Source organism: Leucopleurus acutus (genome assembly GCF_964270905.1).
Source record: "Leucopleurus acutus genome assembly, chromosome: X".
Lineage (NCBI taxonomy): Eukaryota > Metazoa > Chordata > Mammalia > Artiodactyla > Delphinidae > Leucopleurus > Leucopleurus acutus.
Window position 1 is genome coordinate 63748800 of NC_139148.1, and position 72089 is coordinate 63820888.

The 72089-nt window shown below is 37.8% G+C and overlaps 1 protein-coding gene across 2 annotated transcripts; it reads right to left on the bottom strand.

Annotated features, from left to right (window-relative positions):
* Positions 1 to 1353: 1353 nt before the first annotated feature.
* Positions 1354 to 37867, bottom strand: RLIM (ring finger protein, LIM domain interacting). 2 transcript variants are annotated; one of them, XM_082864927.1, is made up of 4 exons: positions 37698 to 37867; positions 10657 to 10849; positions 9663 to 9746; positions 1354 to 8370 (listed from the first exon to the last, which is right to left on the bottom strand). In XM_082864927.1, the coding sequence occupies exons 2-4, from the start codon at positions 10823 to 10825 to the stop codon at positions 6752 to 6754; spliced, it is 1872 nt and encodes a 623-aa protein (XP_082721053.1). In that variant the 5' UTR covers positions 10826 to 10849; positions 37698 to 37867; the 3' UTR covers positions 1354 to 6751. The 2 variants fall into 2 exon arrangements, with proteins under 2 accessions (XP_082721053.1, XP_082721054.1); XM_082864928.1 differs by lacking the exon at positions 37698 to 37867 and adding an exon at positions 35807 to 35823.
* Positions 37868 to 72089: the final 34222 nt, after the last annotated feature.

Below are 72089 nucleotides of genomic sequence, written 5' to 3' on the forward strand. Positions count from 1 at the left end.
AACACCTTGCTACACATAGCGCTAATGTGTATTTAGTAATGCCCAAAGTGATTTACAGAATTTACAATATATGATCTTTCATCCTTCTCAGACTTGCCCTTTGAGTTTTCCTTGGCAAACTACCCAAAACCAATGTTTATTCTAAGAAATCATACCTCATAAGTAATTACTCTAGGACTTGAGATAAATATTTTAAAAAACAAATTAGGGCCCATATTATGGCAGCAGGATTAAAAGCACAACGAAAATAAGCTCTGGAATCAGAGATCAGACTTGGAAATACTCTGCCACTCATTATGTGACCTTGGGCAAATTACCAAATGCCAGTATCTCAGTCACATCATTTATAAAACAGGGTGGTAATAATAAACCTCAGAATAACTGAGGATTAACTTATAGTACTTAATAAAACACCTGACAGCAACGAGAAAAAAATTAGCTGTTTTTAATATAGCCATTAGTAATCCATTTGCAAGGTCTTAAATTTAAATATTGCCTGAATTCAAAGAAACTGGACCCTAGCTTTCATTTCCTGTTTTTTAAATGACCATTAAGAGTATAGCTATAATCCACTCTGATTTATCAAATCCTCTGTTCTAGGTAATGGTCCTTTTCACTAAATTTCCCTCAACATGATGCCTGTGTATTGGCTTACTTTGTTGTCTAGAATGTGAACTATTCAGTGGTGTTGGTGTTCTTGAGTTTCAAAGAATAGAATCATGAACGACACTAAAAGTAAAACCCTGGGAAGGTCATGGGGAAAAGAAGAGCTGACCACACCAAAAATCCCGAGGAACTGTGTTCCTATGCCAATGATAGGGCTCTGTAGGCACTAGAGGAAATGAAATGGTAATAAAATTCACCATCAGCTAAATGAATACCAGTAGCAAGGGGAACTCACATCCAGGTATCAGAATGTGATGACCTACTTAGAAACAAAGACTCTTAGTGGCTTAGGCAACATGTTTAAGAGATTGGAAGTAGGGATGGAAGACAAAAGCTGTGTGAGCACACATGCACACCTAGACAAGTTTTTGTATTTACAGAGATCAAGCAAGGGAGTGGTCAGGGCAATGGTGAGAATACAAGAAACAGCAAAGATGCACCTACTTAAAATGTCGTTTACATAAATCTTTCCCGGATTCTTATATAGAAAGAGTTTAATCTTTTATTTTACCACTGAAAGATTAAGCCATTAAATTACATGATACGGAAGTTATATTCCATAAACCAGTACCTGCCCACACTCAGTGAGGGGAATCAAAATCAAGGTTACACTGTAATTCTACTTGACTCTAAAAACCACATCTGACATTGGTGTGAAGCAACAGAACCTTTATCAGATCCCCCTTTTAAAAGAAAAACCCAAGGAGAGATGATCAAGCACAAATGATCACTTCATGCATTTTATTGATAGTCTATATTTTAAATCTGCAGTATGACATCTTACATAGGGAAAAAGCTTCTTCCTAAAAGATAACTATTAATAATCAAACCAGCTTTAGTATGACTGACCTTTCAAGGTCTTGTTTTGCATTAAACAAGTTAACTTTTAGCAGGTGTAAAGCACTGTACAAAAAAAAAAAAAAGAAAAGAAAAAGGAAACTGGGTACATTCTCAAAATTTAACACAGGGCTTCCCAACCAGGAGTCTGCTGGATAGATATTGGAGAAGGGTGTTATGTTCAGGTTTAAATTGAAAGAAAATGAGAAACCAGATAAAGCAAACCAACCAAATTCACTTCACTTTGTGCTCCTTTCTGCTTTTTTGAAAGTCTCTCCCAGAGGTCAGGAAGCCCTGGTATAACAATCACTTTAGTCTTTACAGAACATACATTTATGTGCTTCATGTTCAAAGACATAAAGGCAGCCTTTGTTATTGTTCCCCCTCCAAATCCCCTCAGGTTATTATAGGCTTCAGAAAGCTTTCCAAAATTGCTGCCCAGTTCTTTATCTGAATCTAAGTAAACATCTATACCAAAGCAGCTCTTCCTGGGAGAAGATAAAACAGGCACAGATACATAACCAGGCCAATTGCGTACCTACTCAACTTGATACCTGATCACATGGCCCTACATCTTTAAAAGCAGCACCAGGGACAAACGGAGCCATCAAGAGGTAAAATCCAAACATTGGACAGTTAAAACACAAATCACTCAGTTAAAAGAACGTTAGCAAAGGGGCACTCAAAAGAGTTAAGGCTGGACAGCTGGTTCAGCCATACCTTGGTATTAGGATAAATCTGCAAGATGAGGAACTGATAGAGGAACCCTGAAATAACTAGGCACAGTGGTATGACGGGGTTCACTTTCACTGCATGTCTTTAAGATATCACTCAATCTAAGTAACTATAAAGCAGCTTGGGGGTCTTGAGTAAACAAATCCTAATCAAAAATAAGTATCTCTGAGTGTTGAAGGGTGTGCCTATTTTCTTCAAATTTGAATTAAAATACCTATGTAGACATGAAAATAATCGTAAAACTGATACAAACTTGTTATTCCTTGAGAGTCCAACAGCTCAGTAACAGCTCAATTCTATACTGTATTTTAGATACAAAATGGAGTTACTTAAATCAAGTGAGATTGCTTACTTGTTGGGAATATTAGTATTTTAGAAATGTTCCAGTTAGGAACTCATTTCAGAATGCTAAAAATTGTAAAGGGCAGGTACGTAACTCACAGCTATTTCTTAGTTGCTTATTAAAAATCTGATTTAAAAATAACTGAAATACTAGTTACTTGGATCTTGCACTTTAATTTTCCAAATGAAGCATGTTATAAGTTGACTTACATTTTCAAATGTTTTTTCAAAAGCGCACAATTTACTCGTTAACTCAATGAATTACAACACTGTTACTGAATATTACACATACTGAAGAATTATACTAAGGGGAAAAAAACGCCTGACACTTTAACATGTGCCTTATCAGTCTCTTGCATTACTAAGGTACAGAATACTTTAGAAAGTAGCAATCAGCATAGTCTTATAAGACAACAAAAGTGCCCTGCACACGTGGCTTCTACGTATTTAATATTGGTAATACATTTGACAGGGAAGCCAGTAAGGTAAAACTTAAAAACTCAAATAAGGCAGATTACAAGTATTTTTCGTTCACAAAAGAACAAAGAAATGGGGTGGAGTAAAGGGAGGAATAAAAATATCTTCCATCTGTAAAAGTATCAACAACAACCACAAGGTGCCACTGTATTCTAGCAAGCTGTAAAAATGGCCACTCACCTCCCTATCACATGGGTATTTTGCGAACTGCCAAAAGTTATGGCTGATGCTTGACCCGTTTTATGTCGTGGACATCTGGGAAGCAGGTGATTAAATACAAAGTATATTAAGTGATAACCCTTCATAAATATAATTTGAGACACGGACACTAGGAGATAATACTTGGCACGGAATGAACGTGTTTTCCCAGGGAAAAAAAATTACTTGAGGTAACACTTATAGCTAATAGTTTCCTAATCTTAAAGTTTGGATGAACTCCAACAATCATGTTTTTAGAGATTTTATACATATATATATATATATATACACACACATACATATATATATAAAATCCTGGTGCTAAACGTTGTCATTGTTAACTGTACAACTGATTACCTATACTCCAACACTAATGTGAACACTTTTCTCAATCCCCACCTCCATCAACACCACTGAGGTATAACTAATGTGTTCTTTTTAGAGCAAATATTCCAAATTAAGAATATGGCTCATCTTCTAGTGTTGCTACAGATAAAGTCTGCAAACTTTAAAGCTAACTTGTTCAATTTTGTTTAGTATTACTAAATCTCAATCATGTCAACTGCTTGGAGTTAAACATAACACCTCAAACGTTTCAGACTAGTAAGTGAATTTTAAAAAATAATCTGAAATATTCAAGGAAATTCCGTTTTTAGTACTTTTCCCTATGCCTTGAACAATGTAATTCCAACATTGTTTTTCTTGTTCCTATTACTGCATGAAGTTCAAACTAGGTCCTCAAGACAGAACCTTTCTGTAATAAAGAAAAAGTGCAAAGATACAAAATGAAATGTAAAGTCTTTTGCAAGAAAATGCTTCCTCAAGAGAACAGGTGTTTGGATGCTGGTGGGAAAAAAGATTTTTGTTCTCCAATGTACATCTGACACCTACAAATGACCTTGTCTTCAATGTCCATACTAGTAAGTACATATTGGTCATGGACCTTGCAAAAAAAAAATCAAGTAGCAAATTCCACTAAAATATTTGCATCCATTCTACACAATCCAATGGAAATTAATGAGTGCTACTGAAAAAGGTTTCCACATGCACATGTCCAATATGTGCATCCTACTGAAGGCTAAAAACTTAAAATTCTATTTCCAGTGTTTATGAATAGCTTCAATATCTACATTCATAACCAGCATTCTGCATGAGTTACCTCTTTAATACTTCACAAATGAGTAAAATACATCTTGGGAGGTTAGGAAGGTACCTGTTAATAACTTTCTTTTATGCTTAGAATGTGATGCAGTTGTTTTTAAACTATTTAAAATGAACACCCCTATATAAGAATGGGACATTTTATACCAAGAGGAAACTGGGTTTGTTTTTAGCCAATCAGGACTACCCTGCAGATCTGAAAACCAAAGAATACACCCTTAGGAAAGGAGACATGGCTCACAAATATAAAGGAATCCTGACTTTTACATGGACAATTTTTTTAAAAAGATAAAATGTATTACATAAGCGCCATAAACAGTAAAATCTGCTTATATTAAAAAAAAATAAGTGAAGCTTTGTTTGGACATTATTTCCTTGCAAGAGCAGTACATATCCTTAGTAAACAACTACCATATTTACAAGTTAATTTCCTTGATACTTAGGTAGGATTGAAAGCCAGAGGAAAATACGAAAGAATGAGCTTTGAAATAATCTTTACAGCTGAGGTGATAACAGTTAAGGTGGCCAGATAATTTCTAAAGCAGACTTGTTTATTTTGTAGAGTATCTGACTAGGCCTGGGTAATTAGCTCACTTTGTTAAAGACCAAGGATGTGTTCAATCTCTCTTTGGGCCCATTATCTTTTTCCAGAAAAACAAAGACAGTCCTCCACAGTCAGACTAATCCTAACCCCAATGAGCCTCAAGAGAAAGCTGGCAAGAGTACTGGGGTTCTTCACAAAGCTTACTAAGGAAACAACATAAAGTGCATATCCCATAGATTTGTGAGTCAGCATTCTCATCTTCAGATATGGGCAGCACATTTAAAAATTTCAATTTCAAATAACCCAACACGACTCACTTTCCACAAAGAATAAAAATCCCTTAATTCTTCACCTTGTCTTTAAATGTGAGATGTTAGGTCTGTGTTAGAGAGATAGTAACAAAACATTAAACAAGTGGCCATTGGTACCTTGAATGACAAATCTCGAAAACGATGCAAATTTGAGACTTTCCTATTAGTACACACATCTGCACCAACTTCAATTCCTATGCTAAAAGTGGTTTATAGTCTCTTTCCTCCATCTTTTGCTTTTTGGGTTTTTTTTTTTTGAGGAGCAGACTTGTAAAAAACAGCAGTGTAACTTGTGCTAAGGGGTAGTGGTTTGTTTTCCTTAAACCAAAGCTCTGCCAAATTTGCATCATCTGCTCAATGGAATACTGTGTCCAGGATCTCACCATATGAAACCAGTTCACTCACATCTGTATGACTACTGTCTTCATGAAAAGTTTAAGTTCTTCCAAGCAGTTTTCTTTACTCCTCCTGTCTTTCATTTCCTGCCTAAATCCAAGTTAAAATAAACAATTTCCACTGATCTTCAATGCAGTTCAATTCTGCACTCTGTCCTTTCCTCTTTGCATGTCACAGTAGCTGTTCACATACATTAAATATCATAGATATGTTCTGCTCTTACATCTACACACTTACAAAAGCAGCTTTGTACTTTGTTTGGTGTGTTTTTTACTATGTTGGCTCACAAAAAGCAGTTTTTTCATTTCTAAGCATGGTACTTTACAATTTTTAATGCATTAATACAACAGTGCATTGGAAAAGTACTGAGCCTCTACAAAATAGCTTTACATTTTTAAACAAATGAATGTGATTTTTTTTCACTTACACAAGCATAGGCTTTTTTTTAATATTTCCACAAGATAAATATCTCAATTAAACTATAAGCTCACTCTACAGTGTGCCACAGTGATGGGCTTAGGAGACAGTTATACACTTAGAAGATCCTAACCTTAGTGTTATTTACACTGACATGTCCAATAATATCACCTTGTCTGAAAGGTGAACAAATGATATTCAGAATGTAGGTGAATTTGTGCCAACTAATAACTGGGAACAGTATAGCTTTAAGCAATCACTTAGGAAACATGTACTGTAACTTAGTCTAAACTGGGAATTTCCTTCATCCCTCTTTCCTATGGCATAGGAAACTTTAAAGATCAACATGAAACAGATAAGAGCCATTGCTAAGGCAGATCTTTTAAGATAACAAAGGAGAAACTGACAACTATATATGATAAATCATCAGTAATAACAATTACTGATACTGAAATCAGATTTTTATGTCCTAAAATGTTGCTTTTTAAATATTTCCTTTTATTCTGGAACAGAAATTAGAGGAAGGACAATGATTCATTCAGAAAGCAATGACTCAATTCAGGTTGCTACTTTACATTTAAGCACCACTCAAAAAGTGGACATAAAGCAAGTGATTCCTATTTGCCCATCACTATACCAGCTACATAGCTGAGAGTTCAGACCTTAATCACACAACGCTTTCTCTGTTACCAGAAGCTAAGACTGCTCTGCGACATATAGGACAAGTAGAATTCTCAGATAACCAGCGATCGATGCAGTGGACATGGTACTCATGGGAACAAGGTAGTTTACGAAGTTTGTTGCCTTCTGTGTATTCTGTAATGCAAACACTACAGGTTTTTAATGCATCGTTTTCACCAAAACTTCTCATTGCCAAGTTGTCAATCTGTTCTTTGGTGAGTCCTCTAGGTTGGTCATCATCATCCTCATTTAAGAGGAAAAACTGAGCCAGACTAAGGAAGGGCAAAGAGCCACTTTCATCAAATGTTACTGGGGCCCTGTGTCGACCCTCTCGCCTGGCACCTGATGAGCCTGATGATGAGCTTCCTTCATTACTGCCTTCAAATACCTCTGAGCTAGTCTCTGAACTTTCACCACTGGAACTGGAACTAGGACTGGAACTGGAACTAGAACTGGAACTAGAACTGGAACTTGAACTGGAACTCGAACCAGAACTGCTACTACCACCAGAACCCCCTCTTCCATTCCGTGACTCTGACCTTTCCATATTTCGACTTGAGACTGAGCCACTAGGCTCTGAATCACTATCACTGTACATAAAGTAGCTTAACTCACCAAAACCTGTCATTATCTGCCTTAACATGGTCTGAATTGCAACAGATGTAGTCTCACTTAAACCAGTATTTAAGATTCTACGAATCGGAATTCTGATGGTACTGACATAGGTTCTCACACCTGCTCGTTCAGAACGTGAAAACGTACGCCTAAAACCTCCTCGTTCACTTTCATAAGTGACAGTGTTGTTTGGCGTCTGAGACCTTGACCGAGTTCTGCTAGCTATGCTATCTCTCTGCCGATATTCTCCAGGACGAACTCTTCTTACTTGAAGATCAAGAACTATGGTTGGAGGTCTCTGGCCTGATCCTGTAGATTCACCATTGCCAGTTGTATCTGAAGACCCTGCTCCTTGTGAGGCATTTCTGGTTCCAGAAGCTGCAAAGAGACCTCTACTTAGCAAGTCAGGTCCACTTATTTGCTGTCTCAATGTCACGTGGTGCCGGGTTCTAGAACTTCCCTCAGTCTCATTTACCAAAGGATGCTCAAAAGTCTGAGATGAGATACTATGATGAGATCTTCGTGGAATTTCACTCATTGGATGCAGAGGTGATCTACTTCTTTCAGCTCTTGCTCGGGTCCTCCGATGGTCTGGGCTCCTACTTCTTGCCCTTCTCTGACCTCTGGTAGGTGGGGCTTCTCCTGTTAATGATTCAGTTGAATTTCGTTCTGATCTGGGTGGCCTTGCAGATGTTGATTCAGATCGTGGATTTTCCACTTGCCTTTGGCTGTTGTTGTCCATACTTTCTCCACTAGAACGTCTTGCAGATAGCTCATTTTCATTCTCTGGATTTTGGCTCCCATTATTACGGTTAACATTGATCTCTAAACTGAATCTGAAATCACCACTGTTTGGATTAGTCCGGCTCACTGCTCTCCAAGATTGGTTTCCTCTTTGCCCACTTCTTGTTGTATTTCCAGTTTGTCTGACGGAGTTAAGCCAGTCTATTATAGAGTCACCATTAGACACATCATCTGAAGAGTCTCCACCTGTTTTTAAAAAAGGGAGGGGAGAGAGGGAGAAAAAGGAACTATTAAAATTAGGAAATTATGTCAGAGTACTCAGAAACTTCATATTAGAAAAAAAGAACAAAGATTCTGAACAGATTTCACATTTACAGATTTTTGTAAACCATACTGCATTGATTTGCAGTAAAAGCAGGAAAGTTTCAATTCCATTTTAAAAGAGCAAGCTAATCGTAGAGAAATTTAGGGAATTTTTTTTTTAAAAAAAGGGAATTGGGAAGAAGTCTATTTTTAGCACTTCATCATATACAGAGCCTAACATACCACTGTGGGCTGACAACATTTTTTCAGTCCACTGCCAACACTAATGTAATCAAACAAGGTAAACACCAGTTAAGGTACAGGGCTAATATTTTAGTTCAAATTACATTTTTTTGTCAAATTTTCATTAGCCTACATTTCTTTAGGCTCTTGACTTAAGTGCCTTTAATAATATGGGACATTTAAAAATACAAGACTGCTTTAGTCACTGCAAAAATATAAACGAGATTTACAGGTTTAAAAGTATTTGAATACTTCTTCACATTACCAAGATTTTAAATTAACATGAAATTGGAGATCAGACCAAGTAAACAGTCTGAACCTAGCACAGTACATATAATGGCACATTCGAGAACCTAACTGTTATCATGGTTTCTTATGTTAGTCAAATTCCCTATTTCACATTGAGGGAGAAACACCAGACCCCAGGTAAGAGCAAGATTTCTCAACAGTGGGGCTATTTATATTTTGAGCCAGATAATTCTTTGTTGTGGGGGCTGTGCTGTGCATTTTAGGATGTTTAGCAGCATCCCTGACCTCCACCCACTAGATACCAATAGCAAACCCCCAGTCATGACAACCAAAAATGTCTCCAGGCATTGGCAATGTCCCCTAGGGGGCAAAATTATACCCCATTGAGAACCATCAGATTAGAGAATGTAACATGTCTTTCTGCTGGTGAGGAACTCATGTTTATAAGGAAGGAATAATACAGTAGGTAGGGGGAAATTTCAATGGAGGTGGAAAATCAAGAAAAAAAATCACATTTAAAATAGGCCATTCCTCACTATGCTCCAATTAACACAAAAAACCCAAAGGTGAAGCAGAAAAAAAAAGTTAACATTCTCACCAAATATCAAGAAAATGCCAGTTGTTTTTATGAGCAGTTACTTAGCACCAAATTAATTTGTGTCATTGCTAGATTATCTTTGGCTGACATTTATCGTTAGGAAGCTCCTTATCCATTCCATCCTCCACCCCCAAGCAAAATTTACCTCTATTTTCATCTGAGTTTTGTGGTGGTGGGCCCTCTTTAATTTGTTGTAGTCTTCTCAGCAACTCTTCCTCAGTACTTTCACCTAAAATAGTTTAAAATGTTTGCCAAATTATGAATAAAAAACAATGACTTATCCATCTGAGATGACAACCAGAGAGTGAGTAGGAAACCTGGGTAAAATTCGCCTATTTGAGAGCATGACATTACAACTTATATTTATTCACATTCCTTTCCAGTTTACAAAATGCTTTTGCATACAGTATCTCATTGTTTAAAACTGCAACTCTGGGAGGTAGATATTATCTGCATTTTAAAACAATGAAACAGACTGAGTGAGAGACTGATGTGTTAATTAATATATGGCAGGGCGAGAATGCCAACTTTGGCATTCTGACTCAAGTCTGGTACTGTTGCCTCAAAATGCACTCTCTCTTATAAGAGCCATGCTAACTAACACCTTACCTTTTAAAATTTAAGGAATCACTCAAAGTTAATAGAATTAACAAGAAATGAGGAGGAAGGGAGATAATGAATTTTAACTAGATTCAAATGGGCCCTAATCAGGCAAAGGAGAATAACCAAGCACAAAGTTCTGAATAATTGACTATTTTACCCAAGGCTAGCTTTGATTGATTATGACAGAGTAAGTCTCTCCTAAGAACTGAAGTTCCCATTAGCTCCTCAAGACTACTAATGTCTAGTAAGTTATATAAAGATAAATAACAAAAAGATTTTTCAGGTCCACTCTCTTGAATTTAGCGCATTATAAATTCATAATATAATTCCTAACTAAAAAACCTGACATAGGATTATTCCAAATATGAGTGAACAAAATCATGTAATAAGTACAGCAGTTAATGTCACTCTACATCCTTTGTATTAAAATCATACTTCATAACGGCTAAAGAAACATTTTTTTTAAATACAGGTTTCCTTTTTTTTTTAAGACCAGCAATTTACATATATAAATCCTTAAACTACACATTGCATACCTGGGGTGCCTAGCAAATTGTTATCCCTCATAAGCCTATAATCTTCTTCACTGAGGTTATTTACAAATTGATAGAAAGCTTCTTCCCGATCCAATCGGTCCATCTGACTTCTGCGCTGTGCTGCAGACTGATCACCGCTTCCTTTATCGTTAGAATCTGAGCTTTCCATCTTGATGAACAAGTGGAAAATTATCTAAAAGGAGAAAGGAGATCAATCTTGAAAACAGAAGTCAGTATGTATTCTATAGAACAGTTTTAGTTATGGGAAAATCCAGAATGCAGGTCCAGACGTGGATTTTAAGACCTCATATGAATGAAATTTCTTAACAGAAAAACTCCTGAAAAGCACTGTTATACTACGAAAAGACTAGGTCAGGGGTTGGCAAACTATGGCCCATGGGCCAAATTTAGCCCTGGTGCCTATTTTTTTCTCCTTGAGATCTAAGAATGATTTTTACACCTTTAAATGTTTTTTTAAGAGAATATTCTGTGATGTGTGAAAATTATATGAAATCCAAATTTCAGTGTTTAAGTTTTATTGGAATACAGCCATACACATTCACTTATTTTCTATGGCTGCTTCATGCTATAATGGCAGAGCTGAGTAGTTGTGACCAAGACTGTATGTAGCACTCTCACTGCTTTGCACTGGCGATCTGTGCATTGTAAGTTGCAGTGATGCAATTATAACTTGACAGCATTTCAAGTGCCATGCTTATCACCAAACTGTGATATTTTTTTAATTACCAATGCACACTCATCATATTAAATGAAGAGAAAATGGACTTCAAATGCCTAAAGGTGCAGTGGAGTATGGATTATTTTGTTATTAGATGGCATAGGTTATATTTATAATGCAACAGCGCTAAAACTGTGCTAAAATAATAAAATATACATTAATATTATCAGACTAAATAAGCATTCATCACAATATTCCCAATTCACAGGAAAGCTACGGTCTGAAAAATTAAAAAATTTAAAACAAAGTATCTCATCACAAAATATTTCCCCACAAAAGTAAAAAATGAGGCTTCAACCAGAGTAAGTTTCCAAGTGGCTCATTTGTTGGCTAAGCAAGCAAAGCCATTTGTTGATGATGTGTTAGTTAAACTGTGTTTGACTGCAGAAGCTAAAGAAATTTGTCCACAGAAAATAAATTTAAGATTATTAGCCTTTTGATGAGAACAGTTGCTCAGAAAGTTGAGGATATTGGGATATGTCAATAATCAAGTGAAAAACAAGGGAGCAAATGATTTTGAGTGGTTTTCCTTGGTTCTTGATGAGCTGACAAATATAACTGATACTATTCAGCTGTTTATTCAAGGAGTCAAATATTGATTATTTGAGGAGTTTGAAGTAACTAAAGAAGTGACCTCTATATAGAGTTTGCATGGAACAACTAACTACAGGTGATAATATTTTCAAATAAGCTGAGAAACACTAATTCAGCACAACATGAAGTGGAATCTGCTAAGATGTGTTACAACTAAAACAGTGGTTAAAAAAAAGTGTAGACCTACTTGGACAAATTTACAATGCCTATGAATATGTAAGGTGTTTAAAGTCTATGGTTATTCATTATATAGTAGTTATAGGTAGTCTGTAGAAAATATTTGTATCTATCATTACTGAACCAGTGATGTCAATGGTGAACTTCACTATGGTGGACTTAAACATAGTGAGTTCCATGAATTTTTGTCAGAAATAGAAGCTGAATATCCTGACTTGCTCTACCAGGTGCTCATTTTGATGGCTTAGCACTGGTAAAGTTTTACTGTGATTTGTTGTACCCAGGTCCAAGATTAGATTTGTTTCTGAATGAAAGGAACTACTCTCAATTACTATTACCAAACAAGGAATGGCTTGGGAAATTAGCTTTTTCTGAAGACTTCATAATGTTTCTGAATGAACTCAACCTAAAATTACAGTGCTTATAATATGTAAATCTTATACTACAGTAAAGTCATTTCAACAATAACTAACACTGGAATCACAATGTCAAGCTGCTTTATGCACTTCTTGTGCTATCAAAGAAATGAGAGCTCCATTCCTATAGAAATTGTAGCAGATATATTTTCTAAGCACAAACTACAATTCCAGAAGTGTTTTTTGGACCTCAATGCAAGTACAAAGGAAATGTCCTTATTTCAAAATCCACTTAACTGTGTAACTGAGGAGCTTCCACCTACCCTACAATTGAAAGTGATGACTCTGCCGTCTAATGATATGCCTGCTAAAAAGGTAAATATCAAGAGAAGAATCTAATGAAAAATTCTATAAACACCTTCTAAGGGGTGAATATACTTCATTAAAATTATATGCTTGTGTACTGATTAGAGAGCAAGACCTACCTATATGTGTGAATAGACATTTTCAAAGATGAAATATGTAAAATCTCATTTCAAGTCAGAAAACACTAAATGAACATCTGCAAATGATTTTGATAAGGAGGATGTTTAGCCCCAATTAAGCAAAATGTTACCCCTCCGTCAGCAAAAGAATACCATTCTTCTCGTTAGTAGACCTATATTACAAAATATTGTACTCAATTATTATTACATTGTGAGTTTTATCAAGAAAAACTTTGTGGAAATTTGGTTTCTTTGTGTTTAAATAAATAACTATGTAATATGCTCAATTTTGATTAGAAAAGTGAAAAAAATTTACTATCTGGACTTCTACAGAAAGTTTGCCAACCCCTGCTCTGGGATAGGACATGAAACTAGCCAAAACTTCCTTTTTTTTTTTTTTTAAACAACTTTATTAGAGTATAATTGCTTTACAATGGTGTGTTAGTTTCTGTTGTATAACAAAGTGAATCAGCTATACGTATACATATATCCCCATATCCCCTCCCTCTTGAGTCTCCCTCCCACCCTCCCTATCCCACCCCTCTAGGCGGACACAAAGCACAGAGCTGATCTGCCTGTGCTATGCGGCTGCTTCCTACTAGCTATCTATTTTACATTTGGTAGTGTATATATATCCATGCCACTCTCTCACTTAGTCCCAGCTTACCCTTCCCCCTCCCTGTGTCCTCAAGTCCATTCTCTACATCTGCACCTCTATTCCTGTCCTGCCCCTAGGCTCTTCAGAACAATTTTGGGTTTTTTTAGATTCCATATATATGTGTTAGCATACGGTATTTGTTTTTCTCTTTCTGACTTACTTCACTCTGTTATGACAGACTCTAGGTCCATCCACCTCACTACATATAACTCAATTTCGTTTCTTTTTCTGGCTGAGTAATATTCCACTGTATATATGTGCCACATCTTCCTTATCCATTCATCTCCTGATGGACACTTAGGTTGCTTCCATGTCCTGGCTACTGTAAATAGAGCTGCAGTGAACATTATGGTACATGACTCTTTTTGAATTATGGTTTTCTCAGGGTATATGCCCAGTAGTGGGATTGCTGAGTCGTATGGTAGTTCTATTTTTAGTTTTCTAAGGAACCTCCATACTGTTTTCTGTAGTGGCTGTATCAATTTACATTCCCACCAACAGTGCAAGAAGGTTGCCTTTTCTCCACATCCTCTCCAGCAGTTATTGTTTCTAGATTTTTTGATGATGGCCATTCTGGCTGGTGTGAGGTAGTACCTCATTGTAGTTTTGATTTGCATTTCTCTAATGATTAGTGATACTGAGCATCCTTTCACGTGTCTGTTTAGCCAAAACCTCTTAATTGTCATTCACTACTTGTACAGCATTAGATAATTACTGTATTGGCAGACCTCCACACAGTCATTAACCACTCTAATGAAAAAACAATGGTAGTAAACAATCTAAACTAAGAGAAGAATCCAAACAAAAAATTTCATTCTCTAACTCTTTTCCTTCCAACCTCAGATTGACCTTATTGAACTTCATATTGACAAAATAAAAGTTAATTCCATAAACATATGAAAATCCGATTTGTCGAAAAGAGGTAATCTATATTGGTACTAGGATTTAATCCCACACACAACACATGAAGTACCTGGATGTTTACAAGTCAGTACTAGAGAAAAATAAAAACAAACTGTCTTTCAGATATAAAAATAAAGAAGCCTCTCTACCTGTCTGATGAGTCTAAACAAATTTCAGGCTGTACATGGGCACACCTAGCTCTCCCCATTGTCTCTCTTAGATCATTATTTTTAGAACTACTCTATCATTGTTTAAACAAATAAGATAAAAATGTCAAGGAAGGGGAGGGAGATGCAATATTTTTGGAGTTTCCTAACCTCATAACCAAGATTCCTTACTTTTGGTAAGAGTAAGCTATATAAATTTCTCAAATATACTGTTTTCATAATAACCTGAAACTTTAAGAAGACTACAAGTCAAGAGCTTAAATAAAACACTCATAAAAGTTATATGGGCCAGGCAATCAAAGAATCAAACAAAAGGAAGCCAAAATTTCCCATATGTACCTAAGTAACAACTTAGTATTGGTAATAGCACACAGCTAATTTTTAAAACTACAGAAAAGCACAAAGGAAAAAGTTCATCCATAATTTCTCAAACCAAAGAAAACCACATTTGGCTAACATTAAGCAGTTAATATTCTGAACACTAACAACATGACAAAGTCCACTTGTGAAGGATCAATAAATAATCCTGAAAGTAATTTATAAAAAAATACAACTCAGGAGCAGAAGCAAGGAGAACTACAATCCTGCAGCCTGTGGAACAAAAACCACATTCACAGATAGACAGGATGAAAAGGCAGAGCGCTATGTACCAGATGAAGGAACAAGATAAAACCCCAGAAAAACAATTAAAAGAAGTGGACATAGATAACCTTCCAGAAAAAGAATTCAGAATAATGATAGTGAAGATGATCCAGGACCTCGGAAAAAGAATGGAGGCAAGGAACGAGAAGACGCAAGAAATGCTTAAAAAAGACCTAGAAGAATTAAAGAACAAACACCTAGAAGAATTCAAGAACAAACAAACAGAGATGAACAATACAATAACTGAAATGAAAAATACAAAGAAGGAATCAATAGCAGAATAACTGAGGCAAAAGAATGGATAAGTGACCTGGAAGACAGAATGGTGGAATTCACTGGTGCGGAACAGAATGACGAAAAAAGAATGAAAAGAAATGAAGACAGCCTAACAGACCTCTGGGACAACATTAAACGCAACAACATTCGCATTATAGGGGTCCCAGAAGGAGAAGAGAGAAAGGACCTGAGAAAATACTTAAAGAGATTACAGTTGAAAACTTCCCTAACATGGGACAGGAAATAGCCACCCAAGTCCAGGAAACACAGAGAGTCCCAGGCAGGATAAACAGAAGGAGAAACATGCTGAGACACAAGCTGACAAAAATTAAAGACAAAGAAAAATTATTAAAAGCAACAAAGGAAAAACAACAAAAAACATACAAGGGAACTTCCATAAGGTTAACAGTTGCTTTCTCAGCAGAAACTCCACAAGCCACAAGGGAGTGGCTATGTGATGAAAGGGAAGAACCTACAACCAAGATTACTCTACCCCTCAAGGATCTCATTCAGATTCAACAGAGAAATCAAAACCTTTACAGACAAGCAAAAGCTAAGTGAATTCAGCACCAGCAAACCAGCTCCACAACAAATGCTAAAGGAACTTCTCTAAATGGGAAACACATGAGAAGAAAAGTACCCCAAAAAACAAACCCATAACAATTAAGAAAATAGAGCCAGATCCAAGGAGCACAGTGATTAAGGATGCCTGAGTCAATGAAGCTGTTTTCAGCACATACACACAAAAGACACTAAAGAGGATAGCATCTCTGGGTAGGAAGGGACATTAGAGGTCTAGTCCAACCTTCTAAACAGAGAAAGAAGCTATAAGCTTCACCTGGGAGGTCAAGGAAAGACTCAAGTTAGTGAAAAAAGAGGAGGGAGGGAAGGGAGGGAAGGGAGGGATAACATATCGATAATTACCTTAAATGTGAATGGATTAAATGCTCCAACCAAAAGACACAGGCTTGCTGAATGGACACAAAAACAAGACCCATACACATGCTGTCTACAAGAGACCCACTTCAGACCTGGGACATATACAGAATGAAAGTGAGGGGAGGGAAAAAGATATCCCATGCAACTGGAAATCAAAAGAAAGCTGGAGTAGCAACACTCATATCAGATAAAATGAAGAATGTTACAAGAGACAAGGAAGGACACTACATAATGATCAAGAAATCAATCCAAGAAGAAGATATAACAATTATAAATATATATGTGCCCAACAAAGGAGCATCTCAATACATAAGGCAACTGCTAACAGTTATAAAAGAGGAAATCGACAGTAACACAATAATAGTACAGGATTTTAACACCTCACACCAATAGAGAGATCATTCAAACAGAAAATTAATAAGGAAACACAAGGTCTAAATGACACAACAGACGAGATAGATTAAATTGATATTTATAGGACATTCCATCCAAAAACAGGAGATTACAACACTTTCTTCTCAAGTGCGCATGGAACATTCCCCACAATAGACCACATCTAAGGTCACATCAAGCCTCAGTAAATTTAAGAAAACTGAAATCATATCAAGCATCTTTTCTGACTACAACGCTATACGATTAGAAATCAATTACAGGAAAAAAACGTAAAAAACACAAACACATGGAGGCTAAACAATACGTTACTCAATAACCAAGAGCTCACTGAAGCTACCAAAGAGGAAATCAAAAAATACCTAGAGACAAATGACAATGAAAACACGACGATCCAAAACCTATGGGATGCAGCAAAAGCAATTCTAAGAGGGAAGTTTATAGCAATACAAGCCTACCTCAAGAAACAAGAAAAATCTCAAACAATCCAACCTTACACCTAAAGGAAATAGAGGAAGAAGAACAAACAAAACCCTAAGTTAGCAGAACAAAAGATATAAAGATCAGAGCAGAAATAAATGAAACAGAAACAAAGAAAACAGCAAAGATCAATAAAACTGAAGCTGGTTCTTTGAGAAGATAAACAAAACTGATAAACCATTAGCCAGACTCACCAAGAAAAAGACAGAGAGGACTCAAATCAATAAAATTAGAAACGAAAAAGGAGAAGTTACAACAGACACCGCAGAAATACAAAGCAACCTAAGAGACTGCCACAAGCAACTCTATGCCAATAAAATGGACAACCTAGAAGAAATGAACAAATTCTTAGAAAGATATAACCTTCCAAGACGGAACCAGGAAGAAACAGAAATTATGAACAGACCAATCACAAGTAACGAAATTGAAACTGTGATTAAAAACCTTCCAACAACAACAACAAAAAACCTTCCAACAAACAAAAGTCCAGGACCAGATGGCTTCACAGGTGAATTCTACCAAACATTTAGAGGAGAGATAACACCCATCTGTCTCAAACTCTTCCAAACAATTGCAGAGGAAGGACACTCCCAAACTCATTCTATAAGGCCACCGTCACCCTGAAAGCAAAACCAGACACAGATACTACAAAAAAGGAAAATTACAGACCAATATCACTGATGAATATAGATGCAAAAATCCTCAACAAAATACGAGCAAACAGAACACAACAACACAATAAAAGGATCATACACCATGATCAAGTGGGATTTATCCCAGGGAGGCAAGGATTCTTCAATATACATAAATCAATCAATGTGATACACCATATTAACAAATTGAAGAATAAAAACCACATGATTATCTCAATAGATGCAGAAAAAGCTTTTGACAAAACTTAACACCCATTTATGATAAAAAACGCTCCAAAAGTGGGCAAAGAGGGAACCTACCTCAACATAATAAAGGCCATATATGACAAACCCACAGCAAACATCATTCTCAATGGTGAAAAACTGAAAGCATTTCCTCTAAGATCAGGAACAAGACAAGGATGTCCGCTCTCACCACTATTATTCAACATAGTTTTGGAAGTTTTAGCCACAGCAATCAGAGAAGAAAAAGAAATAAAAGGAATCCAAATTGGAAAAGAAGAAGTAAAGCTGTCGCTGTTTGAAGATGATGTGATACTAAACATAGAGAATCCTAAAGATGCCACCAGAAACTACTAGAGCTAATCAATGAATTTTGTAAAGTTGCAGGATACAAAATTAATGCACAGAAATCTCTTGCATTCCTATACACTAATGATGAAAAATCTGAAAAAGAAATTAAGGAAACACTCCCATTTACCACTGCAACAAAAAGAATAAAATATCTAGAAATAACCTACCTAGGGAGACAAAAGACCTGTATGCAGAAAACTATAAGACACTGATGCAAGAAATTAAAGATGATACAAACAGATGGAGAAATATACCATGTTCTTGGATTGGAAGAATCAATATTGTGAAAATGAATATACTACCCAAAGCAATCTACAGATTCAATGTAAACCCTATCAAACTACCAATGGCATTTTTGACAGAACTAGAACAAAAAATCTTAAAATTTGTATGGAGACACAAAAGACCCCGAAGAGCCAAAGCAGTCTTGAGGGAAAAAAACAGAGCTTGGGGAAATCAGACTCCCTGACTTTAGACTATACTACAAAGCTACAGTAATCAAGATAATATGGTACTGGCACAAAACCAGAAATATAGATCAATGGAACAGGATAGAAAGCCCAGAGATAAACCCATGCACCTATGGCCAGCTAAGCTATGACAAAGGAGGCAAGGATATACAATGGAGAAGACAGTCTCTTCAAAAAGTGGTGCTGGGAAAACTGGACAGCTACATGTAAAAGAATGAAATTAGAACACTTCCTAACACCATACACAAAAATAAACTCAAAATGGATTCGAGACATAAATGTAAGACTGGACACTATAAAACTCTTAGAGGAAAACACAGGATAGAACACTCTTTGACATAAATCATAGCAAGGTCATTTATGATCCACCTCCTAATGGAAATAAAAACAGAAATAAACAAATGGGACCTAATGAAACTTAAAAGTTTTTGCACATCAAAGAAAGCTACAAACAAGATGAAAAGACAACCCTCGGAATGGGAGAAAATATTTGCAAACGAATCAATGGACAAAGGATTAATCTCTGAAACGTATAAACAGCTCATGTAGCTCAATATTAAAAAAACAAACAACCCAATCAAAATATGGGCAGAAGACCTAAATAGACATTTCTCCAAAGAAGACATACAGATGGCCAAGAAGCACATGAAAAGCTGCTCAACATCACTAATTAGAGAAATGCAAGTCAAAACTACAATGAGGTATCACCTCACACCAGTTAGAATGGGCATGATGAGAAAATCTACAAACAACAAATGCTGCAGAGGGTGGGGAGGAAATGGAACCCTCTTACACTGTTGGTGGGAATGTAAATTGATACAGCCACTATGGAGAACAGTATGGATGTGCCTTAAAAAACTAAAAATAGCATTACCATATGACCCAACAATCCCACTACTGGGCATATACCCAGAGAAAACCATAATTCTAAAAGATACATGCACCCCAATGTTCACCGCAGCACTATTTACAATAGCCAGGTCATGGAAGCAACGTAAATGCCCATCGACAGACAAATGGATAAAGATGTGGTACATATATACAATGCAACATTACTCAGCCCTAAAAAGGAATAAAATTGGGTTATTTGTAGAGACGTTGATGGATCTAGAGACTGTCACACAGAGCAAAATCAGAAAGAGAAAAACAAATATCGTATATTAATGCATATATGTGGAACCTAGAAAAATGGTACAGATGAACCGGTTTGCAAGGGCAGAAATAGAGACACAGATGCAGAGAACAAACGTATGGACACCAAGGGGGGAAAGTGGCGGGGAGTGGTGGTGGTGTGATGAACTGGGAGATTGGGATTGATATATATACAGTAATATGTATAAAATGGATAACTAATAAGAACCTGCCGTATAAAAAAATGAATAAAATTCAAAAAAAATATACAACTCAGTAGGGCTGAAAGGCTTTAAAAATGTAAAGCTTTCAAAGAAGGGAAAAACATCTGATAAGTTCTGACATTTGCAGGACATGAACCAAAGATAACAGAAAACTCACATACCAAGGACTGTTACAAGTATGGCACAAAGTCTTAAGAATAGTGCCAGGGAGGTTAAAGCCCACAAGAAACAGAAACTTTCAGAAGTACAGGAAAGATTTTTTAAAATGGCTTTGAAAAACAAAATCTGAAAGAAGAATGGAGTCTTGTACTAAACATGTGTGTGTGGGGGCGTTGGTATATTAACAGAAGATGGTAGGTAGAGTCACTCAACTTCTGTTTTATTCAACACGGAGAATCATCTTCCAACTGGAAGTAGTGGAAAAAACCAAATTTCTCAGAGAGAATCAAGAGCCAAAACTGCAATATTTCCAATGATAATCTTTGAGAAATCACAGAGAACAGGAAAGATGCTAGATGATGTAATCTTCAAAGAAAGTGACATCTATAAGCTATAGCACAGCAAAATCTGACGAGAAACCTAGGGGGAAATTCTGCAATAGACTATCAGATATATTGCAAACACGTAAAAGAAATATGTTTACCAGAAGTGGAACTCACTGCTAAATTAACCTCATTTGCTTTACATAGTTTTCTTTCACATACAACTTGCTTTACAAGATTCTCACATTAAAATCACCTGGGGGAGCTTTCTCTGGGGCGAACTAGACAGTGATGTTTTAAAAATTCCACAGGTAATTCCATTGTGCAGTCAGGGATGAGAAACTCTTTGATAGGGGCATCAGGATAATACTGCCGACTAGTCTAGCTTGGTTTCTGTACAGAGTCTGAAAAGGTTTTGCATCCTATCGTTATGGAGAAATGTGGACTAGATCAGTGCTTCTCAAACTTCAGCATACAAACGAATCATATGGAAATCTTGTAAAAATACAGATTCTGATTCAGTAGGTTGGGGGTGAGGCCTGAGAGCATGCATTTTAAATAAGCCTCCAAGTGATGCTGATGCTGCTGATCAGTCTGAGTAGCAAGGAGCTTGATGACAATACAATTTAACAGATTCACAGTTGTTAAATAACACTCTCAAAGATTATGGAGCAATGTTAACCTGCAAACAGCCCTGTCTTTAGCATTTTTAAAAGAACCATGTCAAAGACATGCTAAACAAATCTACAGACAACTCAAAGCTGGGAGTTAGTAATGAAGATGTATACGACAAAAAATATTCTGAATTCTCTGGGCTGTGAAGATGAGCTGAAATCAACAAAATGATGATAAATGTGCTACCTTAAACACTTTAAGGGTTAGCAAGCTGAAGTAATCCATAGTAAGAGTACAGAATAGGGGGGGCTTCCCTGTGGTGCAGTGGTTAAGAATCCACCTGCCAATGCAGAGGACACAGGTTCAATCCCTGGTCCGGGAAGATCCCACATGCCGCAGAGCAACTAAGCCCGCGTGCCACAACTACTGAGCCCGCGTGACGCAACACTGAAGCCCTTGCACCTAGAGCCTGTGCTCCACAACAAGAGAAGCCACTGCAATGAGAAGCCCGTGCACCGCAATGAAGAGTAGCCCCCTGCCCCGTTTGCCACAACTAGAGAAAGACTGCATGCAGCAACGAAGACCCAACACAGCCAAAAATAAATAAATTAAAAAAAAAAGATTACAGAATAGGGGAAAAAATCCTGTCTTGGTGAGTTCACATGAAGACCTGAAGTTTTTAGTTAACAAAAGCTCAATAAAAAGACCGTTTGACCTGGCTGCTAAGAAACCTAAGAGTCACATGTTGTTTTCCCAGACCACAGTGTTCAGATAAAAGTAGGTAACAGTGCCAATGCAACTTGCACTTCAGACTATATGCAGAGTATTTGAAACATTTAAAATGCCTCCAAAAAGACATCGACAAACACAAGAAAGTATCTAGAGTGACCAAGATGGTGAGAAGCCAGGGAATACCATAAAAGAAACGGTTGAGGGACTTCCCGGTGATCCAGTGGTAAAGAATCCGCCTTCCAATGCAGGGAAAGTGGGCTCGATCCCTGGCCAAGGAACTAAGATCCCACATGCCGCAGGGCAACTAATGCCACATGCCACGACTACTGAGCTCACGCGCCTCAGCGAGAGAGCCCACGTGCTCTGGAACCCGTGTGCCACAACAAAGAGCCCTCACCGCAAGGAAGATCCTGCATGCTGTGACGAAGACCCTGCATGCTGCAACTAAGACCTGACGCAGCCAAAGAAAATAACTTAAATTGAATTACTTGGAGATGTCTAGCCTGAAGACAAGACTAAAAATGGACATGATTATCATCTTCAAATATTTGGAGTTATAACATGAAAGAGAGCAGAACCATAGGGTCAAACTAGGGCCAAGAGTTGAAGAAATATGGAAGCAGATAATTCTGTCTTTTAATAGTCTAACAAATAAGATTGTCTAAAAGTGGAGATGTAACCAGTCTCTCGAAGCAAGCTATTACCAATCTCTGGAAATATTCAAGCAGAGGCTAGATATTAGATGGGAGTTTGTCCTTATTAGGTGGGAGTTTGAACAGACTGATTTCAAAAGACCCTTTGGACTAAAATGTCATTAAGGATGGAGAGCCCCTTGGTTTTCTATTCTGGGCCTAGGGTCATACTAAGCCACATATTCCCAGTGGCACAATTTTGTTATAATGTTTTCTTGGTAAGACCAGTCCACTTATATTGCCCCATCCCCTCCCTCCAACACACTTTGCGCTTTACTACCTTCACACTTCTACTAATGCTGTTCCTTCAGCCCCCGCTTAGTCTTTCCCCATTTCCCTCACGCCTCAAGGTTTAATGAAATCTTATCACCTAAGAAGCTATTACTATCTCAGCTATCAATTTTTTCATCCATCTCTGCACACAGCATTTGTCTGTACCACTAGTGTCACTTCCTGCCTTACATGGTCTTTTTATATTTTTGAAATATTAATTTTATTAATATCTTATTTACCCAACATAACCAAAATATCATTTCAACATGTTATCAATACAAAAATTAGCGAATGTTTTATATTTTTTAAAAATTCTAAGTCTCAGAAATCTGGTGTGTAATTTACACTTACAGCACATCTCAAGTTGGATGCTAAACCTTCATTAAAGTGAAATGTAGTCCTAATGAAACAACAAAGTTGTGTTTAATGGAAAAAAATTACACTTTCAGTTTTTTATTTAGCTTAATTAAAATTAAAGAAACTTAAAAGTTCAGTTCCAGTTAATTAGTGACATTTCAAGTGTCCAGTAGCCACATGTGCTTAGAGGTTACCATATTGGACAGTGCAGCTTTAAAGAATCTGTTTGTAAGACAGCAACCCCACATATGGAAAGAGCTTTAAAGTGTTCTCAATGTATAGTTTATGCTCTATAAACCCACTATTTATGCATCTCCTTTATATTTTCCAAAAATAAAATAATACTCCAGAAAAACACACGGGATAGATGATTCTTTCCTACACTCACCGATCTTCAAGTTCATTCTTGACATTCTAGAATTTCTAACATTTCCTACATGGAAACTAGAGACAAAAAAGTCATACCTCCATTCAAAACCCTCCCAAACACTGTGATTTTACAGACTGTTAAATCCTAAATAGCTCCCACCTGATGAGTTTAGAGGTTGCTTTATTCTATTCAAGAAGGATTTTTATTTTGGTTTAATTTTACTTTTTAATTCAAAGTTTTAGCAACGAGACACACTCACAAAGCAACATGTGAACAAATCCAAATTACTATTACTTCCATAATAACACGCGGCTCTCCTTTCCCCCTGCCTACACCAGAGAAAATAAAGGAAAATATTTTCCCCACATGGCATCCCTGCAACGCACTCATTTATTTCAAAATTGCAACCAAACTGGCAAGGCTTCATTAAACAGAACACAATGTTTTTGCTAAGGTATAGATTTCCATTTAAAATGCAGTCTGTTTCTTGTAGTTGATTAGGGCACAGGGAGAGAAAAAGCCAATTTGCTCCCCTACTTTTGCCCAAAGCCTTCATTCTTTCTGCCTCATTCTGCACTTCCCCTAGGTTGGGAGTGGTGGTCAAGAGATTCCAGCACTGGCAAGACATCTCTACCCTGTATGGACATTTAAGGGGTGAGTTACGGCTGTAACACCTGCCGAGGTCCCCCGGACTAGAAGTAATTATCAATACATCTTCAAAGAAAAGAAAATCCTGAATGTAAGCAATGCCCTCAAATGCCTTGTAAAATCATCTTACTAACATACAACCAAACGAACCTGGTCTCATTTTAAGCAGTCCCTTCACTACCTAAGTGGTATAAAAATGAAAAAAATGTAATAATTCTAAACCGCCAAGTTCAGTTCAGCCCGACAGATGTAATGTCACTATTGTTTGGTAAGTGAAAACTAACATTTTAAAGGTTAAAGTATGCCAAAGATGTCAGGAGACTGCAGTCCAAATGATGAAATACAGATCTCTCTCCATTTTGGTGTGAAAAGATCAGTTAAGAATTATGTTAATAAAATGGGTCTGTAGATTCTACTCTGTGGTGAAAAACATTGTGGTACATTTCCAGTTTAACTTATGTAAGAGAAAAAAAGAATCCCCACCATCCCCCTCCCCCGGGCTCCTTCTATCATCATAAAAGAGAAGATTTTAAATCTTTTTATTTAGTTACCTTATACTCAGTTATAATATTCATGTGCACAAGTCAGAAATTTTGGATTGAGTATACGGTTAGCATCAGCCATTTTTAAACTTAAATATTTCTGGGAAAGCTTACCAATAAAACAAGAGAACAAATGTGTAATTGTTCTTAAATCACTTAGGTCTCTTCCTAGTTATAAGCAATACTTACCATCCTATTCATACAGCCCTTTCACCTATATTTCAGTGAAGCCTTACAACAATCCTATGAAGTAGGAACCACCAAATCTATTTTACAGATAAAAAACAGAAGCACAGACAAAGTGATTTACCAAAGGCCATGTGCTTACTAAGTGGAAAGAGCCAGTAATTAAAGCCAGGCCTCCTGATTCCAAATCCAGTCAACTTTTCACTAAATGGACAACTGCCTCCCAATATATGCCAAGACTATAAACTTTATTTTTTTTTCATTTTGTTTGCTTTTATTTTTTTCCACATCTTTATTGGAGTACAGTTGCTTTACAATGGTGTTAGCTCCTGTTCTACAACAAAGTGAATCAGTTACACATACACACATGCTCCCACATCTCTTCCCTCCTGTGTCTGCCACCCTCCACCCTCCCTATCCCACCCCTCCAGGTAGTCACAAAGCATGGAGCTGATCTCCCTGTGCTATGCGGCTGCTTCCCACTAGCTATCTACCTTAAGTTTGGTAGTGTATGTATGTCCATGGCTCTCTCTTGCTTCGTCACAGCTCACCCTTCCCCCTCCCCATATCCTCAACTCCATTCTCCAGTAGGTCTGTGTCTTTATTCCTGTCTTACCCCTAGGTTCTTCATGACATTTTTTTCCTTAAATTCCTTATATATGTGTTAGCATACGGTATTTGTCTTTCTCTTTCTGACTTACTTCACTCTGTATGACAGACTCTAGGTCTATCCACCTCATTACAAATAGCTCAATTTCGTTTCTTTTTATGGCTGAGTAATATTCCATTGTATATATGTGCCACATCTTCTTTATCCATTCATCTGTTGCTGGACACTTAGGTTGCTTCCATGTCCTGGCTACTGTAAACAGAGCTGCAATGAACATTTTGGTACATGACTCTTTTTGAATTATGGTTTTCTCAGGGTATATGCCCAGTAGTGGGATTGCTGGGTCATATGGTAGTTCTATTTGTAGTTTTTTAAGGAACCTCCATACTGTTCTCCATAGTGGCTGTACCAATTCACATTCCCACCAGCAGTGTAAGAGTGTTCCCTTTTGTCCACACCCTCTCCAGCATTTATTGTTTCTAGATTTTTTGGTGATGGCCATTCTGACTGGTGTGAGATGATATCTCATTGTAGTTTTGATTTGCATTTCTCTAATGATTAATGATGTTGAGCATTCTTTCATGTGTTTGTTGGCAGTCTGTATATCTTCTTTGGAGAAATGTCTTCTTTGGAGAAATTTAGGTCTTCTGCCCATTTTTGGATTGGGTTGTTTGTTATTGAGCTGCATGAGCTGCTTGTAAATTTTGGAGATTAATCCTTTGTCAATTGCTTCATTTGCAAATATCTTCTACCATTCTGAGGGTTGTCTTTTGGTCTTGTTTATGGTTTCCTTTGCTGTGCAAAAGCTTTGAAGTTTATTAGGTCCCATTTGTTTATTTTTGTTTTTATTTCCATTTCTCTAGGAGGTGGGTCAAAAAGGATCTTGCTGTGATTTATGTCAGTGTTTTGCCTATGTTTTCCTCTAAGAGTTTGATAGTTTCTGGCCTTACATTTAGGTCTTTAATCCATTTTGAGCTTATTTTTGTGTATGGTGTTAGGGAGTGATCTAATCTCATACTTTTACATGTACCTGTCCAGTTGTCCCAGCACCACTTAATGAAGAGACTGTCCTTTCTCCACTATACATTCCTGCCTCCTTTATCAAAGATAAGGTGACCATATGCGTGTGGGTTTATCTCTGGGCTTTTTATCCTGTTCCATTGATCTATCTTTCTGTTTTTGTGCCAGTACCATACTGTCTTGATTACTGTAACTTTGTAGTATACAAGACTATATATAAACTTTAAATAAATACATTCCTTCAGTCCCAATAGGCATGTCCAATGTATTCAACGTCACTATGAGCTATTTAGACCATGTTCATTTCCGGTATGAAAACTTCCAAAATGACAAAACACCTTTTATAAGCAGGCTTAACCCAGCAGGGCTTATTTTTATTTTTTATTTTATTTATTTATTTTTACATCTTTATTAGAGTATAATTGCTTTACAATGGTGTGTTAGTTTCTGCTTTATAACAAAGTGAATCAGTTATACATATACATATGCTCCCTTATCTCTTCCCTCTTGCGTCCCCCTCCCTCCCACCCTCCCTATCCCACCCCTCCAAGCAGTCACAAAGCACAGAGCTGATCTCCCTGTGCTATGCGGCTGCTTCCCACTAGCTCTCTACCTTACATTTGGTAGTGTATATATGTCCATGCCTCTTTCTCGCTTTGTCACAGCTTACCCTTCCCCCTCCCCATATACTCAAGTACGTTCTCTAGTAGTTCTGTGTCTTTATTCCTGTCTTACCCCTAGGTTCTTCATGACATTTTTTCCCTTAAATTCCATATATATCTGTTAGCATACGGTGTTTGTCTTTCTCTGACTTACTTCACTCTGTATGACAGACTCTAGGTCTATCCACCTCATTACAAATAGCTCAATTTCGTTTCTTTTTATGGCTGAGTAATATTCCATTGTATATATGTGCCACATCTTCTTTATCCATTCATCCGATGATGGACACTTAGGTTGTTTCCATCTCCTGGCTATTATAAATAGAGCTGCAATGAACATTTTGGTACATGACTCTTTTTGAATTACAGTTTTCTCAGGGTATATGCCCAGTAGTGGGATTGCTGGGTCATATGGTAGTCTATTTGTAGTTTTTTAAGGAACCTCCATACTGTTCTCCATAGTGGCTGTACCAATTCACATTCCCACCAGCAGTGCAAGAGTGTTCCCTTTTGTCCACACCCTCTCCAGCATTTATTGTTTCTAGATTTTTTGGTGATGGTCATGCTGACTGGTGTGAGATGATATCTCATTGTAGTTTTGATTTGCATTTCTCTAATGATTAATGATGTTGAACATTCTTTCATGTGTTTGTTGGCAGTCTGTATATCTTCTTTGGAGAAATTTGGGTCTTCTGCCCATTTTTGGACTGGGTTGTTTGTTATTGAGCTGCATGAGCTGCTTGTAAATTTTGGAGATTAATCCTTTGTCAGTTGCTTCATTTGCAAATATCTTCTCCCATTCTGAGGGTTGTCTTTTGGTCTTGTTTATGGTTTCCTTTGCTGTGCAAAAGCTTTGAAGTTTCATTAGGTCCCATTTATTTTTGTTTTTATTTCCATTTCTCTGGGAGGTGGATCAAAAAGGATCTTGCTGTGTTTTATGTCATAAAGTGTTCTGCCTATGTTTTCCTCTAAGAGTTTGATAGTTTCTGGCCTTACATTTAGGTCTTTAATCCATTTTGAGCTTATTTTTGTGTATGGTGTTAGGGAGTGATCTAATCTCATACTTTTACATGTACCTGTCCAGTTTTCCAAGCACCACTTATTGAAGAGGCTGTCCTTTCTCCACTGTACATTCCTGCCTCCTTTATCAAAGATAAGGTGACCATATGTGTTTGGGTTTATCTCTGGGCTTTCTACCCTGCTCCATTGATCTATTTTTCTGTTTTTGTGCCAGTACCATACTGTCTTGATTACTGTAGCTTTGTAGTATACAAGACTATAAACTAAATACATTCCTTCAGTCCCAATAGGCATGTCCAACGTATTCAACCTCACTGTGAGCTTTTTAGACCATGTTCATTTCCGGTATGAAAACTTCCAAAATGACAAAACAGCTTTTATAAGCAGTCTGAACCCAGCAGGGCTTATTTTTTAATAAGTCAACTTTTAGTATTTTTGTTTTAAATAGAGTTGCCCCTCAGATAAATAATATGTTTTATTACCCTTATTTCTTTCAGAATACTGTGTGCCAATATATCCAAATCCATTCCTGGAACACAAGCAGCCAAATTAGAAAATTTGCCCAGTCATTTCAAAAACTACTCATTTGGTCAATAAATGTATGACTGTGTCAGGTAAATTTAATTCCGGGGAGGAAAAGCCAGCAAGAAAACCAAACCTGAGATTTATTCTGTAACTAGGGAGTTTAAAGCAGATTTTATTCACCTTGAGAATTTTAAAGCATTTTTAGTGATCTCCAATTCTCCTACAGTCATTATCATATATTAATAAAAATTATGCAGATTACTATGTTTCTAACCACTGCTAAAAGTATTTCATTTAATTCTCCTAATCCACGTACGCCAATCTTTAAAAAATGTAATTTTGTTATAACGTTAGGGCAAAAAGTCACTTAAAACATACTGTTCAGGGGCTTCCCTTGTGGCACAGTGGCTGAGAGTCCGCCTGCCAATGCAGGGGACACGGGTTCGTGCCCCGGTCCGGGAAGATCCCACATGCCGCAGAGCAGCTGGGCCCGTGAGCCATGGCCGCTGAGCCTGCGCATCCGGAGCCTGTGCTCCACAACAGGAAAGGCCACAACAGTGAGAGGCCCGCGTACCGCAAAAAAAAAGAAAATACTGTCAAGAAAATGGAAACTACCAAGAATTGATTTTATAATTTAAGATCATAATCTGAGATATTTGTATACATACATATCTGTCTACTTACCACTGTGTGTGTGTGTGTGTGTGTGTGTGTGTGTGTGTGTGTGTGTGTGCATATTTCCCCTAGGGGCTGGGATTCAGTACTCATTAATTCAGTGCTTATGGTGAGTTTATAGAAAATATCTACAAGAATAATGAGAATTGACTATATATTATAGAATAGGGATGAATGTATAATATCAAAAATAACAGCAAGCGGGCTTCCCTGGTGGCGCAGTCGTTGGGAGTCCGCCTGCCAATGCAGGGGACACGGGTTCATGCCCCGGTCCAGGAAGATTCCACATGCCGCGGAGCGGCTGGGCCCGTGAGCCATGGCCGCTGAGCCTGCGCGTCCGGAGCCTGTGCTCCGCAACAGGAGAGGCCACAACAGTGAGAGGCCCCTGTACCGCAAAAAAAAAAAAACAAAAAAAAACATAGAAAACATACTGCTCAGTACTAATGGGTCAGAAGACCTGGTGCTAAGTATAAGTACACGCATACTATATTCAATGGACATACTGCATCAATTAAGAAGATTTAAGGCACTAAAATATATGGTTAACAAAACAACAGACTTAAAAAACTGAATTCTGGAATTCAAATGCCTGTGTGAATATCAGTTTTAAAATAAGCCACATCTATTAAGTCTGGAAGAAATAACCTCTTTTTAAAAACAAAAAGGTAAACAAAACAAAACAAAACAAAAACAAAAACAAAAAGGTAGGGCTTCCCTGGTGGCGCAGTGGTTGAGAGTCTGCCTGCCGATGCAGGGGACACGGGTTCATGCCCTGGTCTGGGAAGATCCCACATGCTGTGGAGCGGCTAGGCCCGTAAGCCATGGCCGCTGAACCTGCGCGTCCAGAGCCTGTGCTCCGCAATGAGAGAGGCCACAACAGTGAGAGGCCCGCGTACTGCCAAAAAAACCCAAACAAACAAACAACAAAAAAAAAAAACAAGAAAAACAAAAACAACAACAAAAAACCAAAAAGGTATGGTGTGAGGGAGGAATCAAGGTAACCTAATACCAACCAACTACTAAAGTATTATACCTTGAGCATCGTCACCTTTTGGATGTGTTCATACAAGCTCCAAAACTCGATAGTGTTCTAAAGCACAACATGCCAATGAAAAAAAATCATAGGTACCAACATAAAAATGTGTCATACTGAAAAGAGAAGGGCAAACATTATTGTGTTTGCAACAGAGCTTCTTCATTAAGAACCTCAGAGTAGATGAGAATTAATGACATGCAAGCCTTGTGAATAATGAAAATGTCAGCTCAATAATATCATCACCAAAATGAAAAATACTCAATATAGTTAAAAACAAAAAAAGGTCAAATCACAAAGAACTGCTGAATCTGAGGTCATGAAAATAAAATACCATCGTATATGTAGTTATATACAAAAGTGTTGGGAATTGTTCCTATATAGAATGTTTCATTAAAATTTTTTTTAATGAAAAAAATTTTTTAACAGCATTTGTAGCAAATCAAAGGTTGATTACCAGATAGCTTTTTTATTCTATGAGTAGCAGGGTGGAATTTAGCTCTGTGAAAATGGAAAAAGGATACTAGATTCTACTCTTGGCTGTAACAGTAACTGTAAATTTGGCCAATTTATTTAACCTTTTGTGTCTCAGGATCTCCATCAATATTAGAGTACTGGATTAAGCTATCTACAAGATACCTTTCCAATTCTATGAATCTGTGACTATGAATAAGATATAACCTGCATCACATTACAATACTAAGTCAGAAAAATAAAGCTTAAGAAAAAACATGAATAACTAGGATGTAAGCTTAGAAGCTGTGCTTTTCTTACTGCTATTTCACTCATACACTTCTGTCTCTTTTTATGACTATCTTATTTTTTTTTTAAAGAAATATAAAGCATTCCTCTTTAAAAAACAGGGCAGGGTTTATATTTCACTGCCTTTACTTATTGCACGGTACCTCTCACCACCCACACAATTTGCTGATCACTTCCATTACTGGCCTATCAGAGGATGCTACTAAGGCCTCCACCACTGCTGATACTACTAGAGCAAAATGGGATTATAAAATATCTGCATGGCAATGTTAGCTTAGCCTGGTTTATATTCTTCTACCTCTACCACTTGAAAAGGACAGCAGGAAAAAAAGGATTCAGCATGTGTCTAATCTCTTGGCAGGAAGTCTGCAGCTCACAAATAATTCTGATTTACAACAACCCTCTAAAACAGTTAAACCGAAGAATATTAACAATGTCAACAAATCAAAGGATGGAGACCAAGCCAAATGCTGCCAATTCACAGGATCAAGTTAGTTAAAAAAAGAAACCATTATAATGACATTTCAATTCACTCAAGTACTTTAGACAGTGAATTTAATCTTCAATTACCCAGTTCAACCCAGTTCATGCTCTTTTATTATCAAGCTATGCCACTAAATTAGAATTTGGTCTTATTCACACTAACTCAATTCTGACTTCTCATTATTCTCAAGAAGTCAAAAAATGACTCAAAAACCCAAAAGATTCATGTGTTTATTTTTAAGTTATTAATGTAAAAGTCACTGATTACTGGCAATTTTGGTGTTAATTGGTAAAGTACTACTTTTTTTTTTAAACATCTTTATTGGGGTATAATTGCTTTACAATGGTGTGTTAGTTTCTGCTTTATAACAAAGTGAATCAGTTATACATATACATATGTTCCCATATGTCTTCCCTCTTGCATCTCCCTCCCTCCCACCCTCCCTATCCCACCCCTCCAGGCGGTCACAAAGCACCAAGCGAATATCCCTGTGCCATGCGGCTGCTTCCCACTAGCTATCTACCTTACGTTTGGTAGTGTGTATATGTCCATGACTCTCTCTCGTCCTGTCACAGCTCACCCTTCCCCCTCCCCATATCCTCAACTCCGTTCTCCAGTAGGTCTGCGTCTTTATTCCTGTCTTACCCCTAGGTTCTTCAAGACTTTTTTTTTTCTTAAATTCCATATATATGTGTTAGCATATGGTATTTGTCTTTTTCTTTCTGACTTACTTTACTCTGTATGACAGACTCTAGGTCTATCCACCTCATTACAAATAGCTCAATTTCGTTTCTTTTTATGGCTGAGTAATATTCCATTGTATATATGTGCCACATCTTCTTTATCCATTCATCTGATGATGGGCACTTAGGTTGTTTCCGTCTCCGGGCTATTGTAAATAGAGCTGCAATGAACATTTTGGTACATGACTCTTTTTGAATTTTGGTTTTCTCAGGGTATATGCCCAGTAGTGGGATTGCTGGGTCATATGGTAGTTCTATTTGTAGTGTTTGAAGGAACCTCCATACTGTTCTCCATAGTGGCTGAACCAATTCATATTCCCACCAGCAGTGCAAGAGTGTTCCCTTTTCTCCACACCCTCTCCAGCATTTATTGTTTCTAGATTTTTTGATGATGGCCATTCTGACTGGTGTGAGATGATATCTCATGGTAAAGTACTACTTTTTAAGAAATAAGTTTTCCACCAAAGTGAACTATTTAAAAGAGTGAAGTCAATTTTTAAAATTAAAATCACTTGACCAAAAAAGAAAATATTATCTACACAAATACAAATGACTGCTATATTGTTTGAGGAAAACAATACTGTGTTACAGAACCAAAAACGTTGACAACTGTGATCCCTGAACCAGTGCTCCTACACAGAAATGGTGACAAAGTTGACCATATATCCACGGTCTGTCCAGAAGAGTAGCAGTCTACAACTGTTGTCCTGTAGTAATTATTAATATGGCCCTCTTTCACGCCTAAGTGTCCCAGTTTGGATAAATTATATGGTCATCTTAGATGTAACTGACACTAACAGGAACTTTGGTCAATAAAAAATGAAAATTGTAATTAGAGTTAAATCCTTTCTTCATACACTCAAGTGAAGAACAAGAGGAAAGAGATCATTTTTCATTCCAGAAAAAACTGAAAACACTGAACACAAATATCTCCTCTCCCCCACAGAAAGTATCACGTTCATCACCATGTAAACGCTGTAATAGCAGCCAAACCTGTAGTAGTGAAATTATTGCAAGAGGTCCACAAATCTACATACATATACCATGCACTGTCTACAGATATTTGTCTCCCACATATGTTGGTGATATTATGACTAATGAAATTAAAACCTTGGGTTGAAGCACTAAAATACAAGAATATCTACAGCAAAAATATCAAGTATATATTTCAAGAGCAAAACCACAAGTTCACAAATATATTCCCAAATTGTTCAAGATTGTCAAGATTTTTACATATAAAATGAACTGCTTGATTATCTGGGAAACTTCCATATTCCAGGTTGGAAAAAAAAATAATGAAGGAAAAATAGACACAGAAGTGTTACTGCTTTCTTACACTGGGTATCAAAATGTCAAAGGATCACGTAAGTTGGATACTTTTTAAAATCAATGGGCCATAAAGTTTTGGAAATGTCTGTGTTATACAGAAATGTTAAGGAATTAGACTTACAAAAGAAAAACATGTCCCAGCCCTAGTCAGTGGCCCAAAATTCTAGCACCTGATTGGTCTGGGTTTGACAGAGGACTTTTTACTTTCTAATTTGTTATCTACTTTACAGTAAATCAAGGGAACAGGAGGTTGGTGAGTGGTTTGCTCTATTTCCCAAACCGCTAGAGCTTTGGGAAAAGTAATATACACATTATAATTCCATAAATGCATTTGATCTACTGTATTATTTAAGGCCTCACTACATGTTCACTAATCTGAAAGAATATATCCAATCAGCCTAACAGTTCTAGATGACTTCATTATTAAGCTATTTCTTAAAGCCACTTCTGATTTTAAATTAAGTTTATCAAACTTTTTCACAAGCAGTTAACAGCTGAAACAGGAACCTTGACAGACCAAAAAAGAGGGTGTAATTGCTAAATAAGTCTCACCTGCTTCATAAAGCAAATTTCCTTTAACAAAAGTTTTTGATGCAAATAACCTACAGATCTTAAAAATTACAACCTTTCATTTTCTTTGCATTTCCAATCTAATTAGATAGCAATTAAGTCTAAAGACATAAAACCTTAGTGACTTTGGCATCAGACAGACCTGAGTTAAAATGGGGGCTCTACCACTTATTAGCTATGTAATTGAGGACAAATTACCTAGTCTCTCCTTTGAGTCTCAGTTACCTCTGTAAAATAGGTAACATCCTCATGAAGCTTTGCTGTAAGGAGTACAAAATGATGCATGTGAAGCACAGGACCTAGCACATAAGTATTCAATACAAATTAGTTATGAATTTAGGCTAACTACCCATCGCAGTTTGCCTGGGACAATGCAGGTTTGCACCTGGATGCATTATTAATAATGTCCCTTTTGCTCTTAAAAGCATCCTGGCTAGGGCAATAAATTATGTGGCTACCTTAACAATGATGGTGAAAGGAGTTAATACCAATTAGAGTATTAATATATCATTTATGAGTTTTTGGACCTTGAAGGAAAAAAATCGAATGTCACACAAAATAATGAGATTATATTCCTGTAGTACAGTCTACTGATAATTCATTTTGTTATTCAATAAACATTTAAACACTATTTATTTATACCCATCTCATTCCAACAGTAATTTAAGGCAGCAAATTTCTGTATTGTTTTTTCTGTTCCATACAGGTACTGGTAAATTTCAAACGTTATTTTAAAGGAAAAAAATTGACAGGTACAGCACTAATGAGGTTCCAGCTACTCAGGAACACTACCTTTTGAATTCCCAGTGAAAAACACCCATTCTGATCATGAAGAATGCCCAAGACCAACTAACATATATCAAATAAGCCCATCCAATTACAGGGCCTGCAAAACAGAATAAATATTTTTAAACATGCATTCTACACATAAATCATCAGGAGACGCAACAAAAAATAAATTACCTGACTGTTATATGACATAGTATTGTAATACAATAAACTGGATTTTAGTTTTCTTCACTCTCTGCTCTAGAAAAAAAAAGAATCCATTATTCTTCCTCTTTTATAAGATAGACATTTTCTTTGAAACAGACACATCCTAAAAAAATACATATCCTATATATTTTAGATACAGATACACACACATACATACACACACACACTCACCACAACCCAACGTAACTCAACATTAGTATTAGGATATTTGGGGAGACTGAGAAGGTCAGAGGGAACCAGGAATCTTATATGTTATATATAAGATAGCCTTTAAAGGCCGAGAGCCAATCTACCTTTTAATATAAAGTTACTTAAAATAGGCCTTTTCTCATGAGACCATTAATTATTTTCAGATTCTCAGTTACTTCCAAAAACTTATTTGGCACATTACACTAGCCTAAGGCAGTAATTAAAGTATGAAAGATCATCAGGACATCTTAGGCTAAAGAAAAACATTTTTTCAGTAAGAGTATACTAAAATCCAACTAAAAGATATTTAGATTGGTCTTCCTGGGTACTTTATTTTTACAACTTAGAAAACCGATTTTGGGGGAGCGATAACTGTGCCTGCCTGCTCTCAAGTCATCCAGGACGGACATAATGTACCTGATGGGGTGATATAAGTATTCTGTCTTTAATAAGGAGAAGAATCAAAAAATGATTAGTAATAGTATGTCTATTTCTTCCTTCAATCATCCAAAGCCACTGCGGTTAATTCTGATTCAGGAAATGCGGGCTCCTTATTTCCAGCAAAAAATTATTCTGGGACCTTGCAAACAGTGGATGACAACCTGATATAAATGCTTCCTCTTGCCCCCAAACTAAAGAATGACCTAAATAACAAGCCTGCTAGTCCTCAGAATCCCGGACTAACCTGTGGAATAAGTATGGTGAAACTGTCTAGGGAAGGAACGTGGCTGTCTCCTCCATCTTGAAATTAATCAGCATAAGGGAAAAAGGGACTGAGTATTCAGGAAGCAGAAGCCCAACCGGTTAATACTAGTTACTAAAGCTATGGCGTACGTGGCAGGTACCGCCCGCAGAAGCCGAGACCCTTAGGCATTTTTTTGAGGGGGGAGGGGTTGGGTTGCTCACGGATTGAACGGAAATTAACTTCAAAATCATTTGGCCCAATTCCCACCCTCACCCAGGGAAAAACAACAAACACGCAACAGCTTTTCCCTCCCTTTTGGGGGGATCCTTGCAGTGATATCTGCCAAAGGATATGCCAGGGTTATTCGAGCAAGGGAGTAAACCACATTTGCCTCAGATCCTCAGGGAAGATGTCATCGTGGCCCCAGGGGGCGCCTAATTGATAGTGCCCTGCAGAAGGGCTCAAAATGGGGTTTTGCAAATCCTGGGAAATATAAAGGCCCGCAAGTTCTCAGCATCTAACTTAGAGCAGCCTGATTTTTCCCCCATTTCCTAAACCCAAGCCCGCCATGTAAAAGGGAGGGGGGGAGGAGGACGCGAGGGAAGTCTCCAGAGAACCGAGGAGAGAAAAACCTGAGACGGTCAAAGATTCTCACGCCTGAAGCCAACACTCGAAAATCGCCTGCCCAAAATTCTTACGGTTCTGGAGGGCCCCGGCCGCGGCTCGAGCGGCCACGAAGAGGAAGTACTTCCCACCTCCTTCCCCTTCTTCAAAGAGCCTGTCGGCCATACACCCAACTAAAATGGCAGCGGCGACTACGCCACGGAGCCCCCCGCAGCAACCTGCGCCTGGGGTCCGGAGGCGGCGCTGAGCCTCCGCCACGATGCGCCACTCAGGCCATTTTGAGAGAACGCAGTAACCGCGGCTCCGCTGTCTTCCTCTCGCTCTCCATCCATTTCTCAGGATTCCCAAGGCTTCACTTACTCGGTTTTAGTGTCGGGATCCGACTCGGTCGGTCCGGCCGCCGCCGCCGCCGCCGCCGCCGCCGGGGCTCCTGCGCGCCTCCCCTACCGCCGCTCTCAAGCCCGCCTCCGATGAGTCGCTGGTTGAGACCCGCCTCTAGCCCAGCGCCTGCTCGGAGACGTTGCTCAGGCAGCCATTATCTTCCCCATTGTTACCAAGCAGCGACAGGAAACGCTTGCCCACAACAGGAAGTGATGATGCCGCGTCCGGGCCCCGCAGCCCGACTCCCAGCCGAGTAGCCAATCCCAGGCGATTGCTTGAAAAGGCTCAGTGGGAGGAGAAGGCTGCCGGCTGACGACGCGGCAAGGCGGGCCGCGGCCTGGAAAAGGAAAACCGCTGTGACGCCCACCATGTGACAGGCCCCACCCTCCTCCGCCATTTTGAATTGTGGCGAGAAATTTCGTGTTCTGAGAATTGTGGGAAAGTTGGCTTTCCAGTTTTGAAAGCTGGAGGATGTCATCGTCTGACTGCTGGAAAGCCTTTTCAGAGTGAGAAATGCGATACTAGTCTAACCTGACGTCGATTCATACAGTTAGTCCGGACCGGTTAATACAGCATCCTACCTTTATTCGACATCTATCGAGCGCCAGCTGTAGTGTCAAGCACTATTATAGATGTTGGGGATACAGCGGAAATTAAAGCGGACCAAAATCCCAGTTCTCGTGGGTCTTCATATTCTACTTGGGGGAGGGACAATAATTACTATATATATATATATGTGTATATATATATGTATAACATATATATAGTTGATGATAAATGCTAGGGAGAAAAATAAAGCGGGGGGAGGTGGGCGGGAGAACGCCCAGTGGGGGCAAACGGGAATTGCAGTTTTAAAAAGCGTGGTCAGAGGTGGCCTCTCTGAGATGGTAATTCTGAAATCCTTGGAAGAGGGCGGTGACTGTAAAACGGTGGGAAAATCTGATAAGGTTGGAATTTAAGGGCGGTTAAGGAAGGCCTTTCTTAGATGGTAATGTGTGAAGGAAGGTAGAGAATGAGCTACCCAGCATCCAACTGCCGTTTTCACAGTTAAAGAAAAACAACCACGGTTTTAGGGTGTGTCCCTGTTTTTTTTTTTCCCCATTTTTCTGTTTTCTGTGTTTTCAGGTAACACTCCAGCTACACTGGCTTTCTTAGTATTATTCCAGCGAACTAAACTTGTTCTCACCTCTACAACTTTACCTTTTCTCAACTGTCACCTCCCCAGAGAAGACTTCCCTAACCACCCTATCTGAAATAACGTCTTACCCGTCCCCTTACCTGCTTAATTTTCTTTAGAGCACTTCATCTGAAAATATATTATTTATTTGTTTACCCCACCCCCTTAAGAACAGTAAACCTTTTTGTTTTGTTCACTGTTATATCCGCAGCGAGTTCATAGTAGGCCCTCAAATATTTTTTGATAGAGTGCTGGCCTCGGCATGATGGCCATTTCATCAGCCAGAAATATATTTCACTCCAAGCAGTTACAACAATATCCCTCATACTTCCCTGTTCAACTTTCCAACAGGCTTGATATTGTCATTTTTGACAGTATGGGAATATGAGTTTGGTATTGTGTCTCTACTCAGCTTTTGTCTTATATTACATGTCATATACTAGAACTTTTACCTAGAATGTGTAAAATGAGTTCTTCAGTGGCCTGCAATTGCTATTAAGCCAGATATTGAGATTATGGCAATAACATTAGCCACTCCTTGACATATTCTTGAGGCAAACGTGGCTTAATGTAAAATATAAAATCACAAAAGAAGTGGAAAATGTAGGTGAATATGTCTATAGCCTTGGGGAGGTGGAAGGACTTTCTAAACATGACAAAAAGTCCATAAAAGGAATTACTGTTAAATACAACTTCATAAATGAAAGTAAAGCTTCTGAATGTCAAAACACAAGGTTAATAAAGTTAAAAGACAAATGACAAACTGAGAAAGATAATTTCCATATGACAGCTAAGGGGTAGTACTGATTTATAATAAAATTAAAAGAGAAATGAGAAATTGGCAAAAATGCTACATATGATAAACATATGATAAGCATGTATGGCTAGTATCACTACAGACAGTCCCCAATTTACGTGGTTCGACTTACGATTTTTTGACTTTACTATGGTGCAAAAGAGATACTCATTCAGTAGAAACTGTACTTCAGATTTGAATTTTGATCTTTCTCTGGGCTAGCGATATGCAGTATGATACTTTCTGGTGATGCTGGGCAGCAGCAGCAAGCTGCAGTTCCCAGTCAACCACATCATGAGGGTAAACAACCCAGACACTGATAGCAATTCTGTACCCACACAACCATTCCGTATTTCAGTACAGTATTCAATAAATTACATGAGATATTCATCACTTTATTATAAAATAGGCTTTGTGTTAGATGTTTTTGCTCAACTGTAGGCTAATTTAAGTCTTCTGAGCATGTTTAAGGTAGGCTAGGCTAAACTATGATGTTTGATATGTTATGTGTATTAAATGCATTTTCCACCTAGGATATTTTCAACTTAGGATGGATTTCTCGGGACGTAACCCCATCGTAAATTGAGGAAGATCTGTAGTCTAAAAGTGCTATTATAAATTTTTTTTAAAGATAAATATCCCAATTAAACGTGCAAAGGGCATGAATAGACAATTCAAAGAAGGAGAAAATATTTGGCTGATAAGCATATGATAATATTAATCAGAGTAATCAACCTCACTCATAATCAGAAATAAAAATAAAAACAGTGATATCTCTTTTTTGCTTATCAGAATGTCAAAGATTAAAAGTTTTTAATATTAAGTGTTGATGAAGATACTATGAAATGGGCACACTTATATGCTACTGGTACAAACTGATATAACCTTTTTTAGGTAATTTGGCAACACGTATCAAAAGCCTAAATATCCATATTGTTTGATCAACAAATCCACAAACAGAAATTTATTTTAAGGAAAATAAATGGACAAGTTTTCAAAAATATACGTAATAAATGTACAAAGATGTTAATCATAGTGAGTTGTATAATATTGAAATACTGAAATATCAGAAAAATAACTATTCAACAATAATTAGTTAAATACAGTGCATCCACATAATGGACTCCTACACAGCCATTAGAAATGAGTAGCTAGATCTGGAAATATGTTTTTAAATAAAAAGACAATTTATAAAATAGCATGTATTATTCTATTTTTATATTAAGATATGTGTAAATATACATAGAAAAAAGTCTAGATGAATATACATGTAAATAAAATGTGAAAGGATTATTAGTCATTTTTAATTCTTTACCTCTTCCTGTATTGTCTTGAATATTTACAATATGCATGTATTTCTTGGTATTGGGAGGAGGGGCCATTTTTATTTTAAAAGAAAAATCTGTCTGAATCTGAAAATGAAAAGAAAGAGCATCTCCCCATCTGCTTATTCCTTCCACGCTTCAACAAGTCTACTCTTCCTTCTTCCTTCCTCCCTTCCTTCCTTCCTCCCTCCCCCTCTGCCTCCCTTCTTTCTTCTCTCTCTCTCTCTCCCCCCCCTCCCTCCCATGTACTTTTCCATGCTCTTTTATAACCAAGGGGCTGCTTACTTCCAACACCTAGGATATCACTTCTTCTCAAAACAATTTATCCCATGATGGCATTCAGTGCCACCTTAGAACCCAGGGAAGCAACCCACTGAATAATTCTCATTGAGTTTCTCTTCAGCCTAATTGCATTTCTCTCCCATGTGCTTTTTACATATGTGTGATGTTCACATATTTTTATCCCTTCCTTAACAGGAAAATAATAAAAGAATTTTCCAATTTTCCTTCTGTTCATTTACTCAACAAAATGTATTGATCACCTATTATATGATGATCATCTACTGTAGGTTGATCATCTACTTTATTTCCCAGCTGGTGGCTGGGAATAGATCAGTAGACCACAGACAAGAAGATCCTGCCCTTGTGGCAAGACAGACATTGACCGAATACTCGTAAATGTAATGAACGTTACAAAGGAGACAACATATTGGTACATTGGGACCAGTATATAAAAGGAATGTTTAACCCATAGAGTTGCCATTTTTAGCTGAGACTTGAGCTGAAGGAAGAATGATGGTTAGGGAAAGAAGGAAAATAAGGGAGGAGCCCTGAGGGAATAACCTGCACAGATTTCCTGGGGTGAGAAAATGGAGCCTGGGAAACTGAAAGAGTAGCTCATTTTCTCTAGAAAATCATTCTATTTTCTTTTCTTCATAGCACTCATCACATTGGAATTTATCTTGTCAATTTGTTTATGATGTTTATTGATTGTATTTCTATGTTTATAGTCTGTCAGTCTTCCCACTGGCCCACTCCCAGTGTAAAGTTTTGTGGGAACTGAGGCTTTGCCCCAGTGCTTCACCACTGTATTTTTCAAGCCTAAAATACTAATAGACACTCATCAATATTTCTGGAATGAATCAATGAGTTAGCTTATAGTTCAAATTAGAGATTTTGGATCATATCCTAAAAGCAATGGGAAGTTGTTAAAGAGGTTTAAAAAGGGATCATTTAAAAATGATCTGATGAAGGGTTTTTTTGTTTGTTTTTTTAAAGATCTTTATGGCTGCTATGTGTTTGTGACTGCATTTTCTTTATGGTGGATTTATTTACTATTTTAAGGGTCCAAACTCCTTTATCTTTAAGAAATTAAACTGGTTTTGTTTTTAGAAAGTGACACCACCCAAATATATATTTATTTAGTCTAGATGCTGCCTCTAATGTCTTTATTAAAATTTTTTGCATAAGAATTACTGATCAAAATCAATTAACTAGAAAACCAGTATCTGCCTCTTAGCACTTCCATTTTGCTTAAGGTCATTCCTTTAGGAGTTCATAATAATATTCAAGATATGAATGGATTTTAAGTGTTTTCTTCAGTCTGCCCTGAGGAAAGGGATAGCAGGATGAGAAGGGACAACTGAAAGGTAATCAGTAATCCATTCATTCCTTTATTCATTCAGTTGTCATTCATTCAACAATATTTATTGTGTACCATGGCACTGTGCTAGGTCTTGGGGTTACAGATATAAAAGATATAGTCTCTGTCCTGAGGGAGTTCACAGTCTAGAAGGGAGGCATCCTGAGGATGTAATTTCATCTACAGTCATTTTGTGAAGATATGTGGAAGCTAAAACTGATGTGTTGGTTCCATTGTAGGGGCCCAGGCAACACTTTTTAGGAAGTCAGCCACAAGTTTATATTTATAAAATGTTTGAGGTCAGCCATAAAAAGAAAGGAAATTGAGTTATTCGTAGTGAGGTGGATGGACCTAGAGTCTGTCATACAAAGTGAAGTAAGTCAGAAAGAGAAAAACAAATACCATATGCTAACACATATAGATGAAATCTAAAAAAAATCGTTCTGATGAACCTAGGGGCAGGACAGGAATAAAGACACAGACATAGAGAATGGACTTGAGGACACGGAGAGGGGGAAGGGTAAGCTGGGACAAAGTGAGAGAGTAGCACTGACATATATACACTACCAAATGTAAATTAGATAGCTAGTGGGAAGCAGCTGCATGGCACAGGGAGATCAGCTCGGTGCTCTGCAACCACCTAGAGGGGTGGGATAAGGAGGATATACATATGCATATAACTGATTCACTTTGTTATACAGCAGAAACTAACACAACACTGTAAAGCAATTATACTCCAATAAAGATGTTAAAAAAATAAATGAAAGATGAGGGAGTGAAGCACACAAAACATAAGAGTAAATCCCTTTTATTCCATACCATCTGTGGAAGATATTTTTAACCTAAAAGCCTGAAGAACATCTTGTATATTCACCTTAGATTAGTAGAAAAGATAACAATTGCTTTCATTCCTAGCAGCACAATGCCATGTTTATACTAGCATTGTTATTGAAGACTTAGTTGCTCTAGAACTCAGTTCATCTTTTTGAAAGTGTATATAGTGATGTATATCATTCCTCCCACAAATGCCCTGTAAGTTAATTAACTGGGGTTGTTCTCCTTCAGTAAATTATACTCTAGAAATAAGAAATATTATATTGCAAATATTCAAACATAGTAGAAATAAAATATGTACTGATGCCTGGTTAATTACATTAGTAGTAGGGGAACTCAGTAGATTCACTGTCATGTCTTTTTTTCCAGCTATTACAGCAGCAATGAAATATCTCTCTTTCCATTCTATACTTTTGGGAGATATAAAAATGACTGCTTAAGGAAGCAGTATCAAGCACCTTATGTATCCAAACATGAAGGTTTCAGATGCTCTGGTTTAGAAAGCACAGGGCAGTTTTTCAACTCATGCCAAAAACAACCAGAAAGTGATCTTCCTGTAACAAATTAAGTGCAATATACCAAGGAGAAGACAGAAGACTTGGATTTAGAGAAGAAACACCCATCTTATCTCCAATTATTAATCTATTTTAATAAATACTTTGTCATTTATATAAACTGTGAATAATAAAATGTTTAAAATAGATTCAGTTGACTATGCACTTTCTCTGGCATCAAACAACTTTATACCAAGTTTAGAGAGAGGATGACTCTGTCTCTGCTTCTTATCTCCATCCTCTTCAGTCGTCATGAAAGCTTCAAGCTCATCTGGTCCTGCACCCATCTAAACTCTCATTTCCATACAGGTCAGCTGTAAATCCACTTCCATCATGATCTGCACTGTTTTGCACTCTCTCAACACTTCCCATCGAGCCCTCTGGGACTGCACAGTCAATACTAACACACACCTCTGCTTTCTTAGTCTCTTCATAGAAAGGTCTGTCCTCAGCACTTTGAAAAGTGCCAACTTCCAAAAGACCTCTTCTCCCCACAGACTCACTGAGAAATAAAAAATCAAGTGCAGACTTCTTTCCTCACAAAGCCTTTATATCTCAAACCCAGAAGGAGAGATGGGAGGGGCATTTAGTTAAAATACAGATTCCTAGGCCTTATCCTAAGAATCTGATTCAGACATCTTAGGGTAGAACTCAGGAATATTCGTTTTAAATAAACTCTCTACAAGATTCAGATGTAGGTTATCTGCACAGAAATGTTTGGAAGATGGACTTTAGTTAAAACGATACTAATAGTTACCCTCCATTGTGTCCCTAATATGTGCCAAGAACAGAATGCACATTATCTCATTTAACTTTTACAAAAAAAACCTTGAGAGATGTTATGAACATTTCATAGTTGAGGAAAATGAAGCTTAAAGCAGCAAAACCAAACTTTGCATGAGATCACACAACTAGTAAATAATGGAGAGATCTGTACTATAATTGGATGCTGCTTCTAACAACCCAGATCTCCAAGCTCCTAAACCAAGGGCTCAAGTGAATAATACATTAAAAAATATTTTCTTAAAGATGATTGAAAAGATAAAAAACCTGGCTTTGCTGGAAATTTTGTTCCTCAGAATTTCTATATATCTTACAATACTAAAGATCTTGAATGGGCATGGTCTTTTCAAATAAAAGTTCTCTCTCCCCTCCCCGCCCCACCCCCATTACAGAAATCAGCTAAAGTCACTTATTTCTTTGGCTTAGGTTAATTCCTTGTTTTCTTGTTTTGGTTTTGGTTTTGGTTTGGCAGGACAAAAGCACTTGGAAATACCTACAGAAATGGTGCAGTCTCTGACTTCCGGAAAGCCTGGGCAGTGGTCACCTGCTTCTTTGGTCCAGAACTTGATTGAGCAAGAAGCCTAAAGTCTTAAATGGAATATCAGACTTAGGCAGCGGTGTAGCTGGACAGGTCACTTTCCATTAGGGTAAAGTTGAAATTGTACAGTTTGAATGATTCATGCTGCCAGTTGAATAAATGTAGTAAAAGACAGCACAAGATGAGGTGAGGAACCTAAGAGACACCAATGTAGTTGGTATTAGCTCTAACCCTGAGCAAAGCTGCCAGATAGACAAAGCTCATTTTAGTTGTCCCTTTGGCATTCTTCCCCAAACTAGACTTCCAAGCATCTACCCCAGGAATCTCATTGTCAGTGTTTAGCCAACTTCAGTTATTTCTAATTATATTCAAAAGTTTGTTATATCCTCTTGCTATCAGTGATTTTTTTCCTTTAAATTGACTCACCTTTTAAAACGTAAATATGTTTATTTAAAAGGATATTTTGTATCACTATTATAAATGGGAAACCAGTATCACTTGTCATAAATGGAGGAAAATCAATACATAATTAGTAAAATAGAGACTGTTCACCTGAATATCACCTAAGATCATGCCATGCTGATTACACTTAACATGCTGACAAACATAAGGAAGAGAAACTTTGTTTATGGATTGGTATTCCCGGCCTGGAACCCAATGCTGTCCAGATATTATTACTGCATTATGTTCCTTCCTTCCCTCCCAAATTAAGCCAGTTCTGTACTTTTCCTCTTAGGGCTCAAGCCTCATTGGTGGCCTATTCCAAAGTGATAATTAGCTCAAATTGAATAAATCAATTTTCAGCTTAGGAGGAGGATTGGGAGAGATTCTCTCCAGATAATATATATGGGTTTTAACTCTTGCCTTCTTGAGATAACTGTTATCTTTTTGCTAGAATCCAATGATTGCCAAACCTCCAAATCACTGGTGCCAGAGCCTGCCCTGACGAGTCTGATTCCAGTAGGACTGATATCTGTACTTAAAAACAAACAAACAAACAAACAAACCTCCCCAAGTAATTTGAATGTGCAACCTGTTTGGTAACTTTGGTATAACCAAAAGAGAGGTCTCTTGGGGGAGCCATAACAGATTGGTGGGGAAGATATTTTCAAGTGGGAGTGCTTGATGGCATTTTAAATCACACTGTAGGCAGTTACTACAGACAAGGTTAATTCTGTAGACTTGAGTACCTAAAGAAGAATTTAATTGAGAGCAAATGACGTTTAATATTATTATTATTTTAAGAGAATTTCAAAGAAGTAGTGCCAGATACAAGTTTGGGGAGGGGGGCAATAGAAAACCTGAACCATATGCAAATATTCCAAGTAAATATCTGATAAAGATGGAATTCCAAATCAACTGAATGATAGATTACTTTTTAATCAGTGATGTTGAGACAATTAATTAACTTTGAACAAAAAAGTACGAAAATAACATCTGTATGGATGAAACCACTTTATAGATAAAAAATGAAACTCCTAAAAAAATGAAACTCCTGTAATTAGTGAAAGTATACATTGGTCCATCCTTTCTGAAGTAAAATTTGACATTATATCCCAGAAACCTTATAAATATTTTACTTAGCAATTCTACATTTAGAAATTTATCCTGAGGAAATCACATAAGTGCTCAGAAAATGTTGCTAATAATGCAAAACTAGAAACAAAATATTCAGAAATATGGTATTGCTTACAAAACTTATGGTACACATGTTCAGTGAAATGTATTTCAGAAATGAAATATGATTATGCCTGCCTATATTTATTTGTATGGAAAGACATTTATGATATGAAAATCCAGGTTACCAAATACAGTATGCTCCTTTTAAGATATGTATAATAATATATACATATTTGTATATAAGAAAAAAAGTCTGGATAGTTACCAAAATATTAATAGTGTTTAATCTCTGGATAGTGGGGTTAAAAGTAAGTTTTGGGTTTCTTTTACATTTTTTTGACATTTTCTGAAAAAATTTACAAGCACAAATTATTTTTAAAATAAGGAAAAACAGTAAAGATATTTCTATTTTTGCTCATACCCTTGCTCATAATTGGGAGCTTAGCAGTCCCAACTCTAGGAATTTTACCTATAGAAAGTATCAGAGATATGTACATGCACAAAAATAACACTCAAAGATTGCTCATTATGGAATTATTTATAATAGCAAAAAATTAAAATACCCTCTCTTCAATAATTAGGGAGTTTTTGGTTTGTTTTGAAAGTTATTTTTAACCATCTTAACCATTTTTAAGTGTACAGTTTAGTAGTGTTAAGTATATTCACATTGTTGTGAATTATGATATTTGTTAATAAATTATTGCATACTTTATGATGAGATATTATTGATGTGGAAAACTTTGTGGCATATTCTCAGGTAAGAAAAAACAGTTCATAACTTTGTATGCATAGTATGATTCTAATTTTGTTTTAAAGCCATTTAAAACAATATTTTTATTGAAGTATAGTTGATTTACAATGTGTTAATTACTGCTGTACAGCAAAGTGATTCAATTATACATATCTATACATTTTTTTTTTAAAGAAGATGTTGGGGGTAGGAGTTTATTAATTAATTAATTTATTTTGCTGTGTTAGGTCTTCGTTTCTGTGTGAGGGTTTTCTCTAGTTGTGGCAAGCGGGGGCCACTCTTCATCGCGGTGCGCGGGCCTCTCACTATCGCGGCCTCTCTTGTTGCGGAGCACAGGCTCCAGTTGCGCAGGCTCAGTAGTTGTGGCTCACGGGCCTAGTTGCTTCGCGGCATGTGGGATTCTCCCAGACCAGGACTCGAACCCGTGTCCCCTGCATTAGCAGGCAGATTCTCAACCACTGTGCCACCAGGGAAGCCCTATACATTCTTTTTAAAAAAATATTTTCCATTATGGTTTATCATAGGATATTGAACATAGTTCTCTGTGCCATACAGTAGGACCTTGCTGCTTATCCATTCCATATATAAAAGCCTATATCTGCTAACACCAAACTCCCACTCCATCCCTCCCCCAACCCTCTCCCCCTTGGCAACCACCAGTCTGTTCTCTATGTCCGTAATTTTGTTTCTGTAAAACAACTTTTTAAAAAAGAATTTACGTTTTGGAGAAGTTTTAGTTTCACAGCAAAATTAGAGGAAGATATAGAGCTTTCCCCTTTACCCCCTGCCTGCAAACATGGCTAGCCTTTCCCACTATCAACATCACTCACCAGAGTGGTACCTTTGTTATTACAATTGATGAACCGACATTGACACATCATTATCACCCAAAGTCCATGTTTACATTAGGATTCACTCTTCATGTTGTACAGTCTGTGGTTTTGCACAAATGTATAATGACATGTATCCATTGTTATAGTATCATACAAAGCATTTTCACTCCCTAAAGTTCTCTGTTCTCTGACTCCTCTCTGCTCTATTCATCCCTCCATCCTTCTCCCTCAACCTCTGGGAACCACCGATCCTGTTATTATCTCCACAGTTTTTCCTTTTCTAGAATGTAATATAGTTGGAATCATACCGTTTGTAGCCTTTAAAGACATTTTATAAGCATAGGAAAAACAAGTCTGGAGGGATATATATTTAAATATATACATATATTTCTGGGTACTGGCATTATAGGTGATTATTTCCCAAAGTTTTTGCAAGAAACATGTATTATTTTTGTACTCAGAAGAAAAAAAAGTAAATGTTATGGAAGAGAAAGAGGTTTTTATCTCTAGAGTAATCAATTTTTGCTCATCTTCCTGTGCATCTCAAATTGTCCATTAGACTATAACTATCATGTGGGCAGAGATTAGGCATTTAAAAAAAATTTCCCCTGGCACTTCCTGCCACATAGAGTTCTGCATTCAATAAATGTTGACTAACTGCATTCGTGCATGTGCATACATATAAGCCTATGTACCTATGTGGGCATGCATATTTAGATATGCCAACTTCTTTCTCATCAGTAATGAGAAAAAAATGACATGTATTTTTAAAAATAGTGCTATAGTTCTACAGGCTTTTTTTCATATGTTGGGAAAGGAAAGTACTTGCCAAGGCTAAGAGTACAAATGACCATTAAAGATTTGGGGGGGGCATACCAGTCAAGCTTGTCAACTTTAGCCCAAGCAATTATTTTCTTGTGCTATCTCTGTTTGGATGATATTGGGTCTAGTCCCAATCTTCTATGACTCTACTAATTAGCTTCTCTGGGCATTTTATTGGTAATATTTAAATAAAAATCCACATACCAGGGCAACTGGTAAATGGGCTATCTGTACCCACTCTGGGCTCCTTGTTATAAGCCAATGTTAAATCAGCTGAAGTGATAAGGGCTTTGTGCTGTTGGGAGGCTGGTAAGCAGGACAGGTTTACACGTCTTTAGTCACATTTCATTTCTCATCTTCAGAACTCCATACTCCACATCAAAACTGAGATGAGAGTACAAAGTTTGTACTTCAGGATATCAGCAGGTGCCCAAGAGAGAATAAGTGTTAAAACCCCTAAAACCACTAAATTATTTTAAAAGGTTTCTAACAAGCTCTTCAGAATCAGATAGCAGAGCTCAAGGATTTATACATTTGATCTCAGAAATAGGAGGACAGGATAAAGACCAAATTTGAGCCCTTGATGATTTGATTTTTTAAAATAGTTATGGCTGTACAAGGAAGGCATGGAACGTGGAGGACATTTTAAAGGCAGATTATGGCTTATCCTTAATTATAGCTGCAGCTGAGCTGAGGACATGGGTTGGAGCCTAATCATCTCTCAGAGACACAGCAGGTAACTGGATAGTACTTTTGCTTCCTCAAAGCCTCTGATAGAGAATTATTGATTCTGAAATCTCCTGTAGTATGTTTTTACACAGGGAAGTGGTGACTGTAGAGGTGGGAGTTTAGAAATATGGGCCGATTGAACAACTGTGAATTTATAATGGGTTAAGATAATGAGGCAGTATAAATTCTGGGGGACACACTAATGCCACTGTCTTCTTACATATTTATTGGGCTGTCAAGGTATAAATGTCACTATGAAAATCCAAAGTGCTATGCAGCAGACCTTGGCTTAATATTCCTTCTGCTCATCAGCAAGCCCTATAAGTCTCCCACACCCAAATCCTGGCAGCAGGATCCCTACACTCAGTAAAGATTTAATAGCAGAGAGCACTAGTGAGGTCTCATGTAACCCAGGTGTACTCCTTTTTCAAATTAACCTGGAAGTGTTCATTTGTGAATAATTAAAATTCTAACCCACTTTGAGACCCCTCAACCACATCAGATCCTACACTGGGAATGATATCTGCTAAAAATCCTATAATTTGCATTTTGTGGGGAGATGCAGGGATTACCCTTGTGATGAAGAAAACATGGGAAGTGGCACAGGAGTCAGTGAGAATTATAGGTTTCTAAGCAATAAATTCCTAGTCCAGGAGCTTATGGCCCCACTCAAACCCTTGTCCTGTGAAACTTCATACCACTGGCAAAGTCTGTACCCTTATAGAATATACTCCCAGCCTCTAATCTAGTGACTACATCCTCAGTCTCACCCTTGCATACTAGGTGCTAAATAAATATTTGTTAGATGAATAAATAAATAAATCTAGAGAAATGGTATTTTTAAAGTGCCTGCTAGTGTTAAATTGCATAGAAGTGAGCTTTCAAAATATAGTCCATCTTAAAATGTGTGATCAACTGTAGGGATTGGACCCTTGGAAAGAGAGGTTGTCTAAAAGTGACATCTGAGAATGAGTTCTAGATATTTTTCTTTAGCATTTCAGCTTCTAGGCTGAGCTCGATTTGCCTTTTTGTTACTTATCCTACAGATTTTAGAAGAGTCAGAAATCTGGCCTTTGTAGCTCTTTGTAGAAATCTGCACACTGGCTACTTGTATTGCCTCCTGGCTGAATGATTTTATATTCTGATATTTTATTTCCACATTGTCATTGGTCTGGCCAATGCCTGCTCCTTGTTAATATATTCCTTTTCATCCTCATTTGAGACTCCCGTTTCACTTCCCCACTCTCCATATACAACTATTCTAATGTGTTTAGTGTGTGTCTTTTCATTTATAGGTATTCTTGCAAAACGTGTATATGCTTTTTTTTTTTTTTTTTTTTTTTTTGTGGTACGCGGACCTCTCACTGTTGTGGCCTCTCCCGTTGCGGAGCACAGGCTCGAGACGCACAGGCTCAGCGGCCATGGCTCACGAGCCCAGCCGCTCCGCGGCATGTGGGATCTTCCCGGACTGGGGCACGAACCCGTGTTCCCTGCATCGGCAGGCGGACTCTCAACCACTGCGCCACTAGGGAAGCCCTATATGCATATTTTTTTCCAATAGATGCTAATGGCATTATGTTGTATATCTTACTTCTTCCTTAGCATCATTTAAAAGCTCCATCCGTGTTGCTAGGTGCACATCTAACACACTGCTTTTTCTGCTGCATTCACTCTCCAAGAGTCTTCAACTTCCCACTACCACAAACCATGCTGCAGTGAACATAGCCCTGCCTGAACCCATGTAAGAATTCGGGATACCAGCTCAGGAAGAAGATTGCTGGGGCATGGGACATGCATTAAATTTAACTCCTTCACGTTAGATCTTCAGAGTGATACTACAAATCTACAACCTAACTGCATGAGAGTTCCTACATCCCCTGTCTCCACCAGCACTTGGCCCGACCCTGCTTTCTAATTTTTATCATTTAATAGGTACAAAGAGATATTTCATTGTTTTTTAAATTTACATTTCTCTGATTAAGAATGAGTTTCAGCATCTCTACATATGCTTTATTAGTCTTCTGGGTTTGCTGTTATGTAAATTGCCTATAAATATCATTTGCCTATTTTTCTACTGAAGTTGCTGATATTTTTAAACATCTTTATTTTATTTATTATTATTATTATTTTTTGCGGTACTCGGGCCTCTCACTGTTGTGGCCTCTCCCGTTGCGGAGCACAGGCTCCGGACGCGCAGGCTCAGTGGCCATGGCTCACAGGCCCAACCGCTCCGCGGCATGTGGGATCTTCCCGGACCGGGGCATGAACCCGTGTCCCCTGCATCGGCAGGCAGACTCTCAACAACAGCGCCACCAGGGAAACCCCCTAAACATCTTTACTGGAGTACAATTGCTTTAAAATGTTGTGTCAGTTTCTGCTGTATAAAAAAGTGAATCAGAGTTATATGTATACATATATCCCCATATCCCCTCCCTCTTGCGCCTCCCTCCCACCCCCCATCCCACCCCTCTAGGAGGTCACAGAGCACTGAGCTGATCTCCTTGTGCTATGCAGCTGCTTCCCACTAGCTATCGCTTTTACATTAGGTAGGATATATATGTCCATGCCACTCTCTCACTTGGTTCCAGCTTACCATTCCCCCTCCCCGTGTCCTCAAGTCCATTTACTATGTCTGCGTCTTTATTCCTGTCCTGCCCCTAGGTTCATCAGAACCATTTTTTTTTTAGATTCCATATATATGTGTTAGCATATGGTATTTGTTTTTCTCTTTCTGACTTACTTCACTCTGTATGACGGACTATAGGTCCATCCACCTCACTACGAAGAACTCCATTTCTTTTTATGACTGAGTAATATTCCATTGTATATATGTGCCACATCTTCTTTATCTATTCATCTGTCAATGGACACTTAGGTTACTTCCATGTCCTGGCTATCGTAAATAGTGCTGCAATGAACACTGTGGTACATGTCTCTCTCTTTTTTTTTTTTTTTTTGCGGTAAGCAGGCCTCTCACTGCTGTGGTCTCTCCTGTCGTGGAGCACAGGCCCCGGACATGCAGGCTCAGCGGCCATGGCCCATGGGCCCAGGCGCTCCGCGGCATGTGGGATTCTCCAGGACCAGGGCACGAACCCGCGTCCCCCGCAATGGCAGACGGACTCCCAACCACTGCACCATCAGGGAAGCCCCATGTCTCTCTTTGAATTATGGTTTTCTCAGGGTATATGCCCAGAAGTGGGATTGCTGGGTCATATGGTAGTCTATTTTTAGTTTTTTAAGGAAGCTCCATACTATTCTCCATAGTGGCTGTATCAATTTACATTCCCACCAACAGTGCAAGAGGATTTCCTTTTCTTCACACCATCTCCAGCACTTATTGCTTTTGGATGATGGCCATTTTGACTGGTGTGAGGTGATATCTCATTGTGGTTTTGATTTGCATTTCTCTAATGATTAGTGATGTTGAGCATCCTTTCTTGTGTTTGCTGGCAATCTGTACATTTTCTTTGGAGAAATGTCTGTTTAGGTCTTCTGCCCATTTTTGGATTGGGTTTGTTTGTTTTTCTGATATTAAGCTGCCTGTGCTGTTTGTATATGTTGGAGATTAATCCTTTGTCAGTTGCTTTGTTTGCAAATATTTTCTCCCATTCTGAGGGTTGTCTTTTTGTCTTGTTTATAGTTTCATTTGCTGTGCAAAAGCTTTTTTTTTAAAATATCTTTATTGGGGTATAATTGCTTTACAATGGTGTGTTAGTTTCTGCTTTATAACAAAGTGAATCAGTTATACATATACATATGTTCCCATATCTCTTCCCTCTTCCATCTCCCCCCCACCACCCTCCCTATCCCACCCCTCCAGGTGGTCACAAAGCACCGAGCTGATATCCCTGTGCTATGTGGCTGCTTCCCACTACCTATCTACCTTACGTTTGGTAGTGTATATAGGTCCATGCCTCTCTCTCGCTTTGTCACAGCTTACCCTTCCCCCTCCCCATATCCTCGAGTCCGTTCTCCAGTAGGTCTGTGTCTTTATTCCTGTCTTACCCCTAGGTTCTTCATGACATTTTTTCCCTTAAATTCCATATATATGTGTTAGCATATGGTATTTGTCTTTCTATTTCTGACTTACTTCACTCTGTATGACAGACTCTAGGTCTATCCACCTCATTACAAATAGCTCAATTTCGTTTCTTTTTATGGCTGAGTAATATTCCATTGTATATATGTGCCACATCTTCTTTATCCATTCATCCGATGATGGGCACTTAGGTTGTTTCCATCTCTGGGCTATTGTAAATAGAGCTGCAATAGACATTTTGGTACATGACTCTTTTTGAATTATGGTTTTCTCAGGGTATATGCCCAGTAGTGGGATTGCTGGGTCATATGGTAGTTCTATTTGTAGTTTTTGAAGGAACCTCCATACTGTTCTCCATAGTGGCTGTACCAATTCACATTCCCACCAGCAGTGCAAGAGGGTTCCGTTTTCTCCACACCCTCTCCAGCTTTTATTGATTCTATATTTTTTGATGATGGCCATTCTGACTGGTGTGAGATGATATCTCATTGTAGTTTTGATTTGCATTTCTCTAATGATTAATGATGTTGAGAATTCTTTCATGTGTTTGTTGGCAGTCTGTATATCTTCTTTGGAGAAATGTCTATTTAGGTCTTCTGCCCATTTTTGGATTCGGTTGTTTGTTTTTTTGTTATTGAGCTGCATGAGCTGCTTGTAAATTTTGGAAATTAATCCTTTGTCAGTTGCTTCATTTGCAAATATTTTCTTCCATTCTGAGGGTTGTCTTTTGGTCTTGTTTATGGTTTACTTTGCTGTTCAAAAGCTTTGAAGTTTCATTAGGTCCCATTTGTTTATTTTTGTTTTTATTTCCATTTCTCTAGGAGGTGGGTCAAAAAGGATCTTGCTGTGATTTATGTCATAGAGTGTTCTGCTTATGTTTTCCTCTAAGAGTTTGATAGTCTCTGGCCTTATATTTAGGTCTTTAATCCATTTTGATTTTATTTTTGTGTATGGTGTTAGGGAGTGTTCTAATTTCATTCTTTTACTTGTAGCTTTCCAGTTTTCCTACCTCTGCTATATTTTGGAAGAGTTTGAGAAGGATAGGTGCTAGCTCATCTCTAAATGTTTGATAGAATTCACCTATGAAGCCATCTGGTCCTGGGCTTGTGCTTCTTAGAAGATTTTAAATCACAATTTCGATTTCAGTGCTTGTGATTGGTCTCTTCATATTTTCTGTTTCTTCCTGCTTCCGTCTTGGAAGGTTGTACTTTTCTAAGAATTTAACCATTTCTTCCAGGTTGTCCATTTTATTGGCATATAGTTGCCTGTAATAGTCTCTCACGATCCTTTGTATTTCTGCAGTGTAAGTTGCTACTTCTCCTTTTTCATTTCTAATTCTATTGGTTTGAGTCTTCCTTTTTCTCTTGATGAGTCTGGCTAATGATTTATCAATTTTGTTTATTTTCTCAAAGAACCAGCTTTTAGTTTTATCGATCTTTGTTATTGTTTCCTTCATTTTTTCATTTATTTTTGATCTGATCTTTATGATTTTTTTCCTTCTGCTAACTTTGGGTTTTTGTTTTTCTTCTTCTTCTTCTTTCTCTAATTGCTTTAGATGTAAGGTTAGGTTGTTTATTTGAGTTGTTTCTTGTTTCTTGAGGTAGGACTGTATTGCTATAATCTTCCCTCCTAGAACTGCTTTTGCTGCATCCCATAGGTTTTGTGTCATCGTGTTTTCATTGTCAATTTTTTCTACGTATTTTTTGATTTCCTCTTTGATTTCTTCAGTGATCTCTTGGTTATTTAGTAGCATATTGTTTAACCTCCATGTGTTTGTATTTTTTACAGTTTATTTTCCTGTACATGATATCTAGTCCTATAGCGTTGTGCTCAGAAAAGATACTTGAAACAGTTTCAGTTTTCTTAAATTTACTGAGGCTTGTTTTGTAACCCAAGATATAATCTATCCTGGAGAATGTTCCATGAATGCTTGAGAAGAGTGTATTCTGTTGTTTTTGGATGGAATGTCCTATAAATATCAATTAAGCCTATCTGTTCTAATGTGTCTTCTAAACCTTGTGTTTGCTTGTTTAATTTCATTTTGGATGATCTGCCCATTGGTGAAAGTGGAATGTTAAAGTCCCCTACTATTATTGTGTTACTGTCGATTTCCCCTTTGATGGCTGTTAGCATTTGCCTTATGTATTGAGGTGCTCCTCTGTTGGGTGCATATATATTTGCAATTGTTATATCTTCTTCTTGGATCGATCCCTTGATCATTATGTAGTGTCCTTCTTTGTCTCTTGTAATAGTCTTTATTTTAAAGTCTATTTTGTCTGATATGAGAATTGCTAATCCAGCTTTCTTTTGATTTCCATTTGCATGGAATATCTTTTTCCATCCCCTTACTTTCAGTCTGTATGTGTCTCTAGATCTGAAATGGGTCTCTTATAGACAACATATCTACGGGTGTTGTTTTTGTATTCATTCAGCCAGTCTGTGTCTTTTGGTGGGAGCATTTAATCCATTTACATTTAAGGTAATTATCGATATGTATGTTCCTATTACCATTTTCTTAATTGCTTTTGGTTTGTTATTGTAGGTTATTCCCTTCCCTTGTGTTTCCTGCCGAGAGAAGTTCCTTTAGCATTTGTTGTGAAACTGGTTTGGTGGTGCTGAATTCTCTTAACTTTTGCTTGTCTGTAAAGGTTTTACTTACTCTGTCGAATCTGAATGAGATCCTTGCTGGGTAGAGTAATCTTGGTTGTAGGTTTTTCCCTTTCATCATTTTGAATATGTCCTGCCACTCCCTTCTGGCTTGCAGAGTTTCTGCTGAAAGATCAACTGTTAACCTTATGGGCATTCCCTTGTATGTTATTTGTTGTTTTTCCCTTGCTGCTTTTAATATTTTTTCTTTGTATTTAATTTTTGATAGTTTGATTATTATGTGTCTTGGTGTATTTCTCCTTGAATTTATTCTTTATGGGACTCTCTGTGCTTCCTGGACTTGATTAACTATTTCCTTTCCCAAATTAGGGAAATTTTCAACTATAATCTCTTCAAATATTTTCTCAGTTCCTTTCTTTTTTTCTTCTTCTTCTGGGGCCCCTATAATTCGCATGTTGGTGCATTTAATATTGTCCCAGAGGTCTCTGAGACTGTCCTAAATTCTTTTCATTCCTTTTTCTTTATTATGCTCTGCAGTAGTTATTTCCACTATTTTATCTTCCAGGTCACATATCCATTCTTCTGCTTAGCTATTCTGCTATTGATTCCTTCCAGAGTATTTTTAATTTCACTTATTGTGTCATTCATCATTGTTTATTTGCTCTTTACTTCTTCTAGGTCCTTGTTAAACGTTTCTTGTATTTTCTCCATTCAATTTCCAGGATTTTGGATCATCTTTACTATCATTACTCTGAATTCTTTTTCAGGTAGACTGCATATTTCCTCTTCATTTGTTTGGCCTGGTGGATTTTTGCCTTGCTCCTTCATCTGCTGCATATCTCTCTGTCTTCTCATTTTGTTTAACTTACTGTGTTTGGGTCTCCTTTTCACAGGCTGCAGGTTCCTAGTTCCCATTATTTTTGGTGTCTACCCCCAGTGGGTGAGATTGGTTCAGTGGGTTATGTAGGCTTCCTGGTGGTGGGGACAGGTGCCTGTGTTCTGGTGGGTGTGGCTGTATCTTGTCCTTCTGGTGGGCAGGGCCACACCCGGTGGTGTGTTTTGGGGTGTCTGTGAACTTAGTATGACTTTAACAACCTCTTTGCTAATGGGCAGGGCTGTGTTCCTGTCTTGCTAGGTGTTTGGCACGGGGTGTCCAGCACTGGAGCTTGCTGGCCATTGCATGGAGCTGGGTTTTAGTGCTGAGACAAAGATATCTGGGAGAGCTCTTTCCGATTGATATTATGTGGGTCTGGGAGGTTTTTGGTGGTCCAGTGTCCTAGCCTCAGCCCTGCCTCCTCTGAGGCTCAGGCCCAATATCCGGCTGGAGCACCAAAGCCCTGCCAGCCACACAGCTCAGAAGAAAAGAAGGAAGAAAGGAAAAAAAAAAAAGAACAGAAAGAACCTCCAAGACAAATGGTAAAAGCAAACCCAAACAGACAAAATCACACAAAGAAGCATACACACAAAAAGAAAAAAAGGAAAAAAAATTTTAATTAAAAAAAGTAAAAGTTAAAAAATAATAAAAAATTAAAAATAAAAAATTTTAAAAAGAGAGCAACCAAACCAATAAACAAATCCACCAATGATAATAAGCACTAAATACTAAACTAAGATAAACATAAAACTAGAAACAAATTAAATGCAGAAAGCAAACCCCAAGTCTACAGTTGCTCCCAAAGTCCACTGGCACAATTTTGGGAACATTCATTGTCTATTCAGGTATTCCACAGATGCAGGGTTTATCAGGTTGATTGTGGGGACTTAATCTGCTGCTCCTGAGGCTGCACAGAGAAATTTCCCTTTCTCTTCTTTGTTCACAGAGATCCTGGGGTTCAGCTTTGGTTATGGCCCCACCTCTGTGTGTAGACCACCCTCAGGAGTCTGTTCCCCACCCAGACAAAGGGCTTAAAGCAGCAGCTGATTAGGGCTCTCTTGCTCACCAGGCCTGGGCAAAGGAGGGTACAGAAGTCATAACTGGAATGTGGGGCAAGCCTGTGGCCACTGGCGTAACATTGCAACAGCCTGAGGCGTGCCATGTGCTCTCCCACGGAAGTTGTCCATGGATCACAGGACCCTGGCAGTGGCATGCTGCACAGGTTCCCAAGGGGGTGTGGGTAGTGACCTGCACTTGCACACAGGATTCTTGGTGGCAGCAGCAGCAGCGTTAACAGTTCATACCTGTCTCTGGGGTCTGAGCTGATAGCCGCGGCTCATGCCCATCTCTGGAGCTCACTTAGGCGGTGCTCTGCCTTCTGTGGGCACACAGGGAAGGAATCCCCTCCCCTTGCACACCCCAAAACAATAGTCTCTTGCCTCTTTGGCAATTCCAGACTTTTTCCCAGACTCCCTCCTGGCTAGCTGTGATGCACTAGCCCCCTCAAGGCTGTCTTCACACAGCCAACCCCAGTCTTCTCCCTGGGATCTGACCTCCGAAGCCTGAGCCTCAGTTCCCAGCCCCCACATGCACTGGCAGGTGAGCACACAAGCTTCTCAGTTGGAGAGGGCTGGTTGGCACCGATCTTTTGTGTGGGAATCTCTCTGCTTTGCCCTCTGCACCCCTGTGGCTGTGCTCTCCTCCATGGCTCCAAAGCTTCCCCCCCACCCCCCATCCCCAAAAGTGAAGGGGCTCCCTAGTGTGTGGAAACCTTTCCTCCTTCTCAGCTCCCTCCCAGAGGTGCAGGTCCTGTCCCTATTCTTTTGTCTCTGTTTTTTCTCTTACTTTTTGCCCTACCCAGGTATGTGGGGATTTTCTTGCCTTTTGGGAAGTCTGAGGTCTTCTGCCTCAGTAGGTGTTCTGTAGGAGTTGTTCCATATGTAGATGTATTTTGGATGTATTTGTGGGGAGGAAGGTGATCTCCACTTTTTACTCCTCTACCATCTTGAAGGTCTCTCCAAGTTGCTGATTTTTTGTTGCTGATTTGCCAGAGTTCTTGTATGCTTTAGGTATTCTTTGTCAGTTTCAGACATTGAAAAAATTTTCTCTAATTTTATCATCTCCGTATTAGTTTTATCCATGGTGTTTTATGTTGAATAGAAATCCTTAAACATATTCAAATTTACCAAAGATTTGCCTTATGGTTTAACTTTTAGGATTTTGTTTCCACTCTAAATTCAGAGAAACAAAGAATTCTTCTTAGGCAACCCAGAGTCCGGCATGAGAAACATAAGGTTAACCTAAAAGATAATTAAACATTAGGAATTAACACACACAGAGGCAGTTACCCTGATATATCTTCTGTTCATTGGGTACAAGATAAAAAGTAATCAGGTCATTCTCATAATCCTGAGAATGGTCCAGAGGTAGAGCTATGTTACATTTGTCATTTTAATTTATTTTATTTTGAAAAAATACTTTGTTGAGAAAAGAATGAAACGAGGATTAGTAATTAATACATAAATTCTGAGAAGTTTTGACATATGTATATCACCATGAAGCCCCAAAATCAAGATAATAAATATATCTATCCCTCCCAAACTTTCCTCATTCCACATTTTAAGCCCTCCCTCCCAACCCTCATCACTTCCCAACCTCTCCCACGCTCCCTGTCTATAGACAACCACCATCACAATTCTAGATTATTTTACATTTTTGAAGTTTTATGTAAATGGAATCAAACAGTAAGTACTTTTTTCTGACTTGTTTCACTCAGCAGAATTATTTTGAGATTCAGCCATATTCTACTGTGAATAGTTTGTTTCTTTTTATTCCTAAAAAGTATTCCATTGTATAGATAATAGCATGATTCATTGATCCACACATCCGGTAATGGACATTTAGGTTGTCTTTACTTTTTGGCTACTATTGATAATGCTGCTATGAACATTGTATGGAATTATGTTTTTAGTTTTTTTTTTAATGAATAAGTTGCATATGTATTCTCATGTATAAATGAGTACAGGTTTCACATTTGACTTTATCAATTAATAGAGTCTAATATTAACATTCTCAAACTGTTCAGTACATTTTAAAATCACTAATCACATGTCTTAAGTTGAAATTTAGCTGTAAAAAAATATATTTTTTAAGTATGAAAACTTTGCTACAAGGAAAATAGCACATATATTTTACAATAGCTATTAAATATCTCAGTTTAGTCAGTCCACCCTACCCCTTTTATTTTTTATTGTATTATAATTGTTTTACATTGTTGTGTTAGTTTCTGCTGTATAACAAAGTGATCAGCTATATGTTTACATATATCACCATACCGCTTCCCTCTTGCATCTCCCTCCCACCCTCCCCATCCCACCCCTCTAGGTGGTCACGAAGCACCGAGCTGATCTCCCTGTGCTATGTGGCTGCTTCCCACTAGCTATCTATTTTACGTTTGGTAGTGTATATATGTCCATGCCACTCTCACTTTGTCCCAGCTTACCCTTCCCCCTCCCCATGTCCTCAAGTCCATTCTCTACATCTGTGTCTTTATTCCTGTCCTGCCCCTAGGTTCTTCAGAACCATTTTTTTTTAGATTCCATATATATGTGTTAGCTAACAGTATTTGTTTTTCCCTTTCTGACTTCACTCTGCATGACAGACCCTAGGTTCTTTTTGACCTACCTCCTAGAGAAATGGAAATAAAAACAAAAATAAACAAATGGGACCTAATGAAACTTAAAAGCTTTTGCACAGCAAAGGAAGCCATAAACAAAATGAAAAGACAACCCTCAGAATGGGAGAATATATTTGCAAATGAAGCAACTGACAAAGGATTAATCTCCAAAATATATAAGCAGCTCATGCAGCTCAATATCATAAAAACAAACAACCTAATCCAAAAATGGGCAGAAGACCTAAACAGACATTTCTCCAAAGAAGATATACAGATTGCCAACAAACATGAAAGGATGCTCAACATCACTAATCATTAGAGAAATGCAAATCAAAACTACAATGAGATATCACCTCACACCAGTCAGAATGGCCATCATCAAAAAATCTAGAAACAATAAAAGCTGGAGAGGGTGTGGAGAAAAGGGAACCCTCTTGCACTGTTGGTGGGAATGTAAATTGATGCAGCCACTATGGAGAACAGTATGGAGGTTCCTTAAAAAACTAAAAACAGTACTATATGACCCAGCAATCCCACTAGGCATATACCCTGAGAAAACTATAATTCAAAAAGAGACATGTACCACAATGTTCATTGCAACACTATTTACAATGGCCAGGACATGGAAACAACCTAAGTGTCCATTAACAGGTGAATGGATAAAGAAGGTGTGACAGATATATATAATGGAATATTACTCAGCCATAAAAAGAAATGAAATTGAGTTATTTGTAGTGCTTTTATTTCTTTTAGGTAAATACCTAGGAATGAAATGGCTGGAACAGATGGTAGATGTGTTTTACCTTTGTGAGAAACTTCCAAAGTGATTACACCAGTTTACATTCCCACCAGCACCATAAGAGAGTTCTAGTTGTTCCACATCCTCACTAACATTTAATATGGTTAAGAAATCTGTTGCATTTCTATACACTAAGAATAAATTATCAGAGAAACTGAGGAAACAATGTCTTTTGCCATCATATTGAAAAGAATAAAATATCTAGGAATAAACCTACATAAAGAGGTAAGAGACCTGTACTCGGAAAACTATAAGACACTGATGAAAGAAACTGAAGATGACACAAACAGATGAAAAGATATATCGTGTTCATAGGTTGGAAGAATTAATATTGTTAAAATGACCATACTACCCAAGGCAATCAACAGGTTCAATGCAATTCCTATCAAAATACCAAGAGCATTTTTCACAGAACTAGAATGAATAATTTTAAAATTTGTATGGAAAGACAAAAGACCCCGAATAGCCAAAATAATCTTCAGAAAGAAGAACAGAGCTGGAGAAATCATGCCCCCGGACATCAGACTATACTACAAAGCTATGGTAATCAAAACAGTATGCTACTGACACAAAAACAAACACATAAATCAATGGAACTGAATAGAGAACCAAGAAATAAACCCACATACCTGTGGTCAACTAATCTATGACAAAGGAGGCAACAACATACACTGGAGAAAAGACAGTCTCTTCAATAAGTGGTGCTGGGAAAACTGGACAGCTACATGTGAAAGAAGAAAATTAGAACATTCTCTAACACTATATACAAAAATAAACTAAAACTGGATTAAAAACCTAAATGTAAGACCTGAAACCATAAAACTCCTAGAAGAAAACGTATATGGAACACTCTTTGACATAAATCAGCAATATATTTTTTGATCTGTCTCCTAAAGCAAAGGAAATAAAAGCAAAAATAAACAAATGGGACCTAATTAAACTTAAAAGCTTTTCCACAGCTAAGGAAACTATTGCCAAACAAAAAGACAATATACTGAATGGGAGAAAATATTTGCAAATTATATGACCTATAAGGGGTTAATATCCAACACATATAAACAGCTCATACAACTCACCATCAAAAACAACCAACCTGATTATAAAATGGGCAGAAGACCTGAATAGACATTTTTCCAAAGAGGAATTGAAGATGGCCAACAAGCACATGAAAAGACGCTCACCATCGCTAATTACCAAGGAAATGCAAATCAAAACCACAATGAGCTCTCACCTCACACCTCTCAGAATGGCTATCATCAGAAAGAACAAAAATGTGGAGAAAAGGGAACCTCTGTACTCTGTTGGTGGGAATGTAAATTGGTACAGCCATTGTGGAAAACAGTATGGAGATTTCTCAAAAAACTAAAAATAGAGCTACCATATGACCCAACAATTCCAACCCTGGTTATATATCTGAAAGCAACAAAAGCACTAGTTTGAAAAGATACATGCACCCCAATGTTCATAGCAGCATTATTTATTCATAATTGCCAAGATATGGAAGCAACCTAAATGTCCATCAACAGATGAATTGATAAAGAAGATGTGGTTGATGTGGAGAACAGTGTGGAGATTCCTTAAAAAATGAAAAATAGAGCTACTGTATGATCCTGCTATTCCACTCCTGGGCATATATCCAGAGAACACTATAATTTGAAAAGATACATGTACCCCAATGTTCAATGCATCACTATTTACAATAGCCAGGACATGGGAGCAACCTAAGTGTCTATCAACAGATGAATGGATAAAGAAGGTGTGGTATATTTATACAATGGAATATTAATCAGCCATAAAAAAGAATGAAAAAATGCTATTTGCAGCAACATGGATGGACTTAGAGATTATCATACTAAGTGAAGTAAGCCAGACATAGAAAGACAAATATCAAATGATATCACTTATATATGGAATCTAAAAAAAATGATACAAATGAACTTATATACAAAATAGAAATAGACCCACAGACATGGAAAACGAACTTATGTTTATTAAAGGGGAAAGGAGGAGGGAAAAATTAGGAGTTTGGGATTAACAGATACAAATTACCACATATAAAAGAGATGAACAACAAGGTCCTACTGTATAGCACCGGGAACTATGCTCAATATTTTCTAATAAGCTCTAAGGGAAAAGAAGCTGAAAAAAAATAGATATAGAGAGACCTTCAAGATGGCGGAGGAGTAAGACGTGGAGATCACCTTCCTCCCCAAAAATACATCAGAAATACATCTACATATGGAACAACTCCTACAGAACACCTAATGAACGCTGGCAGAAGACCTCAGACTTCCCAAAAGGCAAGAAACTCCCCATGTACCTGGGTAGGGCAAAAGAAAAAACAGAGACAAAAGAATAGGGATGGGACCTGCACCTCTGGGAGGGAACTGTGAAGAAGGAAAAGTTTCCACACACTAGGAAGCCACTTCAGTGGTGGAGATGGGTGGTGGTGGTGGGGAAGCTTTGGAGCCATGGAGGAGAGCACAGCCACAGAGGTGCAGAGGGCAAATCGGAGAGATACCCACACAGAGTATTGGTGCTGACCAGCACTCACCAGCCTGAGAGGCTTGTCTGCTCACCTGCCAGGGTGGATGGGGGCTTGGAGCTGAGGCTCTGGCTTTGGAAGTCAGAGCCTAGGGAGAGGAGTGGGGTTGGCTGTGTGAACACAGCCTGAAGGGGGCTAGTGTGCCACAGCTAGCCGGGAGGGAGTCCGGGAAAATGTCTGGAACTGCCTAAGAGGCAAGAGACCATTGTTCCGGGGTGCGCGAGGAGAAGGGATTCAGAGCACCGCCTAAATGAGCTCCAGAGACGGGTGTGAGCCTCGGCTATCAGCACAGACACCAGAGACAGGCATGAAATGCTAAGGCTGCTTCCGCAGCCACCAAGAGGCCTGTGTACAAGAACAGGTCACTATACATACCTCCCCTCCGGCGAGCCTGTGCAGCCCGCCACTGCCAGGGTCCCGTGACCAGGGACAATTTCCCTGGGAGAACACACGGCACGCCTCAGGCTGTTGCAAAGTCATGGTGGCCTCTGCTGCCACAGGCTGGCCCCACATTCCGTACCCCTCCTCCCCCACCCCCGGCCTGAGTGAGCCAGAGCCCCTTAATCAGCTGCTACTTTAACCCCGTCCTGGCTGAGCAAAGAACAGACGCCCTCAGGCTACCTACATGCAGAGGCAGGGCCAAATCCAAAGCTGAATCCCAGGAACTGTGCTAACAAAGAAGAGAAAGGGAAATTTCTCCCAGAGCCTCAAGAGCAGCAGATTAAATCTACACAATCAACTTGATATACCCTGCATCTCTGGAATACCTGAACAGACAACGAATCATCCCAAAATTGAGGTGATGCACTTTGTGTGATTTTGTCTGTATAGCTTTGCTTTTACCATTTGTCATAGGGTTCTGTCTGTCCGTGATTTTTTTTTTCTTTTTTAGTATAGTTTTTTAGTGCTTGTTATCATTGGTGGATTTGTTTTTTGGTTTAGTTGCTCTCTTCTTTCATTCTTTTTAAAATTACTTTTCAACTTTTTAAAATTTTTAATAAATTCTTTTTATTTTAATAAGTTTATTTAATTTAATTTATTTATTCATTTATTTTTTCCTCCCCTTTCTTTTTATTTGTGTGTGTATTGGATGATTTTTTTTATACACGAGGTTCTTATTAGTCATCAATTTTATACACATCAGTATATACATGTCAATCCCAATTGCCCAATTCACCACACCACCACCACCACCACCACCCTGCAGTGTTCTCCCTTTGGTGTCCATACATTTGTTCTCTACATCTGTGTCTCAATTTCTGCCTTGCAAACCAGTTCATCTGTACCATTTTTCTAGGTTCCACATATATGCGTCAATATACGATATTTACTTCTTTTGAGCCATGTGGCTGACAGGGTCTTGGTGTCCCAGCTGGGTGTCAGGCCTGTGCCTCTGAGGTGGGAGAGCAGAGTTCAGGACATTGGTCCACCAGAGACCTCCCAGCTCCATGTAATATCAAACAGCAAAAGGTCTCCCAGAGATCTCCATCTCAATGCTAAGACCCAGCTCCACTCAACGACCAGCAAGCTACAGTGCTGGACACCCTATGCCAAACAACTAGCAAGACAGGAACACAAACACACCCATGAGCAGAGAGGCTGCTTAAAATCGTAATAAGGTCACAGACACCCCAAAACATACCACCAGATGTGGTCCTGCTCACCAGAAAGAAAAGATCCAGAGTCATCCACCAGAATACAGGCACCAGTCCCCTCCACCAGGAAGCCTACACAACCCACTGAAACAACCTTAGCCACTGGGGACAGACACCAAAAAAAACAGGAACTACAAACCTGCAGCCTGCAAAATGGAGACCCTAAGCACAGTAAGTTAAGCATAATGAGAAGACCGAGAAACACACAGCAGATGAAGGAGCAAGGTAAAAACCCACCAGACGAAACAAATGAAGAGGAAATAGGCAATCTACCTGAAAAAGAATTCAGGGTAATGATAGTAAATATGATCCAAAATCTTGGAAGTAGAATGGAGAAAATACAAGAAACGTTTCACAAGAGCTAGAAGAATTAAAGAGTAAGCAAACAATGATGAACAACACAATAAATGAAATTAAAAATTCTCTAGACAGAAACAATAGTAGAATAACTGAGGCAGAAAAACGGATAAGTAACCTGGAAGATAAAATATTGGAAATAACAACTGCAGAGCAGAATAAAGATAAAAGAATGAAAAGAATTGAGGACCATCTCAGAGACCTCTGGGACAACATTAAATGCACCAACATTCGAACTATAGGTGTCCCAGAAGAAGAACAGAAAAAGAAAGGGACTGAGAAAATATTTGAAGAGATTATAGTTGAAAACTTCCCTAATATGGGAAAGGAAATAGTCAATCAAATCCAGGAAGGGCAGAGAGTCCCATTCTGGATAAATCCAAGGAGAAACACATCAAGACATATATTAATCAAACTATCAAACATTAAATATAAAGAAAAAATATTCAAAGCAGCAAGGGAAAAACAACAAATAACATACAAGGGAATCCCCATAAGGTTAACAGCTGATCTTTCAGCAGAAACTCTTCAAGCCACAGGGGAGTGGCAGGACATATTTAAAGTGATGAAAGGGAAAAACCTACAACCAAGATTACGCTAATCAGCAAGGATCTCATTCAGATTCGACAGAGTAAGTAAAACCTTTACAGACAAGCAAAAGTTAAGAGAATTCAGCACCACCAAACCAGCTTTACAACAAATGCTAAAGGAACTTATCTAGGCAGGAATCACAAGAGAAGGAAAAGACCAACAATAACGAACTGAAAACAATTTAGAAAATGGTAATAAGAACGTACATATGGATAACTACCTTAAATGTAAATGGATTAAATGCTCCCACCAAAAGACACAGACTGGATGAACGGATACAACAACAAGACCCATATATATGCTGTCTACAAGAGACCCACTTCAGACCTACGGACACATACAGACTGAAAGTAAGGGGATGGAAAAAGATATTCCATGCAAATGGAAATCAAAAGAAAGCTGGATTAGTAATTCTCATATCAGACAAAATAGACTTTAAAATAAAGTATATTATAAGAGACAAAGAAGGACACTACATAATGAACAAGGGATCTATCCAAGGAGAAGATATAACAATTGTAAATATTTATGCACCCAACATAGGAGCACCTCAGTATATAAGGCAAATGCTAACAGCCATAAAAGGGGAAATCGACTAACACAGTCATAGTATGGGACCTTAACACCCCACTTTCACCAATGGACAGATCAGCCAAAATGAAAATAACTATGGAAACACAAGCTTTAATTGATACTTTAAACAAGATGGACTTAATTGATATTTATAGGACATTCCATCCAAAAACAACAGAATACTTTCTTCTCAAGTGCTCATGGAACATTATCCAGGATAGATCATATCTTGGGTCACAAATCAAGTCCTGGTAAATTTAAGAAAATTGAAATCATATCAAATATCTTCTCCAACCACAACGCTATGAGACTAGATATCAATTACAAGAAAAAATCTGTACAAAATACAAATACTTGGAGGCTAAATGATACACTACTAAATAACCAAGAGATCACTGAAGATTTCAAAGAGGAAATACAAAAATACTTAGAAACAAATGACAATGAAAACATGATGACCCCAAACCTATGGGATGCAGCCAAAGCAGTTCTAAGAGGGAAGCTTACAGCAATACAACCCTACCTCAAGAAACAAGAAACATCTCAAATAAACAACCTAACCTTACATCTAAAGCAATTAGAGAAAGAAGAACAAAAAAAACCCCAAAGATAGCAGAAGGAAAGAAATATTAAGGATCAGATTGGAAATAAATGAAAAACAAATGAAGGAAAAAATAGCAAAGTCAATAAAACTAAAAGCTGGTTCTTTGCGAAGGTAAACAAAATTGATAAGCCATTAGCAAGACTTGTCATGAAAAAAAGGGAGAAGACTCAAATCAATAGAATGGGAAATGAAAAAGGAGAAGTAAAACCTGACACTGCAGAAATACAAAGGATCATGAGAGACTATTACAAGCAACTCTATGCCAATAAAATGTACAACCTGGAAGAAATGAACAAATTCTTAGAAAAGCACAACCTTCTGAGACTGAACCAGGACGAAATAGAGAATATAAACAGACCAATCACAAGCACTGAAATTAAGACTGTGATTAAAAATCTTCCAACAAACAAAAGCCCAGTACCAGATGGCTTCACAGGCGAATTCTAACAAATATTTAGAGAAGAGCTAACACGTATCCTTCTCAAACTCTTTCAAAATATAGCAGAGGGAGGAACACTCCCAAACTCATTCTATGAGGCCAACATCACCCTGATATCAAAACCAGTAAAAGATGTCACAAAGAAAGGAAACTACAGGCCAATATCACTGATGAACATAGATGCAAAAATCCTTAATAAAATACTAGCAAACAGAATCTAACAGCACATTAAAAGGATCATACACCATGATCAAGTGTGGTTTATCCCAGGACTGCAAGAATTCTTCAGTATATGCAAATCAATCAATGTGAAACACCATATTAACAAATTGAAGGAGAAAAACCATATGATCATCTCAATAGATGCAGAAAAAGCTTTGCACAAAATCCAACATCCATTTATGATAAAAACCCTCCATAAAGTAGGTATAGAGGGAACTTACCTCAACATAATAAAAACCATATATGACAAACCCACAGCAAACATCATCCTCAATGGTGAAAAACTGAAACCATTTCCTCTAAGATCAGGAACAAGATAAGGTCGTCCACTCTCACCCCTATTATTCAACATAATTTTGGAAGTTTTAGCCACAGCAATCAGACAAGAAAAAGAAATAAAAGGAATCCAAATCAGAAAAGAAGAAGTAAACCTTTCACTGTTTGCAGATGACATGATACTATACATAGAGAATCCTAAAGATGCACCAGAAAACTACTAGAGCTAATCAATGAATTTGGTAAAGTAGCAGGATACAAAATTAATGCACAGAAATCTCTGGCATTCCTATACACTAATGATGAAAAATCTAATAAAGAAAGTAAGGAAACATTCCCATTTACCATTGGAACAAAAAGAATAAAATATCTAGGAATAAACCTACCTAAGGAGACAAAAAACCGTGTAGGCAGAAAACTATAAGACACTGATGAAAGAAATTAAAGATGATACAAACAGATGGAGAGATATACCATGTTCTTGGATTGGAAGAAGCAACATTGTGAAAATGAATATACTACCGAAAGCAATCTACTGATTCAATGAAATACTTATCAAACTACAAATGGCATTTTTCACAGAACTAGAACAAAAAATTTCACAATTTGTATGGAAACACGAAAGACCCCAAATAATGAAAGCAATCTTGAGAAAGAAAAACAAAGCTGGAGGAATCAGGCTCCCTGACTTCAGACTATACTACAAAGCTACAGTAATCAAGACAGTATGCTACTGGCACAAAAAACAGAAATATAGATCAATGGAACAGGATAGAAAGCCCAGAGAAAAACCCACGCACATATGGTGACCTTATTTTTGATATAGGATGTAAGAATATACAATGGAGAAAAGACAGCCTCTTCAATAAGTGGTTCTGAGAAAACTGGGCAGCTACATGTAAAGGAATGTAATTAGAACACTCCCTAACACCATACACAAGAATAAACTCAAAATGGATTAAAGACCTAAATGTAAGGCCAGACATTATAAAACTCTTAAAGGAAAACATAGGCAGAACACTTTATGACATAAATCACAGTAAGATCCTTTTTGACCCGCCTCCTAGAGAAATGGAAAAAAAACAAAATAAACAAATGGGACCTAATGAAACTTCAAAGCTTTTGCACAGCAAAGGAAACCATAAACAAGATGAAAAGACAACCCTCAGAATGCGAGAAAATATTTGCAAATGAAGCAACTGACAAAGGATCAATCTCCAAAATTTACAAGCAGCTCATGTAGCTCAATATCAAAAAAACAAACAACCCAATCCAAAGATACGCAGAAGACCTACATAGATTTTTCTCCAAAGAAGATACACAGATTGCCAACAAACACATGAAAGGATCCTCAACATCTCTAATCATTAGAGAATTGCAAATCAAAAGTACAGTGAGGTATCACCTCACACCAGTCAGAATATCCATCATCAAAACATCTACAAAAAATAAATGCTGGAGAGGGTGTGGAGAAAAGGGAACCCTCTTGCACTATTGGTGGGAATGTAAAGTGATACAGCCACTATGGAGACCAGTATGGAGGTTCCTTAGAAAGCTAAAAATAGAACTACCATACGACCCAGCAATCCCACTACTTGGCATATACCCTGTGAAAACCATACTTCAGAAAGAGTTATGTACCACAATATTCACTGCAGCTCTATTTACAATAGCCAGGACATGGAAGCAACCTAAGTGTGCATCGACAGATGAATGGATAAAGAAGATGTGGTACATATATACAATGGAATATTACTCAGCCATAAAAAGAAATGAAATTGAGTTATTTGTAGTGAGGTGGATCGACATAGAGTCTGTCATACAGAGTGAAGTTATGTCAGGAGAAAACCAAATACCGTATGCTAACACATATATATGGAATGTAAAAAAAAAAAGAGGTTCTGAAGAATGTAGGGGCAGGACAAGAATAAAGAGGTAGATGTAGAGAATGGACTTGAGGACACGGGGAGGGGGACGTGTAAACTGGGACGAAGTGAGAGAGTGGCATGGAGATATATACGTTACCAAATGTAAAATAGATAGCTAATTGGAAGCAGCCACATAGCAGAAGGAGATCATCTCTGTGCTTTGTGACCACATAGAGGGGTGGGATAGAGAGTGTGGGAGGGAGATGCAAGAGGGAGGAGATATGGGGATATATGGATATGTATAGCTGGTTCACTTTGTTATAGAGCAGAAACTAACACACCATTGTAAATCAAGTATACTCCAATAAAGATGTTAAAAAATGTATATATATGTTTGTATGTGTAAATGAATCATTTTGCTGTACACCTATAACTAACGCCACATTGTAATTCAACTATATTTAAAAAAATCTCAGTCCAATTAAAGAATGTTGTATATATACATATGGAATACTACTCAGCCATTAAAAAAGAATGAACATTTGCCATTTGCAACAACATGGATGGACTTGGAGGGTATTATGCAAAGTGAAATAAGTCAGACAGAGAAAGACACATACTGTATGGTTTCTCTTATATATGGAAGTTAAAAAATAAAACAAACTAGTGAATATAACAAAAAAGAAGCAGACTCACAGATATAGAGATCAGACTAGTGTTTACCAGTGGGGAGAGTGAAGGAGGGAAAGGTAAGTTAGGGGTAAGGGATTAAGAGGTATGAACTTCTATGTATAAAATAAATAAGGATGTATTGTATAACATGGGTAATATAGGCAATATTT

Coding starts and splice junctions, on each gene's coding strand:
- RLIM (XM_082864927.1), bottom strand. CDS start 10,825: ATGGAAAGCTCAGATTCTAACGATAAAGGAAGCGGTGATCAGTCTGCA. Junction 9,747..10,656: donor CAATTTGCTAGGCACCCCAG/GTATGCAATGTG, acceptor AAACTATTTTAG/GTGAAAGTACTGAGGAAGAG. Junction 8,371..9,662: donor AAACTCAGATGAAAATAGAG/GTAAATTTTGCT, acceptor TTTTAAAAACAG/GTGGAGACTCTTCAGATGAT.